The sequence below is a fragment of the Pristiophorus japonicus genome, chromosome 11 (genome assembly GCF_044704955.1).
Source record: "Pristiophorus japonicus isolate sPriJap1 chromosome 11, sPriJap1.hap1, whole genome shotgun sequence".
Classification (NCBI taxonomy): Eukaryota; Metazoa; Chordata; class Chondrichthyes; family Pristiophoridae; genus Pristiophorus; species Pristiophorus japonicus.
This window is the reverse complement of record NC_091987.1, coordinates 155,045,812-155,110,306: the sequence shown is the minus strand read 5'-3', so window position 1 is coordinate 155,110,306 and position 64,495 is coordinate 155,045,812. Positions and strand designations below refer to the sequence as shown.

At 49.2% G+C, this 64,495-nt stretch overlaps 1 protein-coding gene across 2 annotated transcripts; it reads left to right on the top strand.

Annotated features, from left to right (window-relative positions):
• The first annotated feature begins 17,308 nt into the window (after positions 1-17,308).
• On the top strand, positions 17,309-38,931 carry LOC139275874 (collectrin-like). 2 transcript variants are annotated; one of them, XM_070893089.1, is made up of 4 exons: positions 17,309-17,440; positions 17,509-17,625; positions 19,528-19,722; positions 38,007-38,931. In XM_070893089.1, the coding sequence occupies exons 1-4, from the start codon at positions 17,319-17,321 to the stop codon at positions 38,158-38,160; spliced, it is 588 nt and encodes a 195-aa protein (XP_070749190.1). In that variant the 5' UTR covers positions 17,309-17,318; the 3' UTR covers positions 38,161-38,931. The 2 variants fall into 2 exon arrangements, 1 of the variants encoding a protein (XP_070749190.1); XR_011595778.1 differs by lacking the exon at positions 19,528-19,722 and having other exon boundaries at positions 17,358-17,625; positions 38,007-38,092.
• The last annotated feature ends 25,564 nt before the right edge of the window (positions 38,932-64,495 follow it).

Sequence of the window (64,495 nt, the reverse complement as noted above, 5' to 3'; positions counted from 1 at the left end):
GGTCAGCCTGACCTCAGTAGTGGGTAAAATGATGGAATCAATTATTAAGGATGTCATAGCAGCGCATTTGGAAAGAGGTGACATGATAGGTCCAAGTCAGCATGGATTTGTGAAAGGGAAATCATACTTGACAAATCTTCTGGAAATTTTTGAGGATGTTTCCAGTAGAGTGGACAAGGGAGAACCAGTTGATGTGGTATATTTGGACTTTCAGAAGGCTTTCGACAAGGTCCCACACAAGAGATTAATGTGCAAAGTTAAAGCACATGGGATTGGGGGTAGTGTGCTGACATGGATTGAGAACTGGTTGTCAGACAGGAAGCAAAGAGTAGGAGTAAATGGGTACTTTTCAGAATGGCAGGCAGTGACTAGTGGGGTACCGCAAGGTTCTGTGCTGGGGCCCCAGCTGTTTACACTGTACATTAATGATTTAGACGAGGGGATTAAATGTAGTATCTCCAAATTTGCGGATGACACTAAGTTGGGTGGCAGTGTGAGCTGCGAGGAGGATGCTATGAGGCTGCAGAGTGACTTGGATAGGTTAGGTGAGTGGGCAAATGCATGGCAGATGAAGTATAATGTGGATAAATGTGAGGTTATCCACTTTGGTGGTAAAAACAGAGAGACAGACTATTATCTGAATGGTGACAGATTAGGAAAAGGGGAGGTGCAACGAGACCTGGGTGTCATGGTACATCAGTCATTGAAGGTTGGCATGCAGGTACAGCAGGCGGTTAAGAAAGCAAATGGCATGTTTGCCTTCATAGCGAGGGGATTTGAGTACAGGGGCAGGGAGGTGTTGCTACAGTTGTACAGGGGCCTTGGTGAGGCCACACCTGGAGTATTGTGTACAGTTTTGGTCTCCTAACTTGAGGAAGGACATTCTTGCTATTGAGGGAGTGCAGTGAAGGTTCACCAGACTGATTCCTGGGATGGCGAGACTGACCTATCAAGAAAGACTGGATTAACTGGGCTTGTATTCACTGGAGTTCAGAAGAATGAGAGGGGACCTCATAGAAACGTTTAAAATTCTGATGGGTTCAGACAGGTTAGATGCAGGAAGAATGTTGCCAATGATGGGGAAGTCCAGAACCAGGGGTCACAGTCTAAGGATAAGGGGTAAGCCATTTAGGACCGAGATGAGGAGAAACTTCTTCACCCAGAGAATGGTGAACCTGTGGAATTCTCTACCACAGAAAGTTGTTGAGGCCAATTCACTAAATATATTCAAGAGGGAGTTAGATGAAGTCCTTACTACTAGGGGGATCAAGGGTTATGGCGAGAAAGCAGGAATGGGGTACTGAGGTTGCATGTTCAGCCATGAACTCATTGAATGGTGGCGCAGGCTAGAAGGGCCAAATGGCCTACTCCTGCACCTATTTTCTATGTTTCTATGTTTCTATGTTTCACACTACGATATGTGTGCGCACTTGGTCCGTGCAGCAGAGTTGGTCTCCAGTCGTCCTGGATAACCCTTGCCACTGGACCAAGACCTAGCTCTGTCAAGCCCGTGTGGTGGCTGGTGTGCAACGGTCACCCCACATTAAAAAATCCACTCACAGGCATCTTCCATCCTTCAAGATGTAGTTTGGGACCTGGAATATTAGGTCCTTCATTGAAACATCCGTGAACTTTTTGACGTGAAAGCAAGACATCCTCGACTCTAGAGACTGCCTATGATGGCGATGATGAGTACACATAGACAGGCTCGTGGTATGTGCTGCCTCCGTCTGCATGTGTAAGCAGCCCCTCCACACCCCCCAACCTGTTTCAGGCAGCCGCGCTGTGCCCATTTACATGGTCGCCTGACAATTGCATCAGGCACGCCAGGGTCGCCCAAGGGGGGTGGCCCAGGCCCCCTCCCAATTCTCCACTGCCGGGTGAGAAACAGGTCGTTGGCAGTTGGAAATGGCCTCTTTAGCTTGAATCTCCAATCTCCATATGTCGCGGTCTGGAAGGCAAGAACCAACGGAAGGCAACAAATGGAGCGCTCTTCAAATCAAGGAATATGTGTCAGAGTCCTGATGGAGGAGGAAGAGGGCGGTAGCAAGCAGGGAAGAGGAACATTTGGGAGGTGGGGGACTAACAAAGTGTATTTAAGAGGAGGGTTTTTATGAGGATTCTCTGCTTCCTGAAAAAATGTCAAGATCCCGTGTAGTCGTGTTCGCATCTCTCCACAGCCTCAGTTCTGCCTATGGAAGGTACTCTCCAGCTGTACACGTACACACACGCTCCCCTCCCCTATCCTGGGATTAGTGCTTCTTCTTGATCCTCCTGCCCCTCCTCATTCAGTCATGGTGTCCCTGGCCTCTGGGACTATATGGGTGAAATTGCTTTGGGCCAAGAGTGTGAACCGAGCTCAGAGCCAATCCGTAGCCCCTTCACTCTGCTCAGCCTCCAGCCTTTATCTCCCTTCTCAGTTCGTCTGAGATCTTTTCTTTCCTGTGAGCAATGCTTTATAAGAAATAAGAGCAGGAGTAGGTCCTACGGCCCCTCGGGCCTGCTCTGCCATTCAATAAGATCATGGCTGATCATCGACCTCAACTTCACTTTCCCACCCCATCTCCATATCCCTTGATTTCCCTAGACTCCAAAAATCTATCGATCTCAGCCTTGAATATATTCAGAGACTCAACATCCACAGCCCTCTGGGGTAAAGAATTCCAAAGATTTACCACCCTCTGAGTGAAGAGGTTTCTCCTCATCTCGGTCCTAAATGGCCGATCCTGAGACTGTGCCCTCTGGTTCTAGACTCTCCAGCCCGGGGAAACATCCTCCCGGCATCGACCCTGTCAATCCCCTTCAGAATCTTGTATGTTTTCATGAGATCACCTCTCATTCTTCTAAACTCCAGAGAGTATGGGTCCATTCTACACAATCTCTCATCATAGGACAACCCTTTCATCCCAGGAATCAATCTAGTGAACCTTCGTTGTACTGCCTCCCAGGCAAGTATATCCTTCCTTAGATAAGGAGACCAAAACTGTGCACAGTACTCCAGGTGTGGTCTCACCAAAGCCCTGTACAATTGTAGCAAGACTTCCTTACTCTTATACTCCAATCCCCTTGCAATAAAGGACAACATACCATTTACCTTCCTTACTGCTTGCTGTACCTGCATGCTCGCTTTCTGTGTTTCCTGTACGAGGACACCCAAATCTCTCTGAACACCAACATTTAAAAGTTTCTCGCCATGTAAAAAATATTCTGTTTTTTATTCTTCCTACCAAAGTGAATAACCTCATATTTCCCCACATTATACTCCATCTGCCACCTTACTGCCCACTCACTCAGTCTATCTATATCCCTTTGCAGACGCTTTGTGTTCTCCTTACAGCTTACTGTCCCACCTAGCTTTGTATCATCAGCAAACTTGGATACATTACACTCGGTCCCTTCATCTAGGTCATTAATATAGATTGTAAATAGCTGAGACCCCAGCACTGATCCTTGTGGCACCCCACTAGTTACAGCCTGCCAACCTGAGAAAGACCCGTTTATCCCCACTCTCTGTTTTCTGTCCGTTAACCAATCCTCTATCTATGCTAATATATTACCTCCAATCCCAGGAGCCCTTATCTTATGTAATAACCTTTTATGTGGTACCTTATCGAATGACATTTGAAAATCCAAATATACTGCATCCATGGGTTTCCCTTTATCTACCTTGCTAGTTACATCCTTAAAAAACAAATACATTTGTCAACACGATTTCCCTTTCATAAAACCATGTTGACTCTGCCTAATCACGCTATGATTATCTAAGTGCCCTGATACCACTTCCTTAACAATGGATTCCAGCATTTTCCCGATGACTGATATCAGACTAACTGGCCTGTAGTTCCCTGTTTTCTCTCTCCCTCCTTTCCTGAATAGCGGGGTTACATTTGCTACCCTCCAATCCGCTGGGACTATAAATGCAAATTGTTGGAGTAGACGTTGACTTTGTGTGAGAGTGTAAAAGAGATGACAGCGAGTCGGCAGCCCTCCTGATTACAGGTGGGACAGACAGTCGTTGAGGGAAGGGGAGGGTGGGACTGGTTTGCCGCACGCTCCTTCCGCTGCCTGCGCTTGATTTCTGCATGTTCTCGGCGATGAGACTCGAGGTGCTCAGCGCCCTCCCGGAAGCTCTTGCTCCACTTAGGGCAGACTGGTCTTTGGCCAGGGACTCCCAGGTGTCGGTAGGGTTGTTGCACTTTATCAGGGAGGCTTTGAGGGTGTCCTTGTAACATTTCCTCTGCCCACCTGGGGCTCGCTTGCCGTGAAGGAGTCTTTATACAAACAACTTGCTTTGAAGAAGATAATCCTGCAAAGCACAGTAAGTTTCTGAAGGCTGCAGTGAGATCTCACGGTCAGCAACTCTATGGCCTAGAACTTCGTCATTGCTGCATCCGTTTTCGGGCACTAAATGGGCGGCTCTGCCTCCAATATGGCATGCGTTGATTCCGAGTCGGAGGTGAGACGCCCGTCACTTGGTACAGGCAAGAAAACAGGCGTGCACGGCCCGGCCTGAACCTGGTGTTAGGCCCTTTGTTTATGCAAATAAGGTGCCATGTTGCTGTTTGAGGCCTCTCTGCAATATTGGCTTGCCCTGAGCAAACCAGCTGTGTTTAGGAACACCAAGACTCCATGTGGTCGAACAGGCAGCCCTTAAAGGCACCACTGGAGGTTGCAATCAACAAGCTAATTCTATAAAATATACTTCACTGAATGTGGAGCCGGTAGGATCAGGATTGTTCCTTCCAGCTCTGCATCAAACCGCACAGACCACTGCCGGACACCATTCTCCCTCCTCCCCCACCCAGTCACAGCCTGAACCCCTCACCTCCGCCAAACCCACCGATCACAGCTTCAACCCCCCACCCCCAATACCCACCCCTCTCACCCACCCAGTCACAACCTCAAACCCCTCCCCCACCATACCCACCGATCACAGCTTCAACCCCCCACCCCCCTCACCCACCCAATCACAGCATCAATCCCCCCCATACCCACCCTCTCACCCATCCAGTCACAGCCTCAAACCCCTCCACCCCATACCCACCCACCTCACCCACCCAGTCACAGCATCAACCCCCACCCATTAACCACCGATCACAGCATCAACCCCCCATCCTCCCCCACAAACCCACCCCCCTCACCCACCCAGTCACAGCCTCAAACCCCTCCCCCCCATACCCATCCCCCTCACCCACCCAGTCACAGCATCAACCCCCCCCATACCCATCCCCCTCACCCACCCAGTCATAGCATCAACCCCCCGCCATAACCACCGATCACAGCATCAAACCCCCCTCCTCCCCCCCATACCCAGCCCCCTCACCCACCCAGTCACAGCATCAGACCCCCCCATACCCACCGATCACAGCATCAAACACCCCCCCCATACCCACCACCCAACCCACCAATCACAGCATCAACCCCCCACTCCCCCCATACCCACCCCCTTCACCCACCCAGTCACAGCCTCAAACCCCTCCCCCCATACCCACCCACCTCACCCACTGATCATAGCCTCAAACCCCCCCATACCCACCTCCCATACCCACCGATCACAGCATCAACCCCCCCTCCCACCACCCAAACCCAACCCCCTCACCCACCCAGTCACAGCCTCAAACCCCTCCCCCCCCATATCCACCCGGCTCACCCACCAATCACAGCATCAACCCCACCCCCCCACCTCATCCACCGATCACAACCTCAACCCCTCTCCCCACCCCCCCGTCCCCTACGATCACAACCTCGATCCCCACTCCCCCACCCAACCCCCTAGATAATGTGTTCAAATAGCGGATTGGGGCTTGAATTCACAACATTCAAATCACACAAGTTTGGATTATCTCTGCCTTTATCAGAACATCAGCTCAGTGGGCAGAAGGTTGTGGGTTCGAGTCCCACTTCAGGAACATGAGCACAAAAATCCAGGCTGACAATCCAGTGCAGTGCTGAGGGAGTGCTGCACTGTTGGAGGTGCCGTCCTTCAGATGAGACGTTAAACTGAATTTGTTTTTAACACCTTAACCTCCCACCGGACCCCAATGGGGGTTTTTGGGGGTTAAAATTGCCCTGTTATCTCTATCAGATGAATATCAGTGAGTAGATCCATGAACAAAGCATGTCTCTAGGCTCCCAGATTCACCATCTGCCTCTTCCCAATGTGCCCGTTGATCCCCCAAGTGATTGCTGTTAATTCTACTCATGTATCGTCTCCATTCCTTTCCAATGTGACTTTTCTGATTCTCTCCCAGTGTGTCTGCCGTTGCGCTCCTCCAGGCTTTATGTCTCCTCTTTGCCCTACAGCCTGATTCATTCCATGAACCTGTGTTCCCCATTCTCTAGTCAGTGTTGGTGCCAGGATCGAATATTGCAGTAACCAACAACAATGCCTTTCAGAGGTAGAGGTTGTAGTGTCTGGCTGGTGTGACAGGGGAAAAGAACAATTTGTGTTCATTGGCAATGAATACGGCCCAACAGTTGGGCAATTTCCTGAAGGCATTCACTGGTATGATGCCTAAGTGGCTGACTGGGAGGATCTTTGCAAATGGATTGGGTCAGTGGGCAGAACGCAGTATGACGGGGATCTGAGTGCAAAGCCAAGCAGTAGCCAAAGCTGACTCATACATTGCAGCATTCAACACAACACAGATGAGACGTTAAACTGAGGCCCCGTCTGCTCTCTCAGATCAACATAAAAGATCCCAGGGCACTATTTGGAAGAAGAGCAGGGGAGTTATCCCCGGTTTCCTGGGGCTAATATTTATCCCTCAATCAACATAACAAAAAAATAGATTATCTGGTCATTATCACATTGCTGTGTGGGAGCTTGCTGTGCGCAAATTGGCTGCCGCGTTTCCCACATTACAACAGTGCCTACACTTCAAAAAGTACTTCATTGGCTGTAAAGCGCTTTGAGACGCCCGAAGGTCATGAAAGGTGCTATATAAATGCAGGGTTTTTTTCTTTCTAACATTGCCTCTACACTGCAGTACTAGGTCGTGTTATGGAAATAACATAATAGCTTTGTTTGCAAGTTTATTGAAATGTTTGTGAGTGCAATTCATGACAGAAACAGTCTGCAGTCAACTCCTCTCAGGTCAAAGTTATGTGGTGACCAATCATTGTTTAACATTAAACAGCCACCTTGAATGATGAGAGTAAACTACCCTCCAGTCCTATTGCGTAAAAAGGGCGGCCCCATTATGTGTGATATCTATCCGGTATGCTGCAGAGATGGGATAGCTTTATCTTACCAGAGTGATCCTCTACTTTCTCTCACTACAACAGTGTGTGTGACTTAGAGCACTGATATATCCCAGCTCAAATAACAATCTACTGGAAGGGACAGAGAAACGAGATGCACAGGAGCATGGAGTGGCCAGGACAAGGATAGCAATAAAAGATTCTTATTCCCTGGGCAACTGCTGCATGTGGGCAGTATTCTAATATCAGGAGCTCATCGACTGTTGCAGTTATTGAGAAAGAAAGACTTGCATTTATATAATGCATTTGACAATCATTGGACATCCCAAAGCGCTTTACAGTCAATGAAGTACTTTTGGAGTGTAGTCACTGTTGTAATGTGGGAAATGCGGCAGCCAATTTGCACACAGCAAGCTCCCACACACAGCAATGTGATAATGACCAGATAATCTATTTTTTTGTTATGTTGATTGAGGGATATTGGCACCAGGACACCGGGGATAACTCCCTGCTCTTCTTCAAAATAGTGTCCTGGGATCTTTTACATCCACCTGAGAGAGTAGACGGGGCCTCAGTTTAATGTCTCACCTGAAAGATGGCACCTTCGACAGTGCGGCGCTCCCTCAGCACTGCACTGGGAGTATCAGCCGAGATTTTTTGTGCTTAAGTCCCTGGACTGGGACTTAAACCCACAACCTTCTGACTCAGAGACGAGAGAGCTGCCCACTGAGCCACAAAGAAGTCAGACATTCTGACTTTATATAACTTTTAATCATTGTGCAGCTTTGCTACATCAGCCCTCCGATGGTTAAAGGACTCCTGTGGCAGCGAGTGTGCCAAACTTTACAGTAAGAGGATGGCAATAGTACTTCCTACGCATCACTGGGATCACATGGGCCGGCCCAACCTATCAGAGTAGGAGGATCCCCATTCATACTTACAGTAATTCTGTGTATACGGAGCTGCCATAAGTATAAATGGGAATACCCCCAAAACACAGAAAATAACTTTAAAACAACACATCACATATTTCAAATTCATAAAAATGGAATTTAATTAATCATTTAAAACAAAAATTAATTTTTTTGTGGAATAAATTTACATATTTTTAAAAGTCTAAAAATAAACTTACCTTATTTTAAATGTTTAAATTGTTTTTAAAAATGTATTTTTCTGTACTTTAAAAGTCTTATGCTGATAAAAACAGGCCTTATACCTGCTTTGTTCAGTGGTAAGAATTTGAAGGACATTCGTGGGGCAAATAGCCCGCTGAGACCCTGTACTTTCTTCGGTGGATTTATCAAAAGAGTTTTTGACAGATCGCAAGTGCGGGGTTTAAGCGCCTGCGCTTTGCACACCTATACCCGGAATTTGCGGGGACCCCACGGCCGCGTGCGCACCTCGAACAGGCCTGTGGGGAGTGCGATTTCAGGCCCATTGACACACTTTAATGTTAAGTTTCACTAAACAGTTCACATGAGCTTCCAGTTCTGCAATACAGTCTGCTTGTTGTGTTGGCTTTCATTGCTGATTACAAATACATGTATGTCAAATACGGAAATTCCAGTTTTATTGTATTTTTTTCCCTTCCTCTCTTCAGTTTTCCGTGACCCACATGTGTCGCTCCTGAGGCCGAGCTGGCAATTAGCAGGAGTCGCCTGGTATGATTTTCCCTCCCTCCCTGTGGGAAGTGATTGATCACTGAGCTGCTCCTAACCTGCTGGAATTACTGATAATTGGGTTGGAATTGTACTAAAATTTCTTCCAAACTGCACATGGCAACTGTTAGCAGATTTCTCAGTGGTTACTGTCGCAACAAAGGTTTGTTAGTCCGACAACAACAACTCTGCTTATGATTCACACATGCGTGGTTTTTATAACAACAAAAGGACCTGTCCTTTATTCCTTAGCACTCAAGTGATGAAGGTGGGTGGAGCTTCCCCTTTTATACCTGAAGGTCCAGGATAGGAGTGTCTCCCACAAGTTCACCACCTAGTGGTCATTGTTCTCACAGTGTACAACTTCGGTCAGATTATGCATGGGTTACAATGTTGGTTGAATACATGACATCTAGAGACAAGATTAAGACTTCCCATTTGCTCAAACACTAAACATGCGAAAAGAAAGGAATGCTGGGATAGCTTGACCATTTAAATTATTTTTTTTTAAATTCCATCTTTTGACCCAGAGTGAAAATCACTCCGAGTCCATTCACTTTATTTCACCTTTACTTTGGAGTTTACAGTCGATTAATATTACATTGACATAAGCGCACATAACGAGTGTAAATGTCAGAGCCAGGCACCAGGTGAGGACAGCCCCTATGGTAGAGAGCGTTGGGACCGACAGGTCCACAGTCACCTGTTCCTCCCAAGCCTGCAGCACTCACCACACGTTACGTCTCAAATTATTCTGTGTACTGCATCCCAAAATGTTAAATTGCCTGTAGCTTATGCCATGTAGGTGTGACATTTTAATTTTGAAACAAAAAGGAAATTATACTCCCTGACAAAATCTTGTATGTAGCTATCTCGAGTGCAGTTTGATGCAGGAAATGAAAATGTGCCGAAAATCCATGTCCTGTGTGCAAAGGGAATATGGAATTAATTTTTGTTTCTTTGTTCTATTTAAAAAATGATTTTACTGTTTTTCTGGGTGCTCTATACTGTTTCTCATTCCCCAAAGCATAGGGAGCTTTCAGTGAATGCTAGTCCTGAGTGAATTGCAAGGAGTTACACAGAATGGCCAGGGTGATTGACTCCATTACTTCCCCTTATCCCTTTGTGACAAACCACGTGCCCACATGGGCCGGGCCTGGTGTTTCTCCTGCTCACGGCACAGCACTGTGTGAGCAAATGCAGCCACAAAGGCAGGTTGTATCGTGACAGGGTGCATCACCTTGATGTGCCTTCACACACATGGGCAAACATCACTTGTTGTGAAGAAATATGTGAAATAACCTTTAAGGGGTAGCTAGATAATAAAGGAGAAAGAAATAGAAGGAATTACATAGGATGAGATGAAGAACAGTACCGGTAAGGAGCTGTTGGGCCGACTGGCCTGTTTCTGTGCTGTACATTAGAATCATAGAAATTTATAGCGCAGAAGGAGGCCATTTTGGCCCATTGTGTCCGCACCGGACGACAAAGAGCCGCACGGCCCTCGGTCAGCAACCCTGAAGGTTACATATAAACATACGAACAATGAACAATGACGGAAAGGCAAAGAGCACCCAGCCCAACCAGTCCGTCTCACACAACTGCGACACCCCTTATACTGAAACATTCTACACTCCACTGCAACTGGAGCCATGTGATCTCCTGGGAGAGGCAAAAACCAGATAAAAACCCAGGCCAATTGGGGGATAAAAATCTGGGAAAATTCCTCTCCGACCCATCCAGGCGATGGAAACTAGTCCAGGAGATCACCCTGGCCGTATTCGATTTCCTGCAGTACTTACCATTGTATTCTATGGAAAGATCTCCCAGGAGATTTTATGTCGTATGTTGAACTTGCACCTTTATCTTTGTGATTACCATTTTGTTTTTTGTATATCTTTCTTCCATCGTTTACCTATGTGTCAGCGAGATTCAGGGACAGTACGCACATTTTGTGTGAGTCAGTCTAATGCTGATTGCGTCATCAGTTGATCAATTTCGCAATTTTGAAGAGGGAATGAATACAGCTCCTGCCGGATTAAACAAAGGGAGATATCATATCATATCATAGTCAGTCCCTCGGGATCGAGGAAGACTTGCTTCCACTCTAAAAATGAGTCCTTAGGTGGCTGAACAATCCAATACGAGAGCCACAGTCCCTGTCACAGGTGGGACAGATAGTCGTTGAGGGAAGGGGAGGGTGGGACTGGTTTGCCGCACGCTCCTTTCGCTGCCTGCGCTTGATTTCTGCATGCTCTCGGCGACGAGACTCGAGGTGCTCAGCGACCTCCCGGATGCACTTCCTCCACTTAGGGCAATCTTCGGCCAGGAACTCCCAGGTATCAGTGGGAATAAACAGAGGGCAAGCTGACTGTATCAGATTTTCCTTTACACCAAGAGATTCCATCCAGCACAGTGCCACTGAAATAGTGATGGAACCAGCATCCAACAGAGGCAGTTGAGCTTAGAATCATAGAACGATACAGCGCAGGAGGCCATTCAGCTGATCATGCCTGTGCCAGCTCTTTGAAAGGACGGTCCAATTAGTCCCACTCCCCGGTTTTTCACCTTAAAGAGATCCATCTAAAATTCAACCCAGTAGCAAAAATGTATAATTACGATTAACATGCTTATATTTTCTATTTCTTTTATTTTTTGCTCACTAGCTTTATTTAAACATGGTGTTTGAATGGAGTATTAAGTGGAATTGCTTGGTAGGATAAATTCAGCCCATTTCTCACATTACAGCAGTGACTACACTCCAAAAAGTACTTCATTGGCTGTAAAGCACTTTGAGACATCGGTGGTCGTGACAGGAGCTATATAAATCCAAGTCTTTCTTTCTTTCATGGTACAAGGGAACATAGGAATGGGAGGAGGCCATTCAGCCTTCGCGCATGTTCCATTCAATGAGATCACGGCTTGTCTGTATCCTAACTCCATCTGCCCACCTTGGTTCCATAACCATTAATACCCTTGCCTAACAACAATCTATCGATCTCAGCTTGGACATTTTCAGTTGACCCCCAGCCTCAGCAGCTTTTTTGGGGAGAGAGTTCCAGATTCCCACTGCCCGCTGTGTGAGGAAATGCTTCCTGACATCACCCCTGAACGGCCTGGCTCTAATTTTAAGGTTCGGGACTCCCTCACCAGAGGGAGTCGTTTCTCTCGATCTACTCTATCAACCTCTTTAATCATCTTCAACACCTCAATTAGTTCACCCCTTAATCTTCTGTACTCGAGGGATTACAAGCCCAGTCCGTGCAACCTGTCCTCATAATTTAACCCTTTTAGTCCCGGTATCATTCTGGTGAACCTGTGCTGTCCCCCTCCGAGGCTGATATATCCTCCCTGAGGGGTGGGGCCCAGGACTGAACACAGTGTCCACACGGCATTTGGGTGTCTGTACATCTCCAATGTAACTTCCACCCCTTTCTGTTCCAGTGTCAGCCGTGGCTCAGTGGGTATCACCCTCGCCTCTGAGTCAGAAGGTTGTGGGTTCATAAATCTAGGCAGGCTCTCCAGGCAGTACTGAGGGAATGAGGCACTGTCAGAGGTGCCGTCTTTCAGATGAAATGTTGAAACCAATGTCCTTTCTACTCTTTTGAAAAAGAACAGGGGAGTTATCCCCGGTGTCTTGGGACCAATATTTATCCCTCAATCAACATCACTAAAACAGATTATCTGGTCATTATCACATTGCTGTGTGTGGGAGCTTGCTGTGCGCAAATTGGCTGCCGCGTTTCCCACATTACAACAGTGACTACACTCCAAAAGTAATTAATTGGCTGTAAATCGCTTTTGGATGTCCCGAGGTCACGAAAGGTGCCATACAAATGCCAGTCTTTCTTTATTCCAGCTCTCGTGAGATAAAGGTCTATAGTTTATTAGGCGTTGTAATTATTTTTGCACATGAATTAACATTATTATTCAGGTGTACGTTTTGGCTCCCAGTCCAGTAATGCCTTCAATTTAAAATTCTCCTCCTTGTGTTCAAATCACTGCATGGCCTCGCCCCTCCCGATATCCATAATCTCATTTAGCCCCTCAACCCGCTGAGATCTCTGTGCTCCTCCAATTCTGGCCTGGAATTTCTTCACTCCACCATCTGTAAGTGGTTTCCCTTAGGTGTTTTTGATGCACCCCCACTTTACACTGGTTCGAGACCTTGGAGTAATTACTATACTCAACAGATAAATGAGTCACGGACAAATACTTCGGTCTCAACAGTCAATGCTTTATTAAAGCTACCTCAACACATCAAAACTACAAGTAAATACAGTGACGATGCAGTACAGTCCAATACCCTGGCATGCCTAAACCGCCCATATCGTGAAGTACCCAACATCTAAACCCTCTGCTCGGATCCACAGTGTACCCCCAAATCTGTACCGACTGGCTGGGTGTATCCCTATGGTCCTCACAGCATACATAGAAACATAGAAACATAGAAAATAGGTGCAGGAGTAGGCCATTCGGCTCTTCTAGCCTGCACCGCCATTCAATGAGTTCATGGCTGAACATGCAACTTCAGTACCCCATTCCTGCTTTCACGCCATACCCCTTGATCCCCCTAGTAGTAAGGACTACATCTAACTCCTTTTTGAATATATTTAGTGAATTGGCCTCAACAACTTTCTGTGGTAGAGAATTCCACAGGTTCACCACTCTCTGGGTGAAGAAGTTTCTCCTCATCTCGGTCCTAAATGGCTTACCTCTTATCCTTAGACTGTGACCCCTGGTTCTGGACTTCCCCAACATTGGGAACATTCTTCCTGCATCTAACCTGTCTAAACCCATCAGAATTTTAAACGTTTTTATGAGGTCCCCTCTCATTCTTCTGAACTCCAGTGAATACAAGCCCAGTTGATCCAGTCTTTCTTGATAGGTCAGTCCCGCCATCCCAGGAATCAGTCTGGTGAACCTTTGCTGCACTCCCTCAATAGCAAGAATGTCCTTCCTCAGGCTAGGAGACCAAAACTGTACACAATACTCCAGGTGTGGCCTCACCAATGCACTGTACAACTGTAGCAACACCTCCCTGACCCTGTACTCAAATCCCCTCGCTATGAAGGCCAACATGCCATTTGCTTTCTTAACCGCCTGCTGTACCTGCATGCCAACCTTCAATGACTGATGTACCATGACACCCAGGTCTCGTTGCACCTCCCCTTTTCTTAATCTGTCACCATTCAGATAATAGTCTGTCTCTCTGTTTTTAACCACCAAAGTGGATAACCTCATATTTATCCACATTATACTTCATCTGCCATGCATTTGTCCACTCACCTAACCTATCCAAGTCGCTCTGCAGCCTCATAGCATCCTCCTCGCAGCTCACACTGCCACCTAACTTAGTGTCATCCGCAAATTTGGAGATACTACATTTAATTCCCTCATCTAAATCATTAATGTACAGTGTAAACAGCTGGGGCCCCAGCACAGAACCTTGAGGTACCTCACTAGTCACTGCCTACCATTCTGAAAGTACCCATTTACCCCTACTCTTTGCTTCCTGTCTGACAACCAGTTCTCAATCCATGTCAGCACACTATCCCCAATCCCATGTGCTTTAACTTTGCACATTAATCTCTTGTGTGGGACCTTGTCGAAAGCCTTCTGAAAGTCCAAATATACCACATCAACTGGTTCTCCCTTGTCCACTCTACTGGAAACATTCTCAAAAAATTCCAGAAGATTTGTCAAGCATGATTTCCCTTTCACAAATCCATGCTGACTTGGACCTATCATGTCACCTCTTTCCAAATGCGCTACTATGACATCCTTAATAATTGATTCCATCATCTTACCCACCACCGATGTTAGGCTGAACGGTCTATAATTCCCTGTTTTCTCTCTCCCTCCTTTTTTAAAAAGTGGGGTTACATTGGCTACCCTCCACTCGATAGGAACTGATCCAGAGTCAGTGGAATGTTGGAAAATGACTGTCAATGCATCCGCTATTTCCAAGGCCACCTCCTTCAGTACTCTGGGATGCAGTCCATCAGGCCCTGGGGATTTATCGGCCTTCAATCCCATCAATTTCCCCAACACAATTTCCCGACTAATAAGGATTTCCCTCAGTTCCTCCTCCTTACTAGACCCTCTGACCCCTTTTATATCCGGAAGGTTGTTAGTGTCCTCCTTAGTGAATACCGAACCAAAGTACTTGTTCAATTGGTCCGCCATTTCTTTGTTCCCCCTTATGACTTCCCTTGATTCTGACTGCAGGGGACCTACGTTTGTCTTTACTAACCTTTTTCTCTTTACATATCTATAGAAACTTTTGCAATCCATCTTAATGTTCCCTGCAAGCTTCTTCTCATACTCCATTTTCCCTGCCCTAACCAAACCCTTTGTCTTCCTCTGCTGAGTTCTAAATTTCTCCCAGTCTCCGGGTTCGCTGCTATTTCTGGCCAATTTGTATGCCACTTCCTTGGCTTTAATACTATCCCTGATTTCCCTTGATAGCCACGGTTGAGCCACCTTCCCTTTTTTATTTTTACGCCAGACAGGAATGTACAATTGTTGTAGTTCATCCATGCGGTCTCTAAATGTCTGCCATTGCCCATCCACAGTCAACCCCTTAAGTATCATTCGCCAATCAATCCTAGCCAATTCACGCCTCATACCTTTAAAATTACCCTTCTTTAAGTTCTGGACCATGGTCTCTGGCAAAGCCTTCCCACTAAAACCCTTCTAAGGCTTGGTTCGGAGAACACACGACACCTCCTCACACAGTGGCTGTGATCTTAAAGATGCGTGGGCAGGGATGATGCTCACCGATTCGTTGGTTTACTAGCTGCTTCTCCTGGTGAAAACGTGTCTCTTCTGGTTCTGCACTGTCTATGGTTTCTTCTCACCATTCCAAACGGTGTGCTCGGTCCTTGTAGAGGTGAAGCAAGCGAGCGCAAAAGAGAGAGGGAGCTATGGCCATGCAGCCGCCTTTTATATCCAAAGTCTGTTTGCTTCTTCTGTCCCAATAAAGTTTTCCTTGTTTTGAGGCTTCTGTCTGAGTGGCCCATGTGTATTCCAGTGATGGCCAGTGATGGGTTTTCGCTTCCAACCGGTCTGGACTTAATGGCTTTCTATTGTTCTGGTTTCCCGCCTCTCGGGATTATCTCATCCAGGTAATGGCTTGATCACTGACCAGTTCACATTGCTTAACAATGGACCCTCCATCTTTGCCCATTACCGGTGATGAGTTGCCTTCTCCTGGCCACTGTAACTTCCCAGATCATCACCGCCCATCAGATTTCGTGTACAACATGGAAAAATACCTGGGCCCCTCCCACAACTGGGGCTGCCAGCTCTTTTCTGCAGTGAGAAATATTCACATGCAATGTCCAGATAATTCTCTCCCCAAACCATTAAGAATTTTTTTTGAGAAGATTTCCTGTGTTGTTTCCAGTGAGGTCATAAATAAATTCCTTTAGCATGTGTTTGAGGATTCATTAGAATCGCCATACATCAGCGTATCAGGAGCACATTCCCATATCGGGATCAGTGTATCAGGAACACGTTCCCATATCCGGATCAGTGTATTAGGAACATAGAAACATTTAAAATTCTGACGGGGTTAGACAGGTTAGATTTAGGAAGAATGTTCCCAATGTTGGGGAAGTCCAGAACCAGAGGTCACAGTCTAAGGATAAGGGGTAAGCCATTTAGGACCGAGATGCGGAGGAACTTCTTCACCCAGAGAGTGGTGAACCTGTGGAATTCTCTACCACAGAAAGTTGTTGAGGCCAATTCACTAAATATATTCAAAAAGGAGTTAGATGAGGTCCTTACTACTAGGGGGATCAAGGGGTATGACGAGAAAGCAGGAATGGGGTACTGAAGTTGAATGTTCAGCCATGAACTCATTGAATGGCGGTGCAGGCTAGAAGGGCCGAATGGCCTACTCCTGCACCTATTTTCTATGTTTCTATGTTTCTATGTTCCCATATCGGGATCAGTGTATCAGGAGCACGTTCCCATATCGGGATCAGTGTATTAGGAGCACTTTCCCATATCGGGATCAGTGTATCAGGAGCACGTTCCCATATCGGGATCAGTGTATCAGGAGCACGTTCCCATATCGGGATCAGTGCATTAGGAGCACTTTCCCATATCGGGATCAGTGTATTCGGAGCACTTTCCCATATCGGGATTAGTGTATCAGGAGCACGTTCCCATATTGGGATCAGTGTATTAGGAGCACTTTCCCATATCGGGATCAGTGGATTAGGAGCACTTTCCCATATCGGGATCAGTGTATCAGGAGCACGTTCCCATATCGGGATCAGTGTATTCGGAGCACTTTCCCATATCGGGATTCGTGTATCAGGAGCACGTTCCCATATCGGGATCAGTGTATCAGGAACACGTTCCCATATCCGGATCTGACTTGTTTTTCCGGATTGTTGTCTCCATCTCTATTTCCGTTCTGTATATTTTCTTGTATGAGTGATTATGAACTCAACAGGAACACAAATCCTCGTGGGCCTGCTCACTTTCCTTGTGTTCTCATTGTGTGTACCTTTTCCAGCTATACCAGCCACCTGGTGTGATACTCGCTGCATAAATCGGGGCAGGTAATCTAACGATATTAGTGAGGTTTATAAAGAATATCCTGTAGTGACTGCCGTTGTTGTGTTTACAGTGTGTCCGATGTGCACATATGTGCGGAAACGAAGAGGATCTCGTTTTATTTTGTGGTCACAGACCCCGACAATGCGCTGCAGCCTCTTCTCAAGGCAGATGTGGAACAAGCAATCAGGTATGTTTTAAATTCTTTAAAGGGCTAAAAATGCGAGGTCCTACCACCGGCCCTTACCGCATGATGCGGTGAATAAAGTGGCGGCTGGCACACTTTGAGCCGCTGCCATCGGCGGCCGCCATTTTCCGCAGCTCGCCAGCGCTGCTGCTGCCTGTGCTCGCCGAATGTATTGTACTGAGTCGGGGCGCGACGTCAATTGGCAACATCAAGTTAATGGCCGCTCGTCCATTCTGGATATCGTGGCTCCTATTGCCAACCCCTCCAAAGCACGCCCATACTGCAGCCACTCAAAGTGCCTCAGCAGAGTTAACAGCATGAGGACACTTCAGCTGACCAATGTAAGAGAGGCAGGACATAGCAGATTGTAGACATGGATGGAAGCTGACAAGTGGGAAACAGCTCACATGGTGCCAGAGATTCAAACGCCTCCTTTGGCAAGGTTCTTCTTTTATACTTTCAGTGTTTGCCCATCAGTGACGGTGGTGGGGGGGTTGCATCATTTGGCAGCTTTCTGGGAGGTCTACAGTGTTTGTGGATCAATAAATCAATGGGTGAAATTGTTAAAGTGCATCAGATTGTCTAGAACTCCACTGAAGATCATCTCTGATACAATCGCTTTTATCTTTATGATCGCGTCCCCAGAACGTCACTCCCTGCTAAATCTGGACTCAACTGTTTAAGATTTTAAGGAATTATAAATCATTTATTCAAAATTCCATAACAAATAACACATGATTTTGTGCCGACTATGCTAGACCCAGTGAAAGCTGGCACGGTCACTACACTTTTAACCACTTTCAGGAGTGACCATTGGGGAACGGTTAGTGTTACAGGGAACGCAGATGCATTCATTTCATGATCTATTAAAAAATCAACAAGCATCGTTAATAATCGGGTGTCAGGTAATATTTGTGTAGTAAGTACAAGAACTGTTCAGATCATGGCCCACAGCTTCGCTCCTCTCTGCCCCGTCCTCCTTCTCTACAAGCGGGACACAGAGGTGACCTTCGGCCTCTTGCTGAGCTTAGCGCTGGATAGAGCGCGTTATTTTTTTTTGGTGTTATCAGTTTTATTGACCATATATTTATCATCAGTAAGTTATTGTTTACAAGGTTTAAAGGGACAAAGGCAACTATTCCTCGGAAAACAACAATGAAGAGAACTAAAAGTAGGTAAACACGTGTCAAACCTGGACTGAGTATAACACCCCCATTCTCAAACATGCTGACAGACTATTAAAGGGCTTGCACCATACTTTAAAGTCACGATTCTGGTTTTATTTATCTTTACGGTTTGCAGTTACAGTGCTCCAAACGTCTCAGAATCAATATCCCATTCAGGCTCATGGGAATCCATCATCATCATCCTCTGCCATTTCTTTTGCAAATTCCAGATCTTGCTATTCCCGCTCTCGCCACTCCTCGGCAGACTCCAGGTCTTTGTTGTATGACTTGGGTGGGAATCGCATTGCTTTGACAGTCATGTTGTGGATATCCAGACAGAAGGAGATTCTCTGATGGAAAGCCAGCTGAGGCTCCCTTTGTGCCATAAATGTCAATGGTCTCCTTAGACTGGACGTATCCTCTCTCGTGGTTAATACTGGCCTCAGTCACTCCATCACGAATGGCCTTGGCAACTATAAACTCAGCATCTTCAGGGCTGTCCAGCTGCAGTTTCTGTAACATCCCCACGCTGCTGATGCTCATTAGCAGGCAGTCCCGATACTGCCTGCGATCCCTCGGCGGGTGGCTGGTAACCTTGGCCGCCGCTGTTACCGGCAGCTTTCCAGCTTACTGGGACTTATCGCCCTTTGTGCAGAAAATGCCACAGCCAAACCTTGCAGTAACAGATGCCTTTGATTGAGCCAAGACTTCAGTTAATGATGCGTTTTATACATTTCAGAATGGTCAGAGCCCGATTCAATAATGCCTTTTCCCTGGATGACCACACATTGGAGTTTGTGGGTATCGAACCTACCTTGTCCCCAGTCAGTGAAGCACCAGTTACAGTGTGGCTGATCGTATTTGGTATCATCATAGGCCTGATTGTGGCTGGTTTCATTGGGATCATCATTACTACGCACTGTGACAAAATGAAGCAAGTATTTTACAAACATTTTCCTTTCCCTTTTCCCTTCCAGGCTCAAATAGCTGAATTGCAAGGAAGGATGGGTATTGTGCAGATAACGCTTGGGGAGCAGAGAGAGTTTATGAAGGGGTAGAGCCCATGAGAGCACTGTGTAGATAGTCTGTTGAAGGAGCCGAGCCGATGGGCCACATGTCATTCTCTTATTCTTGTTTCTTATGGTCTTATAGTTAAAGGCATCATGATAATAGAATCGTAAAATCTTACAGCATAGAAGGAGACCACTTAGCCCATCATGTCTATTCTGGCGCTTTGAAAGAGCTATTCAACCTTGACTGATCATCGCAAACCTGTTTCGCTTCACAGTGGCGTTTTTTAGGCCTACACATTCGATGGCACATGCCCATTTTCCGGCGTGAAATGGCTGCCTGAACTGGACGGCAGGCGGGCAGGAAGCGCGCGCACATTTACAGCCAGAAATGCGCTGCCCGCCATATTGGATCGGGCTTCTCCATTGGTGACAGCAGTGCAGAGCAGATTTCAAAACGCTGACTATTTAAGTTAAGTTTGGTCCTGGGCTTCTTACAGCACCAGTTTGTGCCTTTCAGCCTTTACCAACATGGCGTACATTGCTCCCAAAGCAAGTGCTCTACTTGGAACTCCTTCACGGCAAGCGAGCCCAGGTGGGCAGAGGAAACGTTACAAGGACACCCTCAAAGCCTTCCTGATAAAGTGCAACATCCCCACCGACACCTGGGAGTCCCTGGCCAAAGACCGCCCTAAGTAGAGGAAGTGCATCCGGGAGGGCGCTGAGCACCTTGAGTCTCATCGCCGAGAGCATGCAGAAAACAAGCGCAGGCAACCGAAGGATTGTGCGGCAAACCAGTCCCACCCACCCATTCCCTCACCCACTGTCTGTCCCACCTGTGACAGGGACTGTGGTTCCTGTATTGGACTGTTCAGTCACCTAAGGACTCATTTTAAGAGTGGAAGCAAGTCTTCCTCGATTCTGAGGGACTGCCTATGATGCTGATGACGATGTACATTGTAGAACGCGCGCTTGCATGCCCCACGCAATATTGGACATTTTGGCTCCCATTTTATACTTGTAAAATGGCCAAGGGGTCAGTGAAGTTTTTACCAGTGTTCCTCAGTTGAGCATTCTTGTTGGTAGGAATGTCAACTTTCGTTAACATTCAAATGACTAAAAATGAAATTGAAAGAGTTCAGCAGGTGGAGTAATGGAGAGCCTGGGAATGTTGTTACGGGTTGCAACAGGCTTGAAGGAGAGGTAGTCTGGGACTGGGACCTGGGCGTTGTCTGAAGGTTCACTTGGCCAAGTTCCACCTATCATTATTTGCAAATGCATAAATAAGGCTGAAAAAATTCTAATTACAAACTATAAAGATAAGTACACGAGGGAGAAAGGAATAAAAGGATATGTTGATCGGGTGAGATGAAGTAAGGAGGGAGGAGGCTGGTATGGAACACAAACACTGGTGTGAACTTGTTGGACCAAATGGCCTCTATCTGTGCTGTAAATAATGTCATCCTGTGTAAAGTAAGGAGATAAATTAGAAGTCTTAAATATCAAAAGCATCAAGGGACTCAGCTTACTTTGAGCCATTAAGTAAGTCAAAATTGTGGCGTGTGGAAAGTCCTGATGGAGCAGCATGAATTGAGCAACCATTCAGTAGATTTATTGAACTAGAGCCATTGCTGTTATGCAGGATTACCAATGCACCTTTTTGAGCAAGGCAGCAGGAGATCTTCCAGCTCTTGGTCAAATAGCACCATGGACTCTTCAACATCTGTCGGCACAGACAGACGGAAATGGCATCAGTTTAACACCCAGAACTGATCCGATTTAATCATGCACCATTCTCTCAGTTCTGAGTGTTCGCCGAGATTATACGCCCCAGTCGTTGAGGGGGATTGAACCCACAGCCTTCTGACAATGTGACCAACTGAGCCACATGTCGAGGCTGACAGGAACATTCTGAGGCTCTGGTTGCACTTGCTTCTTTGATTAGTGCTTGGTGTAGTGACCACCGTTAGCAAGTACAAACCTGGGTGGGTGCAGAGCAGATTTAGGAATGAAGCCAATGTTTGTTTTAAACTTTATTCTCTTCCAAAAATGTCAGCACATTTGAAGACATTGCGGTCCAGTTCCATGGGCACGAGTTGCCCTCCAATATCTTGCAGTTGGTCGTTATTGAAGCACGATCCTTTGCAGAGTATTGGCAGCCTAGTTGATCAGAACCAGACCTGATCCTGCATTTTACAGTAGGGATCAATGAATAGTGATTAGAAACATGGGCCCACGGCAACTTTCATCTCCCAATCCAGAGGACACTGGAGTTGATTTCTGTAGCGTCTCCCCCGATTGTCCACCATAACATTGGCAGTAGATCCTTGGCAAGCACAGAACAATGGATTTACTCCAGGATTTCTGCACCTCTTCTGACAAAGTTACGGTGGGCAATCAGGAGAATCCATGTGCAAATTCAACCGCGTTGTGGCCGGTTGTGGTGCACTGATTACCATCATCATAGACAGTCCCTTAAAATCGATGAAGACTTGCTTCCACTCCAAAAGTGAGTTCTCAGATGACTGAACAGTCCAATAGGGGAATTACAGTCTCTGTCACAGGTGGGACAGACAGCGGTTGGAGGAAAGGGTGGGTGGGACTGGTTTGCCGCACGCTCCTTCCGCTGCCTACGCTTGATATCTGATTGCCAGCACGGTTATGATGAACGTGTGAGGACCGGGGAGCAAGCAATGGATTGCCCCGCTCTGTATGCCCCAACTGCTCACTGCATCATCGGGGAACATCATTGTTAACTCCAAAACCACAATTAGAATTGGGCAAGCTACCTTCTGCCCAATGGTCCGATCCACACGGAGCCAGGAGTGGAGCTCCGGACAAACTCCCTCTGTCTGATCCACACTGGACCAGGAATGGAGCTCCGGACAAACTCCCTCTATCTGATCCACACTGGACCAGGAGTGGAGCTCCGGACAAACTCCCTCTGTCCGATCCACACTGGACCAGGAGTGGAGCTCCGGACAAACTCCCTCTGTCCGATCCACACGGAGCCAGGAGTGGAGCTCCGGACAAACTCCCTCTGTCTGATCCACACTGGACCAGGAATGGAGCTCCGGACAAACTCCCTCTATCTGATCCACACTGGACCAGGAGTGGAGCTCCGGACAAACTCCCTCTGTCCGATCCACACTGGACCAGGAGTGGAGCTCCGGACAAACTCCCTCTGTCCGATCCACACGGAGCCAGGAGTGGAGCTCTGGACAAACTCCCTCTGTCTGATCCACACTGGACCAGGAGTGGAGCTCCGGACAAACTCCCTCTGTCCGATCCACACGGAGCCAGGAGTGGAGCTCTGGACAAACTCCCTCTGTCTGATCCACACTGGACCAGGAGTGGAGCTCCGGACAAACTCCCTCTGTCTGATCCACACTGGACCAGGAGTGGAGTTCCGGACAAACTCCCTCTGTCTGATCCACACTGGACCAGGAGTGGGGCTCCGGACAAACTCCCTCTGTCTGATCCACACTGGACCAGGAGTGGAGCTCCGGACAAACTCCCTCTGTCTGATCCACACTGGACCAGGAGTGGAGCTCCGGACAAACTCCCTCTGTCCGATCCACACTGGACCAGGAGTGGAGCTCCGGACAATTATCCGACAGTGTCTAGTTTTAAATATTGAACATGACTCATGAGGTGAGACACTCGCCACAGAATACCCAGCCTCTGACCTACTCCTGTAGCCACAGTATTTATGTGGCTGGTCCAGTTAAGTTTCTGGGCAATGGTGAGCCCCAGGGTGTTAATGGTCGTGGATTGGATGATGGTAATGCCATTGACTGTCAAAGGGAGGTGGTTAGACTCTCGCTTGTTGGAGATAGTCATTGCCTGGCACTTGTGTGGCGCGAATGTTACTTGCTACTTATCAGCCCAAGCTGGTGAAAGCAGCTCTTTGTCCTCGCTGCTGAACTACACAAAGATCAAATAGCTTCAGTCAGGGTGCTGCCTTAGAGGCACAGCAAGCAAAGACACTTGCATTTCACAGACAATCAACATTTTGCCCGGCAGGCAACCACAAAAGCAAGTCAGATTCACTCACGTCATTGCTGGGACCTTTGGAATTCATTACATATTTACGGACAATACATAACTCGGCAATCTAATAAATGGTGAGCAGAATAGCAGTAGTTTTCAAGAGGACACAGACAGCTGGAAGAAATGGGTCATCACAAAGTGGTGCACTTTGGGAGAAACACATGGAGAGGCATTATAATCGATTTTGAGGGGGGTGCAAGAACAGAGAGACCTGGGGTGGGGGGCAGATTCACAAATCTTTCAACATGGCAGGGCAAGTAGAGAAGGTGGTTTAGAAAGCTTTCTAAATAGGGGCATTGATTGCAAAAACAAGGAAATCGTGCTAACCCTTTACAGATCATTGGCTTGGCCCCAGCTGATATATGGCAAGTAACATTCGCACCACACAAGTGCCAGGCCATGACTACCTCCACAAGTGAGAGTCTACCCACTGCCCCTTGACCTCTGGGAACCACACTTTAGGAAGGATGGCAAGGCCTTGGAGAGGGTACAGAGGAGGTTCCCCAGGATGATTCCAGGGATGAGGGAGTTCAGCTTTGTGGAGAGATTGGAGAAGCTGGGATTGTTCTCCTTAGAGCAGAGAAAGTTAAGAGGAGACCTAATAGAGATGTTTAAAAGTATGAAGGATTTTGAGAGAGCAATTAGGGAGACACTGTTCCCTCTGGCAAGTGGGTCGGTAACCAGAGGTCACAGGTGTAAAATAATTGGCACGAACCAGAGGGGAAATCAGGAGAATGTTTTCAGGCAGCAGGTTGTTATAATCGGGAATGCACTGCCTGAAAGGACCATGGAAGGAGAATCCATCTGACCTTGCAAAAGGCAATGGGATGTGTTCTTGAAGAGGACTCATTTGCAGGGTGCTGGGAAGAAACCTGGGGAGTGGGGCTAATGGGATCGTTCTTTCACAGAGCCGGCACAGGCATTACGGACCGAATGGCCTTCTCTGTGCTGTAAGATTCTCTGGGTGAGAATTACATAGGGCTATTTGTAGCGCTAACTTTTGCAGTAGCGCATAATAATCGCCGTGTGTTACATGAGGGATGCCAACGGGAATATTTGGTTTAGCGCCCCAGGAAGGCTGTGGAGCGGTAAATCAAGCGTGACCACTTCCCTTGGCGCGCTAACGCCAGCAGGAGGGGCGGTAATGGTGCAGCAAACCTCGCCGGGAATTTCACGGGCTTCAGTACTCTCGCCACGCCTGGTCACAAAGCCGGTAGTGCCCCGTTATCGCCCCCTGGAGGCACTAATGGAAGGCGCAAAGGAGGCAACTTTCTAGGCCTCTGACTCTATGAGTGAACAGTTTTTAAGCAAGTCCAGAGGCACGGATAGAATGGGGGATCAGGGGACTAGAGCAAAGGAACTAAAGGGAAGGTCTGTGATAAGGTGGAGGGAAGGAGTGATTAAATGACAAAAGGGATGATGCTGCAAGGCTGAAGGGGGTGGTAATAGGACTATTAGGAATCAGTAACAGTTAGGAATCAATCTAGTGAACCTCCGTTGCACCGTCTCCAAGGTAAGTATATCCTTCCTTAGATAAGGAGACCCAAACTGTGCACAGTACTCCAGGTGTGGTCTCACTAGGGCCCTGTACAATTGGAGCAAGACTTCCTTACTCTTATACTCCAACCCCCATGCAATAAAGGCCAACATGCCATTTACCTTCCTTACTGCTTGCTGTACCTGCATGCTCGCTTTCTGTGTTTCCTGTACGAGGACACCCAAATCTCCCTGAACACCAACATTTAAAAGTTTATCACCATATAAAAAATATTCTGTTTTTCTATTCTTCCTACTAAAGTGAATAACCTCACATTTCTCCACATTATACTCCATCTGCCACCTTACTGCCCACTCACCTACATAAGAACATAAGAAATAGGAGCAGGAGTCGGCCATTTGGCCCCTCGAGCCTGCTCCGCCATTCAATAAGATCATGGCTGATCTGATCTTGGGCTCAGCTCCACTTCCCCGCCCGCTCCCCATAACCCTTTACTCCCTTATCACTCAAAAATCTGTCTATCTCCGCTTTAAATATATTCAATGACCCAGCCTCCATAGCTCTCTGGGGCAGAGAATTCCACAGATTTACAACCTTCTCAGAGAAGAAATTCCTTCTCATCTCAGTTCGAAATGGGCGGCCCCTTATTCTGAAACTATGCCCCCTAGTTCTAGATTCCCCGACAAGTGGAAACATCCTCTCTGCATCTACCCTGTCCAGCCCCCTCAGAATCTTCCACGTTTCGATAAGATCACCTCTCATTGTTCTAAACTCCAATATGTATCGGCCCAACCTGCTCAACCTTTCTTCATAAGTCAATCCCCTTATTTCAAGAATTAACCTATTGGACTTCCTCTGAACTGCCTCCAATGCAAGTATATCCCTCCTTAAATACGGAGACCAAAACTGTACGCAGTACTCCAGGTGTGGCCTCACCAATACCCTGTACAGTTGTAGCAGGACTTCTCTGCTTTTATACTCTATCCCCCTTGCAATAAAGGCCAACACTCCATTGGCCTTCCTGATTACTTGCTGTACCTGCATACTAACTTTTTGTGTTACATGCACAAGGACTCTCAAGTCCCTCTGTACTGCAACATTTTGTAATCTCTCCCCATTTAAATAATAATTTGCTTTTTTATTTATCCTGCCAATTTGGATAACCTCACACTTATACTCCATCTGCCAAATTTTTTCCCACTCACTGAGCCTATCTATATCCCTTTGCAGATTCTTTGTGTTCTCCTCATAACTTGCTTTCCCACCCATCTTTGTATCATCAGCAAACTTGGTTACATTACACTCGGTCCCTTCATCCAAGTCATTAATATAGATTGTAAATAGGTGAGGACCCAGCACCGATCCCTGCGGCACCCCATTAGTTACAGTTTGTCAACCGGAAAATGACCCATTTATCCCAACTCTCTGTTTTCTGTCCTCTATCCATGCTAATATATTACCTCCAACCCCGTGAGCTTTTATTTTGTGCAGTAACCTTTTATGTGGCACCTTATCGAATGCCTTCTGGAAATCCAAATACACCACATCCACTGGTTCCCCCCTTATCCACCCTGCTCGTAACATCCTCAAAGAACTCCAGCAAATTTGTCAAACATGACTTCCCTTTCATAAAATCATGCTGACTCTGCTTGATTGAATCATGCTTTTCCAAATGTCCCGCTACTGCTTCCTTAATAATGGACTCCAGCATTTTCCCAACAACAGATGTTAGGCTAACTGGTCTATAGTTTCCTGCTTTCGGTCTGCCTCCTTTTTTAACTAGGGGCATTACATTTGCGGTTTTCCAATCTGCTGGGATCTCCCCAGATTCCAGGGAATTTTGGTAGATTACAACCAATGCATCCACTATCTCTGCAGCCACTTCTTTTAAGGCCCTAGAATGTAAGCCATCAGGTCCAGGGAACTTGTCCACCTTTAGGCCCTATTATTGGGATGTTTTAGTGTCTTCTACTGTGAAGACCGACACAAAACATTTGTTTAAAGTCTCTGCCATTTCCGTTTCCCATTATTAATTCCCCAGTCTCATCCTCTAAGGGACCAACATTTACTTTAGCTACTCTCTTCCTTTGTATATACCTGTAGAAGCTGTTATTAACTGTTTTTATATTTCTTGATAGTTTACTCTCATAATCCATCTTCTCTCTATTATTCTTTTCGTTGTTCTTTGTTGTTTTTTAAAAAAAAATTCCCAATCCTCTGGCCTCCCACTAACCTTGTCCACTTTGTATGCCATTGTTTTCAACTGGATATTATCCCTTCTTTCCTTAGTTAGCCACGGATGGTTCATCCTTCTCTTAAAGTCTTTCCTTCTCACTAGAATATATTTTGTTGAGAGTTATGAAATATCTCCTTAAATGTCTGTCACTGCTGATCAACCGTCCCACTCTTTAATCTATTTCCTCAGTCCACTTGAGTTAAAGGGTCAGTGTTTGCCTGGGCAGTGACGGTGGCATTGTTCCCTGAGTGTTGGAGGGCGCACAGTTGGTAGAAGCATTACTTCGGTTTGTGCCACTGGACAGCGAGCGACAGAGTGAGAGCGTGCCGAACAGGAGCCACCTGGATTGGTTGATACATTAAATGGAAAGTTACCGGCCAGTCACAGAATGCAGCAATGGTTACAGAAGGCGCTTTGGCATTTGTATCTGGGCTAAAGCTTGCTTCACTCTACATAAGATTTGAACACACTTAGTTTAGGAGACCAGTTTTTAAATGTTTTTATTGGAGAATCGGAGCTCCTCGGCACCAGATGTAGGATCGTCCGGTGAGTCGGGCCCCGCGCCCCCACCTTCTGGGCTCGGTGGTGTTGTCTGGGGCCGCACTGCTGGCTGAGCTTCAAAACACAAATGAGATTATTAGAGGAGAAGGGGGTGCTAGGGTCACAAGGTGAGTCCAGCGCTACACACAACATATGCACGACAAACGCACCACCGCTCTCAAAATCATCACAGACATCACATTTCATGACCATCACCAAATTCTGCATTGCAATGATTCTCATGAGGACATCGTTATTTAGAGAAGAATTTTATGATTCATCTATCATATATTCATATATAAGTGGGTGTGGCATCTATTGACTTTACATCACACAATGGTGTATACTTTGTTCACGTGGCATCACATCAGGCTCTGCTGCTGCCTGCTTGGCCGACCGGGGGGTGGGTCCCCATTAGTGCCAGCACCCGCTCCTCTATATCAGTGAGTTCGCTGATGACTGGTGGCCCGCCACCCGTTCACTTCTGCTCGGCCCTATTCCTCAATAGCTTCTTTGTAAAAGGTGACAGGATGACATGGCATGAGAGCATTGCGTGAGACCATTGCTAGCTACTGTCACAGAGACTGATACAAGACATAACCAACAGATGTAATCATGATTATAATGAAAATTATCATTCTTTACCTAAAGACATACACCGTGACCGCAGGCTTTGCGTACAACCTTCCCGGTATAAGTGCAAGCCATCACATCTGATTTTAATCACTCATTACACTTACAATTCCAATTATATAACTATATAAGTACATGTAAATAAATGTAATATACTCTGGCGGATCCATCGCTTGCGACATTGGTTGCCCTCACGCACCTCGTTGGTCGCCGACGAGACCACCTCGGCTATCTCGGCCCATATCTTCTGCTAGGCCTTTGGGATGGGCTTCCCACGCCCTCCCTGGGTCAATTGACCCCAGCGTGACTCGACCTCCTGCATGAGAGAGGCATTTGCCTCATCTGAGAATCTCCTTGCTCTCTTTCATCCTCCCAATTGTTCCTCTCCCGGTTCACTGCTCTCGCCAGCATCCTCAGTCTCCAAAGCGTGCTGGGTCACCTCCTCCATCCCTTCCATGTTAAATATTATTTTTTCCACAAAAACTCGGTGCCAACTACCTTCTTTGTGCTTAGTAGGCTTTTTGCTGCTGGTGAATCTCCGTCGTGCCTCCCACAACAACCAAAGAAGCACACACCACACCCACACATGTGTTCAGTCCCTCTCTGCTCCCTCTCTTTCTGTCTCCTCTTATGCGTATGTAATGATGACCCCTGACCTCCTGAAACACAGGAAACAAGCGTTGCCATGCAGTTGCTATGGTCAGCGACACTTTGCGGCAATAGGTCAAAAAAATGTAATGCTAACGTCCATTTCAGATCGCCCGCAGTAATGCCCATTTTAAAAATGGAAAGTTAGGGTTTTGAAAATGGGCGATAATCTGGCGATCTCAAACCTATTTTTACCACACACACTGGAAATAATGATCATTTTTGGCCTATCTGCACAAAAGTGGAAAGTCTAGCCCATCACGTGGTGTTATAGTATGGTGTTATAGTGTGGTGTTACAGTGTGGTGTTACATGGTGTTACAGTGTGGTGTTACAGTGTGGTGTTACATGGTGTTACAGTGTGATATTACAGTGTAGTGTTATATGGTGTTACAGTGTGGTGTTACATGGTGTTACAGTGTGGTGTTGCAGTGTGGTGTTATTGTCTCGTGTTACAGTCTGGTGCTACATGGTGTTACAGTGTGGTGTTACAGTGTGGTATTACAATGTGGTGCTACATGGTGTTACAGTGCGGAGTTACAGTGTGGTATTACAACGTGGTGTTACATGGTGTTACAGTATAGTGTTACAGTGTGGTGTTATAGTGCGGTGTTGCAGTATGGTGTTACATGGTGTTACAGTGTGGTGTTACAGTGTGGTGTTACATGGTGTTACGGTGTGGTGTTACAGTGTGGTGTTACATGGTGTTACAGTGTGGTGTTACAGTGTGGTGTTACAGTGTGGTGTTGCATGGTGTTACAGTGTGGTGCTACATGGTGTTACAATGTGGTGTTACATAGTGTTACAGTGTGGTGTTACAGTGTGGTGCTACATGGTGTTACAGTGCGGTTTTACAGTGTGATGTTCTATGGTGCTACAGTGTGGTGTTACAGTCTCGTGTTACAGTCTGGTGCTACATGGTGTTACAGTGTGGTGTTACAGTGTGGTATTACAATGTGGTGCTACATGGTGTTACAGTGCGGAGTTACAGTGTGGTATTACAATGTGGTGTTACATGGTGTTACAGTATAGTGTTACAGTGTGGTGTTACAGTGTGGTGTTATAGTGCGGTGTTGCAGTATGGTGTTACATGGTGTTACAGTGTGGTGTTACAGTGTGGTGTTACATGGTGTTACGGTGTGGTGTTACAGTGTGGTGTTACATGGTGTTACGGTGTGGTGCTACAGTGTGGTGTTACAGTGTGGTGTTGCATGGTGTTACAGTGTGGTGTTGCATGGTGTTACAGTGTCGTGTTACAGTGTGGTGTTACATGGTGTTACAATGTGGTGTTACAGTGTGGTGTTACATGGAGTTATAGTGCGGTTTTACAATGTGGTGTTACAGTGTGGTGTTACAATGGTGTTACATGGTGTTACAGTGTTCTTTTACAGTGTGGTCTTACAGTGTGGTATTACAATGTGGTGCTACATGGTGTCACAGTGTGGTGTTACAGTGTGGTGTTACATGGTGTTATAGTGTGGTGTTACACTGTGGTGTTACAGTGTGGTGTTATATGGTGTTACATGGTGTTACAGTGTGCTGTTATGCAGTGGGGTGTTGCAGTGTGGTGTTACATGGTGTTACAGTATGGTGTTACATGGTATTGCAGTGTGGTGTTACATGGTGTTACAGTGTGGTGTTACATTGTGGTGTTACAGTGTGGTGTTACAGTGTGGTGTTACATAGTGTTACAGTGTGTGTGTTACAGTGTGGTGTTACATGGTGTTATAGTGCGGTTTTACAATGTGGTGTTACAGTGTGGTGTTACAATGGTGTTACATGGTGTTACAGTGTTGTTTTACAGTGTGGTCTTACAGTGTGGTATTACAATGTGGTGCTACATGGTGTCACAGTGTGGTGTTACAATGTGGTGTTACATGGTGTTACAGTGTGGTGTTACAGCATGGTGTTACATGGCATTACAGTGTGGTGTTACATGGTGTTACAGTATGGTGTTACATGGTGTTACAGTGTGGTGTTACATTGTGGTGTTACAGTGTGTGTGTTACAGTGTGGTGTTACATGGTGTTATAGTGCGGTTTTACAGTGTGGTGTTACAGTGTGGTGTTACAATGGTGTTACAGTGTTGTTTTACAGTGTGGTCTTACAGTGTGGTATTACAATGTGGTGCTACATGGTGTCACAGTGTGGTGTTACAGTGTGGTGTTACATGGTGTTATAGTGTGGTGTTACACTGTGGTGTTACAGTGTGGTGTTATATGGTGTTACATGTGTGGTGTTACATGGTGTTATAGTGTGGTGTTACACTGTGGTGTTACAGTGTGGTGTTATATGATGTTACATGTGTGGTGTTACATGGTGTTACAGTGTGGTGTTACAGTGTATTGTTACATGATGTTACAGTGTGGTGTTACAGTGTGGTGCTACATGGTGTTACAGTGTGGTGCCACATGGTATTACAGTGTGGTGCTACATGGTGTTACAGTGCGATTTTACAGTGTGGTGTTCTATGGTGTTACAGTGCGGTGTTACAGTGTGGTGTTACAATGTGGTGTTACATTGGTGTTACATGATGTTACAGTGTGGTTTTACAGTGTGGTCTTACAGTGTGGTGTTACAATGTGGTGCTACATGGTGTCACAGTGTGGTGTTACAGTGTGGTATTACATGGTGTTACAGTGTGGTGTTACATGGTGTTACAGTGTGGTGTTGCATGGTGTTACAGTGTCGTGTTACAGTGTCGTGTTACAGTGTGGTGTTACAATGTGGTGTTACAATGTGGTGTTACATGGTGTTACAGTGTGGTTTTACAGTGTGGTGTTACATGGTGTAACAGTGTGGTGTTACAGTGTGGTGTTACATGATGTTACAGTATAGTGTTACATTGTGGTGTTACATGGTGTTACAGTGTGTTGTTACAGTGTGGTGTTACATGGTGTTACAGTGTGGTCTTACAGTGTGCTGTTACAGTGTGGTGTTACAGTGTGGTGTTACATGGTCTTACAGTGTGGTGTTACAGTGTGGTGTTACATGGTGTTACAGTGTGGTCTTACAGTGTGCTGTTACAGTGTGGTGTTACAGTGTGGTGTTACATGGTCTTACAGTGTGGTGTTACAGTGTGGTGTTACAGTGTGGTGTTACTTGGTGTTGCAGTGTGTTGTCACATATATTACAGTGTGGTGTTACATGGTGCTACAGTGTGGTGTTACAATGTGTTGTTACAGTGTTGTGTTACATTGTGGTGTTACAGTGTGGTGTTACATGGTGTTACAGTGTGGCGTTACATGGTATTGCAGTGTGGTGTTACTTGTTGTTACAGTGTGTTGTTACAGTGTTGTGTTACATGATGTTACAGTGTGGTGTTACAATGTGTTGTTATAGTGTTGTATTACATGATGTTACAGTGTTATGTTACATGATGTTACAGTGTGGTGCCACATGGTATTACAGTGTGGTGCTACATGGTGTTACAGTGCGATTTTACAGTGTGGTGTTCTATGGTGTTACAGAGCGGTGTTACAGTGTGGTGTTACAATGTGGTGTTACAATGGTGTTACATGGTGTTACAGTGTGGTTTTACAGTGTGGTCTTACAGTGTGGTGTTACAATGTGGTGCTACATAGTGTCACAGTGTCGTGTTACAGTGTGGTGTTACAGTGTGGTGTTACAATGTGGTGTTACATGGTGTTACAGTGTGGTTTCACAGTGTGGTGTTACATGGTGTAACATTGTGGTGTTACAGTGTGGTGATATAGTGTGGTGTTACATGGTGTTACAATGTGGTGTTACAGTGTGGTGTTACATGGTGTTACAGCGTGGTGTTACAGTGTGGTGTTACATGGTGTTACAGTGTGGTGTTACAGCGTGGTGTTACATGGCGTTACAGTGTGGTGTTACAGTGTGGTCTTACATGGTGTTACAGTGTGGTGTTACATCGTGTTACAGTGTGGTGTTACATTGTGGTGTTACAGTGTGGTGTTACAGTGTGGTGTTACATGATGTTACAGTATAGTGTTACATTGTGGTGTTACATGGTGTTACAGTGTGTTGTTACAGTGTGGTGTTACATGGTGTTACAGTGTGGTCTTACAGTGTGCTATTACAGTGTGGTGTTACAGTGTGGTGTTACATGGTCTTACAGTGTGGTGTTACAGTGTGGTGTTATAGTGTGGTGTTACATGGTGTTACAGTGTGGTCTTACAGTGTGCTATTACAGTGTGGTTTTACAGTGTGGTGTTACATGGTGTAACAGTGTGGTGTTACAGTGTGGTGTTATAGTGTGGTGTTACATGGTGTTACAATGTGGTGTTACAGTGTGGTGTTACATGGTATTACAGCGTGGTGTTACAGTGTGGTGTTACATGGTGTTACAGTGTGGTGTTACAGCGTGGTGTTACATGGCGTTACAGTGTGGTGTTACAGTGTGGTCTTACATGGTGTTACAGTGTGGTGTTACATCGTGTTACAGTGTGGTGTTACAGTGTGTTGTTACAGTGTGGTGTTACATGGTGTTACAGTGTGGTCTTACAGTGTGCTATTACAGTGTGGTGTTACAGTGTGGTGTTACATGGTCTTACAGTGTGCTGTTACAGTGTGGTGTTACATGGTCTTACAGTGTGGTGTTACAGTGTGGTGTTACAGTATGGTGTTACTTGGTGTTACAGTGTGTTGTCACATATATTACAGTGTGGTGTTACAGTGTGGTGTTACTTGGTATTGCAGTGTGTTGTCACATATATTACAGTGTGGTGTTACATGGTCTTACAGTGTGGTGTTACATGGTGCTACAGTGTGGTGTTACAATGTGTTGTTACAGTGTTGTGTTACATGATGTTACAGTGTGGTGTTACATGGTGTTACAGTGTGGTGTTACATGGTGTTACAGTGTGGTGTTACATGGTGTTACAGTGTGGCGTTACATGGTGTTACAGTGTGGTGTTACTTGTTGTTACAGTGTGTTGTTACAGTGTGTTGTTACAGTGTTGTGTTACATGATGTTACAGTGTGGTGTTACAATGTGTTGTTATAGTGTTGTATTACACGATGTTACAGTGTTGTGTTACATGATGTTACAGTGTGGTGTTCCATGATGTTAGAGTTTGGTGTTACATGGTGTTACAGTGTGGTGTTACATGCTGTTGCATTATGGTGTTACAGTGTGGTGTTACATGGTGTTACAGTATGGTATTACATGGTGTTACAGTGTGGTGTTACATGGTGTTACATTATGGTGTTACCTTGTGGTGTTACAGTGTATTGTTACAGTGTGGTGTTACATGGTGTTACAGTGTGGTGTTACATGGTGTTACATTATGGTGTTACATGGTGTTACAGTGTGATGTTACAGTGTGATGTTACAGTGTGGTGTTACAGTGTGGTTTTACATGCTGTTGCATTATGGTGTTACAGTGTGGTGTTACATGGTGTTACAGTATCGTGTTACATGGTGTTACAGTGTGGTGTTACATGGTGTTACATTATGGTGTTACCTTGTGGTGTTGCAGTGTGATGTTACAGTGTGATGTTACAGTGTGGTGTTACAGTGTGGTGTTACATGGTGTTACAGTGTGATGTTACAGTGTGGTGTTACAGTGTGGTGTTACAGTGTGGTGTTACGTGGTGTTACAGTGTGGTGTTACAGTGTGGTGTTGCAGTGTGGTGTTACATGGTGTTACATGGTGTTACAGTGTGTTGTTACATGTGGTGTTACATGTTACACTCTAGCACAACATCACGATTGCCATAGAGAGTTGAGAGTATGACTAGTGTGGGCAATGGAAAGTTGCGGTGCTGGTGTAGTCTGTGCTGGTGTTCGGCCTCAGGCACCTATTGGGGCTTGCTGTTGATCTTGGCATTAGCACAGCAGCGGGGGGGAGGGGTTGGAGGTGGCGGGAGGGGGATTTGGACGTTGTTCCATTCTGCAGCACTAATATCCCTCACCAGATGGTGTGTCAGGTTCGTGAACAAAGTGATCAGATAAATGGTTTTTGGCAGATGATGTGAATTGAGCTTTAGACCAGAGTAAGGCAGAGTGAAGAAGGGCCATTCAGTTCAATGTCCCATCTGCTATTTTCAGTCTATCTATGTCTACTCTATCACAGATTCCAACCACCCATTGGAGGAGAGCAGAGAGAAAAAGAAAGGTTTCTGCCTAAATACTCCCCGATCTTTATCTGTAATGAAATAAAGTTCCCTCCTGCACAATTCATCGCAGTCGGCTCTTTTCCACAGACGATGCCATTATCCCTGTCCCCAGCAGCACAGGAACCCTTACGTCCTGTCAAATATTTGATCATGCTCGTCCTTACCCAGCCAGTGTTTGTGTAATGTGGTGCAAGTGCTGAGCCTGTGATTTTTATTGTGGTTTCACCTCTATCTTTATTGGTCATTAAAAGTCTGCACGAGGGTGGAATGTGTATCTCAGCTTTTATGGGACATACACCCAGTGGGTCCAGAGTCCAAAGGCCAACTTATGGGTTAATAGCACCGTGCAGTACTAGCAACTAACACTTACCATGGTGTATGAAATCTTTTGGCTGCCAGTTTAACAAAGGATTCATCTCTTTATTTGAAATGGGGGTATAACTTCTGTAAAGTAACATTGCACGTTTGTTGCTTGTATCACTGTGATTTCAACTGCTAATTATAGAATCATAGAATGATAGCGCACAGAAGTAGGCCATCCGACTGATATACCTCCGGCAACCTTTTGGTAGAGCTATCCAACTCATCCCACTCCCCCGCTTTTCCCTTCATTTTTTTCCCTATAATTATTTATCAACTCTGTTTTGAAAGTTACTATATCGAAAAACTCAGTGGTCCTTATCCCAACACCTGGGGACACCACGGTCTACTTCCCTCCAGTCTGAAAAACAACTGTTCACCATTACTTTCTACTTTCTGTCCTATAGCAAATTTCGGATCCACACTGCCACTGTCCCATTAATTCCACGGGCTTCAATTTTGCTTACAAGTCTGTTACGTGGTACTTTTCACATGCCTTTTGCAAGTCCCTATACACAACATCCACATTAACCCTCTCCATTACTTCATCAAAGAACTCGATCAAGTTAGTCAAACATCATTTGCCTTTAACAAATCCTGCTGATTTTCATTCATTAACCTATACTTTTTCAGATACCAATTAATTTTGCCCCGGATTCTTGTCTCTAAAAGTCTTGTACCACCGACGTTAGGCTGACTGGCATGTAGTTGCTGGGTTTATTCCTGTCCCCTTTTTTAAACAGCGGTGTAACATTTGCTATCCTCGAGAACCACTTCCATATCCAAGGAGGATTGGAAGATTGAGGTCAGAGCCTCTGCAATTTCCACCCTTACTTCCCTCAGCAACCTAGGATGCCTCCCATCTGGACTCAGTGACTTTGCTACTTTGACCACAGCCAACCTTTCAATTACCTCCTCTTTATTTATTTTTATCCTATCCAAAATCGATACTGCTGCCTCCTTTGCCGCTACATTGGCAGTGTCCTCGTCTTTAGTGAAGACAGATGCCACGCACTCATTTAGTACATCAGCTATGCCTTTGCCTCCACAAGAAGATCTCCATTTTGATCCCTAATCAGCCCACCCTATGACTACCCTTTTACTAATGTCTTCTCTCATTTAAAATTGAAATTGTTGCTTCTTGATCCTGGGTGAAAACATGCTCGGCAATTCTTTCCTGCACTCATCCCAATTAAATTCCACTGTGCCGATGGAATCGTAACGGGAGCAAAATAAAAGTAGCGTCCAAATATATGTTGGCCATTGTTTGGTGGGCAATAAGAGTTTTAACATTAGGGTCGACACGGCGACAGTGAATAGAATAGTTTGAAGAGGGGTTCAATCCAATAGTTATATAATACAACGTATTATTTAAATGGTGATAGCTTGGGAAGTGTCGATGTACAGAGGGACCTGGGTGTCCTTGTACACCAGTCATTGAAAGCAAACATGTAGGTGCAGCAAGCAGTCAGGAAGGCAAATGTTATGTTGCCTTCATTACAAGAAGATTTGAGTACAGGAGCAAGGATGTCTTACTACAGTTATACAGAGCCTTGGTGAGACTGCACCTGGAGTATTGTGTGCAGTTTTGGTCTCCTTGCCATAGAGGGAGTGCAGCGAAGGTTCACCAGACTGATTCCAGGGATGGCAGGACTGTCGTATGAGGAGAGACTGGGTCGACTAGGCCTGTATTCACCAGAGTTTAGAAGAATGAGAGGGGATCTCATTGAAACGTATAAAATTCTAAATGGGTTGGATAGACTGGATGTGGGGAGGATGTTTTCCCGGGCTGGGAAGTCTAGAACAAGGGGTCACAGTCTCAGGATACAGGGTAGGAAATTTAGGACCGAGAGGAAGAGAAATGCTTTCACTCTTAGAGGGTGGTGAACCTGTGGAATTTTCTACCACAGAAGGCCGTGGAGGCCAAGTCACTGAATATATTTAAGAGGGAAATAGATTTCTAGAAACAAAAGGCATCAAGAGGTATGGAGAAAAAGCGGGAAAATGGTGTTGAGAGAGAGGATCAGCCATGATCATATTGAATGGCAGAGCAGACTCGAAGGGCCGAATGGCCTACTGCTCCTATTTTCTATGTTTCTATACAGTTACAGTTCTGATATCTTTTATCTGTTGCAGGAAAGCAAGAGCTGTAGAAGAGGATGATGAAGAAAATGAAGACAAAGAGCTGAAAGGGACTGAGAACGGGATCGACTGTAATTCACTGGATGGGAATGAAGGCCAAAAAAATGATGCTTTCTGTCTGGATGATGTCAAATTAACACAGCTATAAAACAAACTCTTCTTCATTGCTTGCTTCACGCATCTCTGTCGGCAATTGCAGCCTTGTATTTGAACAGAGAAACTAGCTCTGTTCGTAAGTGTTACTAATACAAATAAGTCAGCTCCCATTTAAATGTTTGCTTTTCAGAATGTTTATGTTGGTTTGTTTTATGTTTAATAGTCAGAAACTTGGGGTATTATACAATCAAGCTGCTCTGTTGCAGCAAATCTGGTGTCACTGTACTGGGTCTGGAGATATCTGGCTTACTTCCATATCTGAACCTAACACAAGCGTTACCTCCGTCACCAAAATGGCGGGCTGCGCACTTCTGGTCACAAGTGCACATATCACACATAGGTCCCACCATTGCCGGTGTTTGGGTAGCCACATGGCGCCTAAAAACATGCGCTATGTGGCCCAATTTCTAGGTCTACGCGCTTATAGTTAGCAATGTTTTCAGAACTTATATGACCTCACCCTTACGAGCTGGTGGGGATAAACCGGTCACCTCACCTTCCTTTCAGAGGCTGGTGTTAGGCTTTTGAGACATCAGAATTGGTGAAGCTCCAGCTGTAAAGGTGCTAACCAATCTTTCTCTGCAGAGAGAAGGTAGGGCCATCTCAACTGGCAGTGATTCTGTTCCTGACAGCCCATAACATTTGTATCCCGTGGGAAAGATAATGCAAGATCTATCTCCAAGCCAAGAGTCTCTTCATTGGCATCCACAGATGAAAGAATGTATATATAGTCTCAAAAATAGAACTGCTCACAATGCTGACATTTATCCAGGTCCAAACAAAATAAAAGCAAATGTTGATTTGTATTCAAGTTCAACCTCTGGCACTGCTATCGTCTCTGGATGAGCTAGCTTAAATCTCACCTTCCTTGATCTAAAAGATACATTTCTACCTGGCTGGTATGGACATAAATCTTAACTGCTGCAACCTTTCCCTCTCTCCTTGTCAGAGTATCACTTTCCCATTTTACAGAGTCTCCCTTCTACAGATGCAGAGAGAATGGGAGAGATTAGAACTAGAGGGCATGATCTTAGAATAAGGGTTCCCGCCCATTTAAAACTGAGATGAGGAGAAATGTCTTTTCTCAGAGGGTTGTAAATCTGTGGAATTCGCTGCCTCAGAGAGCTGTGGAAGCCGGGACAGTGAATATATTTAAGACAGAAATAGACAGTTTCTTAACCGATAAGGGAATAAGGGGTTATGGGGAGTGGGCAGGGAAGTGGACCTGAGTCCATGATCGGATCAGCCATGATCTTATTGAATGGCGGAGCAGGCTCGAGGGGCCGTATGGCCTACTCCTGCTCCTAATTCTTATGTTCTTATGTTCTTTTTTACTATACAAAGACTCCCACACCTTCTACATTGACTACTACAGGGACTAGAACTAAACTTAGACTGACAATTGAGAAATGAGGTTTTGTACCAAAAACACGATCTGATAGATGCTTAATGAATTACTCTTAAGTTCAGTGACACATGTGTCAGAGGAGTTTAGGCCTCCTCGGGTCAATCTCCTCACACAGCCCTGTTGGTACCTTTTATGGCCTCCTGCTTAATGAAGTCCGATTTCACAGACAAGCCAGGCATTCGACTCCTCCCGAGCTTCTCAGGTCTATATTAACAGAGGGGTTGCACAGAGATCCAGATACAGCAGGATGTATTTAGACTTGTAGTTTACATGGCTTGTAGTTTACATGGCTTGTTTCCTATCCTCAGTAAGGAATGACTTGTTTGGATAAGCCTTAATCATTTAATTAGCTTTAGCTTTTTTTCTTTCCCAGTATCCAATCTGACCACTAACTCCATTTTGAGTACACACTTAAGACAATTCCTAGGGCTACACACCCCCATTTCTGCATATGGTACAATCCACTCTCATAGCCCTCAGCTATACCCTTTCCCAGTGCTGTAACCACCTGGCCAGCCAGCTCCCCAAAATCCGTCTTTCGGATGAGAGGTTAAACCGAGGCTCCGTCTGCTCTCTCAGGTGGACGTAAACGATCCCAGGGCACTATTTTGAAGAAGAGCAGGGGAGTTACCCCTGTTGTCCTGGCCAATATTTATCCCTCAATCAACATAATAAAAAAGCAGATTATCTGATCATTATCACATTGCTGTGTGCGGGAGCTTGCTGTGCGTAAATTGGCTGCCGCATTTCCCACAATACAACAGTGACTACACTCCAAAAGTACTTCATTGGCTGTAAAGCGCTTTGGGACATCCTGAGGTCATGAAAGGCGCTATATAAATACAAGGCTTTCTTTTAAATATCGGAGGCCTGATGTAATCGTCCGATGTGCTCTAAGAAGTGTGCCTGGCAAAGACAATTCCTGCTTGGAAAGGGCAGAAGGGAAAGGAGAGGAGGAGAGATCCCTGGAGATCCAGTTAAGGAAGAGAGAAAGATGAGGAGACAGTGTGGTGGGGTGGGTGAGAAAGGGTCTTGCCGATGGGGGGAGTGTCTCCTACCCAGTTGGGAACAGTCGGAGAAGTTGTTGTCTGCCAGAAACAAGGTAAGAAAGGAGTTTCAAAGTTTATTTTAAAAAAAGAAAGAATATATGGAAAAACGAAAAATCAACATTAAATTGAAAACTGAAATGAGAGAATAACAGGAAGAAAACCAAATGGGGGAGCAATGTTCAAAACAGTAGATTATCATTGGCTGTAAACAGTGCTTACAGGCTAATGTTTCAATGGAAACCAAGCTTGTAAAGAAATGTGGTTGAAATCGGTTGCAGGTAGACCAGATCCCAAAGTTTAATATGTAATAGAAATATTAATCGTGTGAATAAATAACTCACAACATATGTAACTAATGTTTCGGTTAGCACAGGGTATAAGAGGTGGTTTGCAGGGGGTCAGCTTTCCCTTCTGACCTTATATGAGTGGTTCCGAATCGCTCCCACACCCTTGGTTCTAGACACTGGAATTATGAAGGGACTGTGACAGACTTGGACAGACAATCGGTTTCAAGGTAGGAAGCAGGTATGGCTTTATTGTGTTTAAAAAGAAGTAAAAGGCACATCTTTAATACCAATACACACTGAGGGGTACAACACATTGATAAATTGTCAAATTACAGCCTGTGGGGAAAAGAATACAGCTTAAACTCTAAATGGGGTAAAGAGGAGAATGCAGATACATTTACACAAGTTATCCCAGCCTCCCTCCCCCAATTCCCCTAACTAACTAAGTTATAGCTCTGGAGGTTCAGGGGCTATGCTCACCAATCCCTTTAGACAGTTGCTGGTGAATCGCGGTTTGGGGGTTCGCTGCACTTGGCCTTCTAGGCGAGGCCGCACCCCGGACGGAGGAGAGGACTTCGGACTGCGTAGTCTTCGGTTGGGGTGCGTCCGTTGATGCGGTAAGTTGCGTTTTGGATGTATGGGGTAAGGACCAACTTTCTTTGGTTAGGAATAGTTTTAGTTAGTCCCTTTTGGTAATTTCTCCTCCCCGTTGGGTTGTTCAGAAGTAGATTGTAGAGTGGTTGTCAATTTGGTTGCTGACAACCTTCCGTTTCGTGGGCCTTGTGCTCGGTCAGTTCTTGATGAGTTCTGGTAGTTTCCTTCACTGTTCCATTCCTTCACTGTAGAGGAAGCAGGCTGCTTGTGTCTGTGTCTGTGTTCCAGTCTGTGTCCTTGTTCGAGTCTGTGCGAGTTCCAGTCTGTGTTCTGTTAGTTTTTCCTTGTAAAACTGGGGGATAGATATATCCCAAAAAAGGCTTTGTTATCTCCCATCAAATCTCTTGGGCTCTGTTTAAACTGTCTGTCCTTTGACTTTCAAATGTCTCCTTTGTCAACAGTAACTCGATTAGGGTGTGAGAATGTGCTATCACTGGGTTTGCATTGTTTTAGGATTGTCCAGTTTCCTGACCATGATTTCCATTGTGTTTGATTGGGTAATTCGATTATCTCTTAGAGGGTGAATAGTTCCCCCAGACAGTCTGGGATCCTTAATACACAAATTTGCTTCACAGAGGTTAGCCCCACCTCCTGTATTCGGTAACTCTCGCAGCCAAAATGTTGTAGAACCTTAAAATTGATATGCTCCTTCCCATAGATGTTTAGGGGATCTCAGACTTCTGTAATTTAAGTCCATTTCCTATGAGTCCAAACACTGGGGGGGGGGTCTCCATGAATGCACCCCCTTTTATCCCCTGCCGGCTTTGTCTGCCCCTTTAAACTCATTTTAAAAGCCCAGAAAGGGATTCTTCTCCTCTGTAGGGGAAAGGTACCAGGAATCTTTGCGAGATATTGGTAAATTCTACAAGGGTCAAAATAGCAAATTCCATGCTGAAGCATGAACAGGGCTCGCAGTGAGTACATCTAGGGCTTTGAAGTTAGAATAGTTCTCCGGCTGATCTCTGAGTGTGTGTGGAGGGAGAGCAGGAGAACCCCAACTGAAGGTTTGCGTCCTATTTGCCTTCTATTATTGGCCTGAGAAGGTGGTAGTGGGCCTTCACCTTCAACCATTGCTCTCACTGCTGTCTCCCAAAGCTGTTAGATCAGGGATTTCAGGGTATAGACCCAGCGACAATAAAGGTACGGCAATAAATGTCCAAGTCAGGATGGTGTGTGGCTTGGAGGGGAAGGTGGAGGTGATGGTGTTCCCGTGAGCTTACTGCTCCCGTCTTTCTTGGTAGTAGAGGTGACGGACCATCAAGGTAGTCTTGGCAAGCTACAAGTGCACACTGCAGTGTGAGGGGTGGGAGGGAGAGTGCTCAGTCCAGGGGATAAGGATTCTATGAGACCAGCCTTTAGTGCAGTGCAATTCAATCCAATACCACCATCCTTGTTGAAAATATTAGTTAGTGGCCTGTAAACTGATGTCTGTCTGTATTTCTTACTCTGCCTTCCCAGTTGTCAGGATTGTTGCAGTATGTTTCTCTGGAGGAGGGAGCATGCTTTCTAACACAGTGTAATGTGGGACATGGGGGTGACATGTTCCCCATCACCTGTCATAACATTGTCGGAAATCCTGGAGAAAAGGTGTCAATCTCTGGGCTTTTCCCCCACCACTAACGCCCTCCCCCCCGGGCTCCTCCCCCTAACCCCACCGCTACCCCCGCCCCACCCTCCCTACAACCACCACAAGCCCCCCACCCCTGCCCCACCAAGCTGTGGAAGGAGAGCAGGAGAAGGTTTGCCTCCTATTTTTTGGTGATATGTCCAAACCATTGGTGACAAGGCTTCACTGGGGAGGGATTCTGAACTGCATTTATCAGCACCGGTGACAATGGAAGAAAGTCTGTCCCAAATATTGTGCCATTTTGAGATATTTTTTGCCTGATGCCAAGGCCAAGACTTCCTGACTTGCGGCAGTCCTGTCAGTGGGAACTACCCTCTGGCGGCTGGAGGACCGGTCGAGTGGGTATGGCCAGTTGCAGTGGTGATCCCAGTTAGCGCAAGTTCGCAGCACAGAAGCAAACCTGGTCAAGTTGTTGTGTAACTCCAACAACACCACCTCGCATTTTAATATTGGGCTCTGAAGTTGCCGTCTCCCTCATGGCGTACTCTCAGAGTACGCTGTCGTAATCCATTTGAAAGGCCCCGCAACTTCCAGGATTACACACGCGCGGAATCCGGAACTTGCGATCCGTCAACGTACGCCTTGACAGGTCATCCGAACTGCCAGGAACATCAGACTCACAGGCACAGAGTTGGGCTATTTACCCAACAACTGCCCGCAAATACCTACAAAACTACAACTGGTAACAGCAGGAATAGGGCCTGTTTCATTAGCGTAAGGGTGTACATATATATATAAGGCTTAAATATAACATTTCAAAATCAGAAATTATGCACATACACTTTAAATTATTTTATACAAATATTGGCCTGTATTAAGATGTTTAAAATGATTTATCAAACATTACATTTTTATTGAGGTTCGTACAATGCGGGGACTTCTGAATCAAATTAAAATTCAGCACATTTATATTTATTAGATATCTGTACATTGTATAATTATTTGAGGATTCCATTGCATATCATCAGGGGTTTTCCTTCGTAAATGATTGCAATGGAATTCTGCTTTGTGATTGGAAGACTGGGTCCACGTGCTTCCAAGGGGGTCAGTGTCGCCAGTTGCAATGCTGCCAATGACCAAGCTCCCAAGGATCAGCACCACTCGATTCTGCATCTGCCCAGCTCTTCAATCTGGCCAGTCCCACTACATCACCCACCCAAACCCCCTCCACTGCTGCTGCCGGCCATTATCAGCCACCTGCAAAGGAAATGACAGTGTGTGAGTGAGTGTGGGGCAGTGTGTCAGTGAGTGTGGGGCAGTGTGTGAGTGAGTGTGGGGCAGTGTGTCAGTGAGTGTGAGGCAGTGTGTCAGTGAGTGTGAGGCAGTGGTTCAGTGAGTGTGGGGCAGTGTGTCAGTGTTTCAGTGAGTTTGGGGCAGTGTGTCGGTGAGTGTGAGGCAGTGTGTCAGTGAGTGTGGGGCAGTGTGTCAGTGAGTGTGAGGCAGTGTTTCAGTGAGGGTGGGGCACCGTGTCAGTGAGTGTGGGGCAGTGTGTCAGTGAGTGTGGGGCAGTGTGTCAGTGAGTGTGGGGCAGTGCGTCAGTGAGTGTGAGGCAGTGAGTGTGGGGCAGTGTGTCAGTGAGTGTGGGGCAGTGTGTCAGTGAGTGTGGGGCATTGTGTCAGTGAGTGTGAGGCAGTGAGTGTCGGGCAGTGTGTCAGTGAGTGTGAGGCAGTATGTCATTGAGTGTGGGGCAGTGTGTCAGTGAGTGTGGGGCAGTGTGTGAGTGCGTGTGGGGCACTGTGTCAATGAGTGTGAGTGAGTGTGGGGCAGTGTGTCAGTGAGTGTGAGGCAGTGTGTCAGTGCGTGTGAGGCACTGTGTCAGTGAGTGTGGGGCAGTGTGTCAGTGAGTGTGAGGCAGTGTGTGAGTGAGTGTGGGGTAGTGTGTTAGTAAGTGTGGGGCAGTGTGTCAGTGAGTGTGGGGCAGTGTGTCAGTGAGTGTGGGGCAGCGTGTCAGTGATTGTGGGGCACGTGTCAGTGAGTGTGGGGCAGCGTGTCAGTGAGTGTGAGGCAGTGAGTGTGGGGCAGTGTGTCAGTGAGTGTGAGGCAGTGAGTGTGGGGCAGTGTGTCAGTGAGTGTGAGGCAGTGTGTCAGTGAGTGTGGGGCAGTGAGTGTGGGGTAGTGTGTCAGTGAGTGTGAGGCAGTGTGTCAGTGAGTGTGGGGCAGTGTGATAGTGAGTGTGGGGTAGTGTGTCAGTGAGTGTGGGGCAGTGTGTCAGTGAGTGTGAGGCAGTGTGTCAGTGAGTGTCAGTGAGTGTGGGGCAGTGTGTCAGTGAGTGTGGGGCACTGTGTCAGTGAGTGTGGGTCAGTGTGTCAGTGAGTGTGGGGCAGTGTGTCAGTGAGTGTGGGGCAGTGTGTCAGTGAGTGTGATGCAGTGTGTCAGTGAGTGTGGGGCAGCGTGTCAGTGAGTGTGAGGCAGTGTGTCAGTGAGTGTGGGGCAGTGAGTGTGGGGTAGTGAGTCAGTGAGTGTGAGGCAGTGTGTCAGTGAGTGTGCGGCAGGGTGATAGTGAGTGTAGGGCAGTGTGTCAGTGAGTGTGGGGCAGTGTGTCAGTGAGTGTGGGGCAGTGGGTCAGTGAGTGTGAGGCAGTGAGTGTGGGGTAGTGTGTCAGTGAGTGTGGGGCAGTGTGTCAGTGTGTTTGGCAGTGTGTCAGTGAGTGTCAGTGAGTGTGGGGCAGTGTGTCAGTGAGTGTGGGGCAGTGTGTCAGTGAGTGTGGGGCAGTGTGTCTGAGTGTGGGGCAGTGTGTCAGTGAGTGTGAGGCAGCGTGTCAGTGAGTGTGAGGCAGTGAGTGTGGGGCAGTGTGTCAGTGAGTGTGGGGCAGCGTGTCAGTGAGTGTAAGGTAGTGAGTGGGGCAGTCTGTCAGTGAGTGTGGGGCAGTGTGTCAGTGAGTGCGAGGCAGTGTGTCAGTGAGTGTGAGGCAGTGTGTCAGTGAGTGTGGGGCAGTGTGTCAGTGCGTGCGAGGCAGTGTGTCAGTGAGTGTGTGGCAGCGTGTCAGTCAGTGTGAGGCAGTGAGTGTGGGGCAGTGTGTCAGTGAGTGTGGGGCAGCGTGTCAGTGAGTGTAAGGTAGTGAGTGGGGCAGTCTGTCAGTGAGTGTGGGGCAGTGTGTCAGTGAGTGCGAGGCAGTGTGTCAGTGAGTGTGAGGCAGTGTGTCAGTGAGTGTGGGGCAGTGTGTCAGTGCGTGCGAGGCAGTGTGTCAGTGAGTGTGTGGCAGCGTGTCAGTCAGTGTGAGGCAGTTTGTCAGTGAGTGTGAGGCAGTGAGTGTGGGGTAGTGTGTCAGTGAGTGTGGGGCAGTGTGTCAGTGTGTTTGGCAGTGTGTCAGTGAGTGTCAGTGAGTGTGGGGCAGTGTGTCAGTGAGTGTGGGGCAGTGTGTCAGTGAGTGTGGGGCAGTGTGTCTGAGTGTGGGGCAGTGTGTCAGTGAGTGTGAGGCAGCGTGTCAGTGAGTGTGAGGCAGTGAGTGTGGGGCAGTGTGTCAGTGAGTGTGGGGCAGCGTGTCAGTGAGTGTGGGGCAGCGTGTCAGTGAGTGTAAGGTAGTGAGTGGGGCAGTCTGTCAGTGAGTGTGGGGCAGTGTGTCAGTGAGTGCGAGGCAGTGTGTCAGTGAGTGTGAGGCAGTGTGTCAGTGAGTGTGGGGCAGTGTGTCAGTGCGTGCGAGGCAGTGTGTCAGTGAGTGTGTGGCAGCGTGTCAGTCAGTGTGAGGCAGTTTGTCAGTGAGTGTGAGGCAGTGTGTCAGTGAGTGTGCGGCAGTGTGTCAGTGAGTGTGGGGCAGTGTGTCAGCGAGTGTGTGGCAGTGTGTCAGTGAGTGTGGGGCAGCGTGTCAGTGAGTGTGAGGCAGTGTGTCAGTGAGAGTGGGGCAGCTTGTCAGTGAGTGTGGGGCAGTGTGTCAATGAGTGTGAGGCAGTGTGTCAGTCAGTGTGGGGCAGTGTCTCAGTGAGTGCGGGGCAGTGTGTCAGAAAGTTTGAGGCAGTGTGTCAGTCAGTGTAGGGCAGTGTGCCAGAGTGTGTCAATGAGTGTGGGGCAGCGTGTTAGTGAGTGTGGGGCAATGTGTCAGTGAGTGTGGGTCAGTGTGTCAGTGAGTGTGAGGCAGTGTGTCAGTGAGTGTGGGGCAGTGTGTCAGTGAGTGTGAGGCAGTGTGTCAGTGAGTGTGCGGCAGTGTGTCAGTGAGTGTGAGGCAGTGAGTGTGGGGCAGTGTGTCAGTGAAAGTGGGCCAGTGTATCAGTGAGTGTACGGCAGTTTGTCAGTGAGTGCGAGGCAGTGTGTCAGTGAGTGTGAGGCAGTGTGTCAGTGAGTGTGGGGCAGTGTGTCAGCGAGTGTGTGGCAGTGTGTCAGCGAGTGTGTGGCAGTGTGTCAGTGAGTGTGAGGCAGTGGGTCAGTGAGTGTGGGACAGTGTGTCAGTGAGTGTGGGGCAGCGTGTCAGTGAGTGTGGGGCAGTGTGTGAGTAAGTGTGGGGCAGTGTGTCAATGAGTGTGAGGCAGTGTGTGAGTGAGTGTGGGGCAGTGTGTCAGTGAGTGTGGGGCAGTGTGTGAGTGAGTGTGAGGCAGTGTGTCTGTGAGTGTGGGGCAGTGTGTCAGTGAGTGTGAGGCAGTGTGTCAGTGAGTGTGAGGCAGTGAGTGTGGGGCAGTGTGTCAGTGAGTGTGGAGCAGTGTGTCAGTGAGTGTGAGGCAGTGAGTGTGGGGCAGTGTGTCAGTGAGTGTGCGGCAGGGTGAAAGTGAGTGTAGGGCAGTGTGTCAGTGAGTGTGGGGCAGTGTGTCAGTGAGTGTGGGGCAGTGGGTCAGTGAGTGTGAGGCAGTGAGTGTGGGGTAGTGTGTCAGTGAGTGTGGGGCAGTGTGTCAGTGTGTTTGGCAGTGTGTCAGTGAGTGTAGGGCAGTGTGTCAGTGAGTGTGAGGCAGTGTGTCAGTGAGTGTGGGGCAGTGTGTCAGAGAGTGTGAGGCAGTGTGTCAGTGAGTGTGCGGCAGTGTGTCAGTGAGTGTGAGGCAGTGAGTGTGGGGCAGTGCATCAGTGAAAGTGGGCCAGTGTATCAGTGAGTGTACGGCAGTTTGTCAGTGAGTGTGGGGCAGTGTGTCAGTGAGTGTGGGGCAGTGTGTCAGTGAGTGCGAGGCAGTGTGTCAGTGAGTGTGAGGCAGTGTGTCAGTGAGTGTGGGGCAGTGTGTCAGTGCGTGCGAGGCAGTGTTTCAGTGAGTGTGTGGCAGCGTGTCAGTCAGTGTGAGGCAGTTTGTCAGTGAGTGTGAGGCAGTGTGTCAGTGAGAGTGCGGAAGTGTGTCAGTGAGTGTGGGGCAGTGTGTCAGCGAGTGTGTGGCAGTGTGTCAGTGAGTGTGGGGCAGCGTGTCAGTGAGTGTGAGGCAGTGTGTCAGTGAGAGTGGGGCAGCTTGTCAGTGAGTGTGGGGCAGTGTGTCAATGAGTGTGAGGCAGTGTGTCAGTCAGTGTGGGGCAGTGTGTCAGTGATGTGCGGGGCAGTGTGTCAGAAAGTTTGAGGCAGTGTGTCAGTCAGTGTAGGCCAGTGTGCCAGAGTGTGTCAATGAGTGTGCGGCAGCGTGTTAGTGAGTGTGGGGCAATGTGTCAGTGAGTGTGGGGCAGTGTGTCAGTGAGTGTGCGGCAGTGTGTCAGTGAGTGTGAGGCAGTGAGTGTGGGGCAGTGTGTCAGTGAAAGTGGGCCAGTGTATCAGTGAGTGTACGGCAGTTTGTCAGTGAGTGCGAGGCAGTGTGTCAGTGAGTGTGGGGCAGTGTGTCAGTGAGTGTGGGGCAGTGTGTCAGCGAGTGTGTGGCAGTGTGTCAGTGAGTGTGGGGCAGTTGTCAGTGAGTGTGAGGCAGTGTGTCAGTGAAAGTGGGCCAGTGTATCAGTGAGTGTACGGCAGTTTGTCAGTGAGTGCGAGGCAGTGTGTCAGTGATTGTGAGGCAGTGTGTCAGTGAGTGTGGGGCAGTGTGTCAGCGAGTGTGTGGCAGTGTGTCAGTGAGTGTGGGGCAGTGGGTCAGTGAGTGTGAGGCAGTGAGTGTGGGGTAGTGTGTCAGTGAGTGTGGGGCAGTGTGTCAGTGTGTTTGGCAGTGTGTCAGTGAGTGTCAGTAAGTGTTTGGCAGTCTGTCAGTGAGTGTGGGGCAGTGTGTCAGTGAGTGTGAGGCAGTGTGTCAGTGAGTGTGGGGCAGTGTGTCAGAGAGTGTGAGGCAGTGTGTCAGTGAGTGTGCGGCAGTGTGTCAGTGAGTGTGAGGCAGTGAGTGTGGGGCAGTGCATCAGTGAAAGTGGGCCAGTGTATCAGTGAGTGTACGGCAGTTTGTCAGTGAGTGCGAGGCAGTGTGTCAGTGAGTGTGAGGCAGTGTGTCAGTGAGTGTGGGGCAGTGTGTCAGTGCGTGCGAGGCAGTGTGTCAGTGAGTGTGTGGCAGCGTGTCAGTCAGTGTGAGGCAGTTTGTCAGTGAGTGTGAGGCAGTGTGTCAGTGAGTGTGCGGCAGTGTGTCAGTGAGTGTGGGGCAGTGTGTCAGCGAGTGTGTGGCAGTGTGTCAGTGAGTGTGGGGCAGCGTGTCAGTGAGTGTGAGGCAGTGTGTCAGTGAGAGTGGGGCAGCTTGTCAGTGAGTGTGGGGCAGTGTGTCAATGAGTGTGAGGCAGTGTGTCAGTCAGTGTGGGGCAGTGTGTCAGTGATGTGCGGGGCAGTGTGTCAGAAAGTTTGAGGCAGTGTGTCAGTCAGTGTAGGCCAGTGTGCCAGAGTGTGTCAATGAGTGTGCGGCAGCGTGTTAGTGAGTGTGGGGCAATGTGTCAGGAGTGTGGGGCAGTGTGTCAGTGAGTGTGCGGCAGTGTGTCAGTGAGTGTGAGGCAGTGAGTGTGGGGCAGTGTGTCAGTGAAAGTGGGCCAGTGTATCAGTGAGTGTACGGCAGTTTGTCAGTGAGTGCGAGGCAGTGTGTCAGTGAGTGTGAGGAAGTGTGTCAGTGAGTGTGGGGCAGTGTGTCAGTGAGTGTGGGGCAGTGTTTCAGCGAGTGTGTGGCAGTGTGTCAGTGAGTGTGGGGCAGTTGTCAGTGAGTGTGAGGCAGTGTGTCAGTGAGTGTGCGGCAGTGTGTCAGTGAGTGTGGGGCAGTGTGTCAGCGAGTGTGTGGCAGTGTGTCAGTGAGTGTGGGGCAGCGTGTCAGTGAGTGTGAGGCAGTGTGTCAGTGAGAGTGGGGCAGCTTGTCAGTGAGTGTGGGGCAGTGTGTCAATGAGTGTGAGGCAGTGTGTCAGTCAGTGTGGGGCAGTGTGTCAGTGATGTGCGGGGCAGTGTGTCAGAAAGTTTGAGGCAGTGTGTCAGTCAGTGTAGGCCAGTGTGCCAGAGTGTGTCAATGAGTGTGCGGCAGCGTGTTAGTGAGTGTGGGGCAATGTGTCAGTGAGTGTGGGGCAGTGTGTCAGTGAGTGTGCGGCAGTGTGTCAGTGAGTGTGAGGCAGTGAGTGTGGGGCAGTGTGTCAGTGAAAGTGGGCCAGTGTATCAGTGAGTGTACGGCAGTTTGTCAGTGAGTGCGAGGCAGTGTGTCAGTGAGTGTGAGGAAGTGTGTCAGTGAGTGTGGGGCAGTGTGTCAGTGAGTGTGGGGCAGTGTGTCAGCGAGTGTGTGGCAGTGTGTCAGTGAGTGTGGGGCAGTTGTCAGTGAGTGTGAGGCAGTGTGTCAGTGAAAGTGGGCCAGTGTATCAGTGAGTGTACGGCAGTTTGTCAGTGAGTGCGAGGCAGTGTGTCAGTGAGTGTGAGGCAGTGTGTCAGTGAGTGTGGGGCAGTGTGTCAGCGAGTGTGTGGCAGTGTGTCAGTGAGTGTGGGGCAGTGTGTCAGTGAGTGTGAGGCAGTGGGTCAGTGAGTGTGGGACAGTGTGTCAGTGAGTGTGGGGCAGCGTGTCAGTGAGTGTGGGGCAGTGTGTGAGTAAGTGTGGGGCAGTGTGTCAATGAGTGTGAGGCAGTGTGTGAGTGAGTGTGGGGCAGTGTGTCAGTCAGTGTGGGGCAGTGTGTGAGTGAGTGTGGGGCAGTGTGTCTGTGAGTGTGGGGCAGTGTGTCAGTGAGTGTGAGGCAGTGTGTCAGTGAGTGTCAGGCAGCGTGTCAGTGAGTGTGAGGCAGTGTGTCAGTGAGTGTGAGGCAGTGAGTGTGGGGCAGTGTGTCAGTGAGTGTGGAGCAGTGTGTCAGTGAGTGTGAGGCAGTGAGTGTGGGGCAGTGTGTCAGTGAGTGTGCGGCAGGGTGAAAGTGAGTGTAGGGCAGTGTGTCAGTGAGTGTGGGGCAGTGTGTCAGTGAGTGTGGGGCAGTGGGTCAGTGAGTGTGAGGCAGTGAGTGTGGGGTAGTGTGTCAGTGAGTGTGGGGCAGTGTGTCAGTGTGTTTGGCAGTGTGTCAGTGAGTGTCAGTAAGTGTTTGGCAGTCTGTCAGTGAGTGTGCGGCAGTGTGTCAGTGAGTGTGAGGCAGTGTGTCAGTGAGTGTGGGGCAGTGTGTCAGAGAGTGTGAGGCAGTGTGTCAGTGAGTGTGCGGCAGTGTGTCAGTGAGTGTGAGGCAGTGAGTGTGGGGCAGTGCATCAGTGAAAGTGGGCCAGTGTATCAGTGAGTGTACGGCAGTTTGTCAGTGAGTGTGGGGCAGTGTGTCAGTGAGTGTGGGGCAGTGTGTCAGTGAGTGCGAGGCAGTGTGTCAGTGAGTGTGAGGCAGTGTGTCAGTGAGTGTGGGGCAGTGTGTCAGTGCGTGCGAGGCAGTGTGTCAGTGAGTGTGTGGCAGCGTGTCAGTCAGTGTGAGGCAGTTTGTCAGTGAGTGTGAGGCAGTGTGTCAGTGAGAGTGCGGAAGTGTGTCAGTGAGTGTGGGGCAGTGTGTCAGCGAGTGTGTGGCAGTGTGTCAGTGAGTGTGGGGCAGCGTGTCAGTGAGTGTGAGGCAGTGTATCAGTGAGAGTGGGGCAGCTTGTCAGTGAGTGTGGGGCAGTGTGTCAATGAGTGTGAGGCAGTGTGTCAGTCAGTGTGGGGCAGTGTGTCAGTGATGTGCGGGGCAGTGTGTCAGAAAGTTTGAGGCAGTGTGTCAGTCAGTGTAGGCCAGTGTGCCAGAGTGTGTCAATGAGTGTGCGGCAGCGTGTTAGTGAGTGTGGGGCAATGTGTCAGAGAGTGTGGGGCAGTGTGTCAGTGAGTGTGCGGCAGTGTGTCAGTGAGTGTGAGGCAGTGAGTGTGGGGCAGTGTGTCAGTGAAAGTGGGCCAGTGTATCAGTGAGTGTACGGCAGTTTGTCAGTGAGTGCGAGGCAGTGTGTCAGTGAGTGTGAGGAAGTGTGTCAGTGAGTGTGGGGCAGTGTGTCAGTGAGTGTGGGGCAGTGTGTCAGCGAGTGTGTGGCAGTGTGTCAGTGAGTGTGGGGCAGTTGTCAGTGAGTGTGAGGCAGTGTGTCAGTGAAAGTGGGCCAGTGTATCAGTGAGTGTACGGCAGTTTGTCAGTGAGTGCGAGGCAGTGTGTCAGTGATTGTGAGGCAGTGTGTCAGTGAGTGTGGGGCAGTGTGTCAGCGAGTGTGTGGCAGTGTGTCAGTGAGTGTGGGGCAGTGGGTCAGTGAGTGTGAGGCAGTGAGTGTGGGGTAGTGTGTCAGTGAGTGTGGGGCAGTGTGTCAGTGTGTTTGGCAGTGTGTCAGTGAGTGTCAGTAAGTGTTTGGCAGTCTGTCAGTGAGTGTGGGGCAGTGTGTCAGTGAGTGTGAGGCAGTGTGTCAGTGAGTATGGGGCAGTGTGTCAGAGAGTGTGAGGCAGTGTGTCAGTGAGTGTGCGGCAGTGTGTCAGTGAGTGTGAGGCAGTGAGTGTGGGGCAGTGCATCAGTGAAAGTGGGCCAGTGTATCAGTGAGTGTACGGCAGTTTGTCAGTGAGTGCGAGGCAGTGTGTCAGTGAGTGTGAGGCAGTGTGTCAGTGAGTGTGGGGCAGTGTGTCAGTGCGTGCGAGGCAGTGTGTCAGTGAGTGTGTGGCAGCGTGTCAGTCAGTGTGAGGCAGTTTGTCAGTGAGTGTGAGGCAGTGTGTCAGTGAGTGTGCGGCAGTGTGTCAGTGAGTGTGGGGCAGTGTGTCAGCGAGTGTGTGGCAGTGTGTCAGTGAGTGTGGGGCAGCGTGTCAGTGAGTGTGAGGCAGTGTGTCAGTGAGAGTGGGGCAGCTTGTCAGTGAGTGTGGGGCAGTGTGTCAATGAGTGTGAGGCAGTATGTCAGTCAGTGTGGGGCAGTGTGTCAGTGATGTGCGGGGCAGTGTGTCAGAAAGTTTGAGGCAGTGTGTCAGTCAGTGTAGGTCAGTATGCCAGAGTGTGTCAATGAGTGTGCGGCAGCGTGTTAGTGAGTGTGGGGCAATGTGTCAGTGAGTGTGGGGCAGTGTGTCAGTGAGTGTGCGGCAGTGTGTCAGTGAGTGTGAGGCAGTGAGTGTGGGGCAGTGTGTCAGTGAAAGTGGGCCAGTGTATCAGTGAGTGTACGGCAGTTTGTCAGTGAGTGCGAGGCAGTGTGTCAGTGAGTGTGAGGAAGTGTGTCAGTGAGTGTGGGGCAGTGTGTCAGTGAGTGTGGGGCAGTGTGTCAGCGAGTGTGTGGCAGTGTGTCAGTGAGTGTGGGGCAGTTGTCAGTGAGTGTGAGGCAGTGTGTCAGTGAAAGTGGGCCAGTGTATCAGTGAGTGTACGGCAGTTTGTCAGTGAGTGCGAGGCAGTGTGTCAGTGAGTGTGAGGCAGTGTGTCAGTGAGTGTGGGGCAGTGTGTCAGCGAGTGTGTGGCAGTGTGTCAGTGAGTGTGGGGCAGTGTGTCAGTGAGTGTGAGGCAGTGGGTCAGTGAGTGTGGGACAGTGTGTCAGTGAGTGTGGGGCAGCGTGTCAGTGAGTGTGGGGCAGTGTGTGAGTAAGTGTGGGGCAGTGTGTCAATGAGTGTGAGGCAGTGTGTGAGTGAGTGTGGGGCAGTGTGTCAGTGAGTGTGGGGCAGTGTGTGAGTGAGTGTGGGGCAGTGTGTCTGTGAGTGTGGGGCAGTGTGTCAGTGAGTGTGAGGCAGTGTGTCAGTGAGTGTCAGGCAGCGTGTCAGTGAGTGTGAGGCAGTGTGTCAGTGAGTGTGAGGCAGTGAGTGTGGGGCAGTGTGTCAGTGAGTGTGGAGCAGTGTGTCAGTGAGTGTGAGGCAGTGAGTGTGGGGCAGTGTGTCAGTGAGTGTGAGGCAGTATGTGAGTGAGTGTGGGGCAGTGTGTCAGTGAGTGTGGGGCAGTGTGTGAGTGAGTGTGGGGCAGTGTGTCAGTGAGTGTGAGGCAGTGTGTCAGTGAGTGTGAGGCAGTGGTTCAGTGAGTGTGGGGCAGTGTGTCAGTGTTTCAGTGAGTTTGGGGCAGTGTGTCGGTGAGTGTGAGGCAGTGTGTCAGTGAATGTGGGGCAGTGTGTCAGTGAGTGTGAGGCAGTGTTTCAGTGAGGGTGGGGCACCGTGTCAGTGAGTGTGGGGCAGTGTGTCAGTGAGTGTGGGGCAGTGTGTCAGTGAGTGTGGGGCAGTGCGTCAGTGAGTGTGAGGCAGTGAGTGTGGGGCAGTGTGTCAGTGAGTGTGGTGCAGTGTGTCAGTGAGTGTGAGGCAGTGAGTGTCGGGCAGTGTGTCAGTGAGTGTGAGGCAGTATGTCATTGAGTGTGGGGCAGTGTGTCAGTGAGTGTGGGGCAGTGTGTGAGTGCGTGTGGGGCACTGTGTCAATGAGTGTGAGTGAGTGTGGGGCAGTGTGTCAGTGAGTGTGAGGCAGTGTGTCAGTGCGTGTGAGGCACTGTGTCAGTGAGTGTGGGGCAGTGTGTCAGTGAGTGTGAGGCAGTGTGTGAGTGAGTGTGGGGTAGTGTGTTAGTAAGTGTGGGGCAGTGTGTCAGTGAGTGTGGGGCAGTGTGTCAGTGAGTGTGGGGCAGCATGTCAGTGATTGTGGGGCACGTGTCAGTGAGTGTGGGGCAGCGTGTCAGTGAGTGTGAGGCAGTGAGTGTGGGGCAGTGTGTCAGTGAGTGTGAGGCAGTGAGTGTGGGGCAGTGTGTCAGTGAGTGTGAGGCAATGTGTCAGTGAGTGTGGGGCAGTGAGTGTGGGGTAGTGTGTCAGTGAGTGTGAGGGTAGTGTGTCAGTGAGTGTGGGGCAGTGTGATAGTGAGTGTGGATCAGTGTGTCAGTGAGTGTGGGGCAGTGTGTCAGTGAGTGTGGGGCAGTGGGTCAGTGAGTGTGAGGCAGTGAGTGTGGGGTAGTGTGTCAGTGAGTGTGGGGCAGTGTGTCAGTGAGTGTGAGGCAGTGTGTCAGTGAGTGTCAGTGAGTGTGGGGCAGTGTGTCAGTGAGTGTGGGGCACTGTGTCAGTGAGTGTGGGTCAGTGTGTCAGTGAGTGTGAGGCAGTGTGTCAGTGAGTGTGGGGCAGAGTGTCAGTGAGTGTGGGTCAGTGTGTCAGTGAGTGTGATGCAGTGTGTCAGTGAGTGTGGGGCAGCGTGTCAGTGAGTGTGAGGCAGTGTGTCAGTGAGTGTGGGGCAGTGTGTCAGTGAGTGTGGGGCAGCGTGTCAGTGAGTGTGAGGCAGTGAGTGTGGGGCAGTGTTTCAGTGAGTGTGAGGCAGTGTGTCAGTGAGTGTGGGGCAGTGAGTGTGGGGTAGTGCGTCAGTGAGTGTGAGGCAGTGTGTCAGTGAGTGTGCGGCAGGGTGATAGTGAGTGTAGGGCAGTGTGTCAGTGAGTGTGGGGCAGTGTGTCAGTGAGTGTGGGGCAGTGGGTCAGTGAGTGTGAGGCAGTGAGTGTGGGGTAGTGTGTCAGTGAGTGTGGGGCAGTGTGTCAGTGTGTTTGGCAGTGTGTCAGTGAGTGTCAGTGAGTGTGGGGCAGTGTGTCAGTGAGTGTGGGGCAGTGTGTCAGTGAGTGTGGGGCAGTGTGTCTGAGTGTGGGGCAGTATATCAGTGAGTGTGAGGCAGTGTGTCAGTGAGTGTGGGGCAGCGTGTCAGTGAGTGTGAGGCAGTGAGTGTGGGGCAGTGTGTCAGTGAGTGTGGGGCAGCGTGTCAGTGAGTGTGAGGCAGTGAGTGTCGGGCAGTGTGTCAGTGAGTGTGAGGCAGTGTGTCAGTATGTGTGAGGCAGTGTGTCAGTAAGTGTTTGGCAGTCTGTCAGTGAGTGTGGGGCAGCGTGTCAGTCAGTGTGAGGCAGTTTGTCAGTGAGTGTGAGGCAGTGTGTCAGTGAGTGTGAGGCAGTGTGTCAGTGAGTGTGGGGCAGTGTGTCAGTGAGTGTGTGGCAGCGTGTCAGTCAGTGTGAGGCAGTTTGTCAGTGAGTGTGAGGCAGTGTGTCAGTGAGTGTGAGGCAGTGTGTCAGTGAGTGTAAGGCAGTGAGTGGGGCAGTGTGTCAGTGAGTGTGGGGCAGCGTGTCAGTGAGTGTGAGGCAGTGAGTGGGGCAGCTTGTCAGTGAGTGTGGGGCAGCGTGTCAGTGAGTGTAAGGCAGTGAGTGGGGCAGTGTGTCAGTGAGTGTGGGGCAGCGTGTCAGTCAGTGTGAGGCAGTTTGTCAGTGAGTGTGAGGCAGTGTGTCAGTGAGTGTGCGGCAGTGTGTCAGTGAGTGTGGGGCAGTGTGTCAGTGAGTGTGTGGCAGTGTGTCAGTGAGTGTGGGGCAGCGTGTCAGTGAGTGTGAGGCAGTGTGTCAGTGAGAGTGGGGCAGCTTGTCAGTGAGTGTGGGGCAGCGTGTCAGTGAGTGTAAGGCAGTGAGTGGGGCAGTGTGTCAGTGAGTGTGAGGCAGTGTGTCAGTATGTGTGAGGCAGTGTGTCAGTAAGTGTTTGGCAGTCTGTCAGTGAGTGTGGGGCAGTGTGTCAGAGAGTGTGAGGCAGTGTGTCAGTGAGTGTGCGGCAGTGTGTCAGTGAGTGTGAGGCAGTGAGTGTGGGGCAGTGCATCAGTGAAAGTGGGCCAGTGTATCAGTGAGTGTACGGCAGTTTGTCAGTGAGTGCGAGGCAGTGTGTCAGTGAGTGTGAGGCAGTGTGTCAGTGAGTGTGGGGCAGTGTGTCAGTGCGTGCGAGGCAGTGTGTCAGCGAGTGTGTGGCAGTGTGTCAGTTAGTGTGGGGCAGTGTGTCAGTGAGTGTGAGGCAGTGGGTCAGTGAGTGTGGGACAGTGTGTCAGTGAGTGTGGGGCAGCGTGTCAGTGAGTGTGGGGCAGTGTGTGAGTAAGTGTGGGGCAGTGTGTCAATGAGTGTGAGGCAGTGTGTGAGTGAGTGTGGGGCAGTGTGTCAGTGAGTGTGGGGCAGTGTGTGAGTGAGTGTGAGGCAGTGTGTCTGTGAGTGTGGGGCAGTGTGTCAGTGAGTGTGAGGCAGTGTGTCAGTGAGTGTCAGGCAGCGTGTCAGTGAGTGTGAGGCAGTGTGTCAGTGAGTGTGAGGCAGTGAGTGTGGGGCAGTGTGTCAGTGAGTGTGGGGCAGTGTGTCAGTGAGTGTGAGGCAGTGAGTGTGGGGCAGTGTGTCAGTGAGTGTGCGGCAGGGTGAAAGTGAGTGTAGGGCAGTGTATCAGTGAGTGTGGGGCAGTGTGTCAGTGAGTGTGGGGCAGTGGGTCAGTGAGTGTGAGGCAGTGAGTGTGGGGTAGTGTGTCAGTGAGTGTGGGGCAGTGTGTCAGTGTGTTTGGCAGTGTGTCAGTGAGTGTAGGGCAGTGTGTCAGTGAGTGTGAGGCAGTGTGTCAGTGAGTGTGGGGCAGTGTGTCAGAGAGTGTGAGGCAGTGTGTCAGTGAGTGTGCGGCAGTGTGTCAGTGAGTGTGAGGCAGTGAGTGTGGGGCAGTGCATCAGTGAAAGTGGGCCAGTGTATCAGTGAGTGTACGGCAGTGTGTCAGTGAGTGTGAGGCAGTGTGTCAGTGAGTGTGGGGCAGTGTGTCAGTGCGTGCGAGGCAGTGTGTCAGTGAGTGTGTGGCAGCGTGTCAGTCAGTGTGAGGCAGTTTGTCAGTGAGTGTGAGGCAGTGTGTCAATGAGAGTGCGGAAGTGTGTCAGTGAGTGTGGGGCAGTGTGTCAGCGAGTGTGTGGCAGTGTGTCAGTGAGTGTGGGGCAGCGTGTCAGTGAGTGTGAGGCAGTGTGTCAGTGAGAGTGGGGCAGCTTGTCAGTGAGTGTGGGGCAGTGTGTCAATGAGTGTGAGGCAGTGTGTCAGTCAGTGTGGGGCAGTGTGTCAGTGATGTGCAGGGCAGTGTGTCAGAAAGTTTGAGGCAGTGTGTCAGTCAGTGTAGGCCAGTGTGCCAGAGTGTGTCAATGAGTGTGCGGCAGCGTGTTAGTGAGTGTGGGGCAATGTGTCAGTGAGTGTGGGGCAGTGTGTCAGTGAGTGTGCGGCAGTGTGTCAGTGAGTGTGAGGCAGTGAGTGTGGGGCAGTGTGTCAGTGAAAGTGGGCCAGTGTATCAGTGAGTGTACGGCAGTTTGTCAGTGAGTGCGAGGCAGTGTGTCAGTGAGTGTGGGGCAGTGTGTCAGTGAGTGTGGGGTAGTGTGTCAGCGAGTGTGTGGCAGTGTGTCAGTGAGTGTGGGGCAGTTGTCAGTGAGTGTGAGGCAGTGTGTCAGTGAAAGTGGGCCAGTGTATCAGTGAGTGTACGGCAGTTTGTCAGTGAGTGCGAGGCAGTGTGTCAGTGATTGTGAGGCAGTGTGTCAGTGAGTGTGGGGCAGTGTGTCAGCGAGTGTGTGGCAGTGTGTCAGTGAGTGTGGGGCAGTGGGTCAGTGAGTGTGAGGCAGTGAGTGTGGGGTAGTGTGTCAGTGAGTGTGGGGCAGTGTGTCAGTGTGTTTGGCAGTGTGTCAGTGAGTGTCAGTAAGTGTTTGGCAGTCTGTCAGTGAGTGTGGGGCAGTGTGTCAGTGAGTGTGAGGCAGTGTGTCAGTGAGTGTGGGGCAGTGTGTCAGAGAGTGTGAGGCAGTGTGTCAGTGAGTGTGCGGCAGTGTGTCAGTGAGTGTGAGGCAGTGAGTGTGGGGCAGTGCATCAGTGAAAGTGGGCCAGTGTATCAGTGAGTGTACGGCAGTTTGTCAGTGAGTGCGAGGCAGTGTGTCAGTGAGTGTGAGGCAGTGTGTCAGTGAGTGTGGGGCAGTGTGTCAGTGCGTGCGAGGCAGTGTGTCAGTGAGTGTGTGGCAGCGTGTCAGTCAGTGTGAGGCAGTTTGTCAGTGAGTGTGAGGCAGTGTGTCAGTGAGTGTGCGGCAGTGTGTCAGTGAGTGTGGGGCAGTGTGTCAGCGAGTGTGTGGCAGTGTGTCAGTGAGTGTGGGGCAGCGTGTCAGTGAGTGTGAGGCAGTGTGTCAGTGAGAGTGGGGCAGCTTGTCAGTGAGTGTGGGGCAGTGTGTCAATGAGTGTGAGGCAGTGTGTCAGTCAGTGTGGGGCAGTGTGTCAGTGATGTGCGGGGCAGTGTGTCAGAAAGTTTGAGGCAGTGTGTCAGTCAGTGTAGGCCAGTGTGCCAGAGTGTGTCAATGAGTGTGCGGCAGCGTGTTAGTGAGTGTGGGGCAATGTGTCAGTGAGTGTGGGGCAGTGTGTCAGTGAGTGTGCGGCAGTGTGTCAGTGAGTGTGAGGCAGTGAGTGTGGGGCAGTGTGTCAGTGAAAGTGGGCCAGTGTATCAGTGAGTGTACGGCAGTTTGTCAGTGAGTGCGAGGCAGTGTGTCAGTGAGTGTGAGGAAGTATGTCAGTGAGTGTGGGGCAGTGTGTCAGTGAGTGTGGGGCAGTGTGTCAGCGAGTGTGTGGCAGTGTGTCAGTGAGTGTGGGGCAGTTGTCAGTGAGTGTGAGGCAGTGTGTCAGTGAGTGTGCGGCAGTGTGTCAGTGAGTGTGGGGCAGTGTGTCAGCGAGTGTGTGGCAGTGTGTCAGTGAGTGTGGGGCAGCGTGTCAGTGAGTGTGAGGCAGTGTGTCAGTGAGAGTGGGGCAGCTTGTCAGTGAGTGTGGGGCAGTGTGTCAATGAGTGTGAGGCAGTGTGTCAGTCAGTGTGGGGCAGTGTGTCAGTGATGTGCGGGGCAGTGTGTCAGAAAGTTTGAGGCAGTGTGTCAGTCAGTGTAGGCCAGTGTGCCAGAGTGTGTCAATGAGTATGCGGCAGCGTGTTAGTGAGTGTGGGGCAATGTGTCAGTGAGTGTGGGGCAGTGTGTCAGTGAGTGTGCGGCAGTGTGTCAGTGAGTGTGAGGCAGTGAGTGTGGGGCAGTGTGTCAGTGAAAGTGGGCCAGTGTATCAGTGAGTGTACGGCAGTTTGTCAGTGAGTGCGAGGCAGTGTGTCAGTGAGTGTGAGGAAGTGTGTCAGTGAGTGTGGGGCAGTGTGTCAGTGAGTGTGGGGCAGTGTGTCAGCGAGTGTGTGGCAGTGTGTCAGTGAGTGTGGGGCAGTTGTCAGTGAGTGTGAGGCAGTGTGTCAGTGAAAGTGGGCCAGTGTATCAGTGAGTGTACGGCAGTTTGTCAGTGAGTGCGAGGCAGTGTGTCAGTGAGTGTGAGGCAGTGTGTCAGTGAGTGTGGGGCAGTGTGTCAGCGAGTGTGTGGCAGTGTGTCAGTGAGTGTGGGGCAGTGTGTCAGTGAGTGTGAGGCAGTGGGTCAGTGAGTGTGGGACAGTGTGGCAGTGAGTGTGGGGCAGCGTGTCAGTGAGTGTGGGGCAGTGTGTGAGTAAGTGTGGGGCAGTGTGTCAATGAGTGTGAGGCAGTGTGTGAGTGAGTGTGGGGCAGTGTGTCAGTCAGTGTGGGGCAGTGTGTGAGTGAGTGTGGGGCAGTGTGTCTGTGAGTGTGGGGCAGTGTGTCAGTGAGTGTGAGGCAGTGTGTCAGTGAGTGTCAGGCAGCGTGTCAGTGAGTGTGAGGCAGTGTGTCAGTGAGTGTGAGGCAGTGAGTGTGGGGCAGTGTGTCAGTGAGTGTGGAGCAGTGTGTCAGTGAGTGTGAGGCAGTGAGTGTGGGGCAGTGTGTCAGTGAGTGTGCGGCAGGGTGAAAGTGAGTGTAGGGCAGTGTGTCAGTGAGTGTGGGGCAGTGTGTCAGTGAGTGTGGGGCAGTGGGTCAGTGAGTGTGAGGCAGTGAGTGTGGGGTAGTGTGTCAGTGAGTGTGGGGCAGTGTGTCAGTGTGTTTGGCAGTGTGTCAGTGAGTGTCAGTAAGTGTTTGGCAGTCTGTCAGTGAGTGTGGGGCAGTGTGTCAGTGAGTGTGAGGCAGTGTGTCAGTGAGTGTGAGGCAGTGAGTGTGGGGTAGTGTGTCAGTGAGTGTGGGGCAGTGTGTCAGTGAGTGTGAGGCAGTGAGTGTGGGGCAGTGTGTCAGTGAGTGTGCGGCAGGGTGAAAGTGAGTGTAGGGCAGTGTGTCAGTGAGTGTGGGGCAGTGTGTCAGTGAGTGTGGGGCAGTGGGTCAGTGAGTGTGAGGCAGTGAGTGTGGGGTAGTGTGTCAGTGAGTGTGGGGCAGTGTGTCAGTGTGTTTGGCAGTGTGTCAGTGAGTGTAGGGCAGTGTGTCAGTGAGTGTGAGGCAGTGTGTCAGTGAGTGTGGGGCAGTGTGTCAGAGAGTGTGAGGCAGTGTGTCAGTGAGTGTGCGGCAGTGTGTCAGTGAGTGTGAGGCAGTGAGTGTGGGGCAGTGCATCAGTGAAAGTGGGCCAGTGTATCAGTGAGTGTACGGCAGTTTGTCAGTGAGTGTGGGGCAGTGTGTCAGTGAGTGTGGGGCAGTGTGTCAGTGAGTGCGAGGCAGTGTGTCAGTGAGTGTGAGGCAGTGTGTCAGTGAGTGTGGGGCAGTGTGTCAGTGCGTGCGAGGCAGTGTGTCAGTGAGTGTGTGGCAGCGTGTCAGTCAGTGTGAGGCAGTTTGTCAGTGAGTGTGAGGCAGTGTGTCAGTGAGAGTGCGGAAGTGTGTCAGTGAGTGTGGGGCAGTGTGTCAGCGAGTGTGTGGCAGTGTGTCAGTGAGTGTGGTGCAGCGTGTCAGTGAGTGTGAGGCAGTGTGTCAGTCAGTGTGGGGCAGTGTGTCAGTGATGTGCGGGGCAGTGTGTCAGAAAGTTTGAGGCAGTGTGTCAGTCAGTGTAGGCCAGTGTGCCAGAGTGTGTCAATGAGTGTGCGGCAGCGTGTTAGTGAGTGTGGGGCAATGTGTCAGTGAGTGTGGGGCAGTGTGTCAGTGAGTGTGCGGCAGTGTGTCAGTGAGTGTGAGGCAGTGAGTGTGGGGCAGTGTGTCAGTGAAAGTGGGCCAGTGTATCAGTGAGTGTACGGCAGTTTGTCAGTGAGTGCGAGGCAGTGTGTCAGTGAGTGTGAGGAAGTGTGTCAGTGAGTGTGGGGCAGTGTGTCAGTGAGTGTGGGGCAGTGTGTCAGCGAGTGTGTGGCAGTGTGTCAGTGAGTGTGGGGCAGTTGTCAGTGAGTGTGAGGCAGTGTGTCAGTGAAAGTGGGCCAGTGTATCAGTGAGTGTACGGCAGTTTGTCAGTGAGTGCGAGGCAGTGTGTCAGTGATTGTGAGGCAGTGTGTCAGTGAGTGTGGGGCAGTGTGTCAGCGAGTGTGTGGCAGTGTGTCAGTGAGTGTGGGGCAGTGGGTCAGTGAGTGTGAGGCAGTGAGTGTGGGGTAGTGTGTCAGTGAGTGTGGGCCAGTGTGTCAGTGTGTTTGGCAGTGTGTCAGTGAGTGTCAGTAAGTGTTTGGCAGTCTGTCAGTGAGTGTGGGGCAGTGTGTCAGTGAGTGTGAGGCAGTGTGTCAGTGAGTGTGGGGCAATGTGTCAGAGAGTGTGAGGCAGTGTGTCAGTGAGTGTGCGGCAGTGTGTCAGTGAGTGTGAGGCAGTGAGTGTGGGGCAGTGCATCAGTGAAAGTGGGCCAGTGTATCAGTGAGTGTACGGCAGTTTGTCAGTGAGTGCGAGGCAGTGTGTCAGTGAGTGTGAGGCAGTGTGTCAGTGAGTGTGGGGCAGTGTGTCAGTGCGTGCGAGGCAGTGTGTCAGTGAGTGTGTGGCAGCGTGTCAGTCAGTGTGAGGCAGTTTGTCAGTGAGTGTGAGGCAGTGTGTCAGTGAGTGTGCGGCAGTGTGTCAGTGAGTGTGGGGCAGTGTGTCAGCGAGTGTGTGGCAGTGTGTCAGTGAGTGTGGGGCAGCGTGTCAGTGAGTGTGAGGCAGTGTGTCAGTGAGAGTGGGGCAGCTTGTCAGTGAGTGTGGGGCAGTGTGTCAATGAGTGTGAGGCAGTATGTCAGTCAGTGTGGGGCAGTGTGTCAGTGATGTGCGGGGCAGTGTGTCAGAAAGTTTGAGGCAGTGTGTCAGTCAGTGTAGGTCAGTATGCCAGAGTGTGTCAATGAGTGTGCGGCAGCGTGTTAGTGAGTGTGGGGCAATGTGTCAGTGAGTGTGGGGCAGTGTGTCAGTGAGTGTGCGGCAGTGTGTCAGTGAGTGTGAGGCAGTGAGTGTGGGGCAGTGTGTCAGTGAAAGTGGGCCAGTGTATCAGTGAGTGTACGGCAGTTTGTCAGTGAGTGCGAGGCAGTGTGTCAGTGAGTGTGAGGAAGTGTGTCAGTGAGTGTGGGGCAGTGTGTCAGTGAGTGTGGGGCAGTGTGTCAGCGAGTGTGTGGCAGTGTGTCAGTGAGTGTGGGGCAGTTGTCAGTGAGTGTGAGGCAGTGTGTCAGTGAAAGTGGGCCAGTGTATCAGTGAGTGTACGGCAGTTTGTCAGTGAGTGCGAGGCAGTGTGTCAGTGAGTGTGAGGCAGTGTGTCAGTGAGTGTGGGGCAGTGTGTCAGCGAGTGTGTGGCAGTGTGTCAGTGAGTGTGGGGCAGTGTGTCAGTGAGTGTGAGGCAGTGGGTCAGTGAGTGTGGGACAGTGTGTCAGTGAGTGTGGGGCAGCGTGTCAGTGAGTGTGGGGCAGTGTGTGAGTAAGTGTGGGGCAGTGTGTCAATGAGTGTGAGGCAGTGTGTGAGTGAGTGTGGGGCAGTGTGTCAGTGAGTGTGGGGCAGTGTGTGAGTGAGTGTGGGGCAGTGTGTCTGTGAGTGTGGGGCAGTGTGTCAGTGAGTGTGAGGCAGTGTGTCAGTGAGTGTCAGGCAGCGTGTCAGTGAGTGTGAGGCAGTGTGTCAGTGAGTGTGAGGCAGTGAGTGTGGGGCAGTGTGTCAGTGAGTGTGGAGCAGTGTGTCAGTGAGTGTGAGGCAGTGAGTGTGGGGCAGTGTGTCAGTGAGTGTGAGGCAGTATGTGAGTGAGTGTGGGGCAGTGTGTCAGTGAGTGTGGGGCAGTGTGTGAGTGAGTGTGGGGCAGTGTGTCAGTGAGTGTGAGGCAGTGTGTCAGTGAGTGTGAGGCAGTGGTTCAGTGAGTGTGGGGCAGTGTGTCAGTGTTTCAGTGAGTTTGGGGCAGTGTGTCGGTGAGTGTGAGGCAGTGTGTCAGTGAATGTGGGGCAGTGTGTCAGTGAGTGTGAGGCAGTGTTTCAGTGAGGGTGGGGCACCGTGTCAGTGAGTGTGGGGCAGTGTGTCAGTGAGTGTGGGGCAGTGTGTCAGTGAGTGTGGGGCAGTGAGTGTCGGGCAGTGTGTGTGAGGCAGTATGTCATTGAGTGTGGGGCAGTGTGTCAGTGAGTGTGGGGCAGTGTGTGAGTGCGTGTGGGGCACTGTGTCAATGAGTGTGAGTGAGT

Excerpts from the sequence above, each read along its gene's own strand:
- LOC139275874 (XM_070893089.1), top strand. The coding sequence starts at position 17,319 with ATGAACTCAACAGGAACACAAATCCTCGTGGGCCTGCTCACTTTCCTT. Across the intron at positions 17,441-17,508 it reads CGCTGCATAAATCGGGGCAG|TGTGTCCGATGTGCACATAT; the intron begins GTAATCTAACGA and ends TTGTGTTTACAG. Across the intron at positions 17,626-19,527 it reads GATGTGGAACAAGCAATCAG|AATGGTCAGAGCCCGATTCA; the intron begins GTATGTTTTAAA and ends TATACATTTCAG.